General features: G+C 34.4%; 7 protein-coding genes across 9 annotated transcripts; 4 read left to right on the top strand and 3 right to left on the bottom strand.

Moving 5' to 3' along the window:
- Positions 1–8,535: 8,535 nt before the first annotated feature.
- On the bottom strand, positions 8,536–19,581 carry LOC111677886. 2 transcript variants are annotated; one of them, XM_046952285.1, is made up of 3 exons: positions 19,118–19,581; positions 19,002–19,026; positions 8,536–12,139 (listed from the first exon to the last, which is right to left on the bottom strand). In XM_046952285.1, the coding sequence occupies exons 1-3, from the start codon at positions 19,382–19,384 to the stop codon at positions 11,823–11,825; spliced, it is 609 nt and encodes a 202-aa protein (XP_046808241.1). In that variant the 5' UTR covers positions 19,385–19,581; the 3' UTR covers positions 8,536–11,822. The 2 variants fall into 2 exon arrangements, with proteins under 2 accessions (XP_046808241.1, XP_023294860.2); XM_023439092.2 differs by having other exon boundaries at positions 8,536–12,124; positions 19,118–19,580.
- Positions 15,079–19,022, top strand: LOC111677888 (general odorant-binding protein lush). The gene is made up of 5 exons (XM_023439093.2): positions 15,079–15,324; positions 15,408–15,539; positions 17,680–17,715; positions 18,670–18,784; positions 18,872–19,022. The coding sequence occupies exons 1-5, from the start codon at positions 15,250–15,252 to the stop codon at positions 18,958–18,960; spliced, it is 447 nt and encodes a 148-aa protein (XP_023294861.2). The 5' UTR covers positions 15,079–15,249; the 3' UTR covers positions 18,961–19,022.
- Positions 19,582–23,425: 3,844 nt separating the features above from the next.
- On the bottom strand, positions 23,426–29,959 carry LOC111677881 (transcription initiation factor TFIID subunit 6). The gene is made up of 5 exons (XM_023439086.2): positions 28,988–29,959; positions 28,479–28,924; positions 28,232–28,414; positions 24,040–24,496; positions 23,426–23,627 (listed from the first exon to the last, which is right to left on the bottom strand). Exons 1-5 carry the CDS (start codon positions 29,861–29,863, stop codon positions 23,541–23,543), a joined length of 2,049 nt encoding a protein of 682 aa, XP_023294854.2. The 5' UTR covers positions 29,864–29,959; the 3' UTR covers positions 23,426–23,540.
- Positions 29,960–34,486: 4,527 nt separating this feature from the next.
- Positions 34,487–47,679, top strand: LOC111685903 (histone-lysine N-methyltransferase ash1). The gene is made up of 5 exons (XM_023448178.2): positions 34,487–34,588; positions 34,655–40,363; positions 42,486–44,186; positions 46,660–46,917; positions 46,987–47,679. Exons 1-5 carry the CDS (start codon positions 34,502–34,504, stop codon positions 47,143–47,145), a joined length of 7,914 nt encoding a protein of 2,637 aa, XP_023303946.2. The 5' UTR covers positions 34,487–34,501; the 3' UTR covers positions 47,146–47,679.
- Positions 47,680–49,615: 1,936 nt separating this feature from the next.
- LOC111685899 (ATP-binding cassette sub-family F member 3) lies at positions 49,616–52,917 on the top strand. The gene is made up of 8 exons (XM_023448176.2): positions 49,616–50,299; positions 50,359–50,576; positions 50,659–51,306; positions 51,367–51,540; positions 51,748–51,928; positions 51,994–52,303; positions 52,368–52,459; positions 52,523–52,917. Exons 1-8 carry the CDS (start codon positions 49,955–49,957, stop codon positions 52,676–52,678), a joined length of 2,124 nt encoding a protein of 707 aa, XP_023303944.1. The 5' UTR covers positions 49,616–49,954; the 3' UTR covers positions 52,679–52,917.
- A 1,606-nt stretch (positions 52,918–54,523) lies between these two features.
- Positions 54,524–57,178, bottom strand: LOC111685902 (superoxide dismutase [Cu-Zn]). The gene is made up of 3 exons (XM_023448177.2): positions 57,021–57,178; positions 55,027–55,245; positions 54,524–54,964 (listed from the first exon to the last, which is right to left on the bottom strand). Exons 1-3 carry the CDS (start codon positions 57,084–57,086, stop codon positions 54,788–54,790), a joined length of 462 nt encoding a protein of 153 aa, XP_023303945.2. The 5' UTR covers positions 57,087–57,178; the 3' UTR covers positions 54,524–54,787.
- Positions 57,179–58,142: 964 nt separating this feature from the next.
- LOC111685898 (Golgi apparatus protein 1) lies at positions 58,143–65,311 on the top strand. Of its 2 annotated transcripts, none has more exons than XM_046952274.1 (6): positions 58,143–60,315; positions 60,374–60,901; positions 61,030–61,398; positions 64,483–64,852; positions 64,940–65,046; positions 65,114–65,311. In XM_046952274.1, the coding sequence occupies exons 1-6, from the start codon at positions 58,480–58,482 to the stop codon at positions 65,282–65,284; spliced, it is 3,381 nt and encodes a 1,126-aa protein (XP_046808230.1). In that variant the 5' UTR covers positions 58,143–58,479; the 3' UTR covers positions 65,285–65,311. The 2 variants fall into 2 exon arrangements, with proteins under 2 accessions (XP_046808230.1, XP_023303943.2); XM_023448175.2 differs by having other exon boundaries at positions 58,145–60,315; positions 60,374–60,886.
- The last annotated feature ends 1,526 nt before the right edge of the window (positions 65,312–66,837 follow it).

Here is a 66,837-nt window from a genome sequence, read left to right as displayed (position 1 = left end):
GTTTCATTAGTAAGATCTTGAGCACAGTGAAATGTTGTTATAGTGAACAATCAAAAAAAAACTTTCGCTTTCAAAGATCAGGCGTTCTTATTCATAATAATTTATGAAAATAAATAAATGATTTGAAATTCCCTAATGTCATTATTATTGAGTATTTACTGTTATTAATTTCTTAAGGGTTCAGCATACTTTTATCATACATTTTTTTTATTAATATCAAGGTTATAAACTTGTTTGTAGTAGGATAAAAATCATACTTTGTATGAAAAATCAGCATACATGTGTATTCTGAAACCACAAAATATGGGTCAAGCTTTAAATATTCAGTTAGATACAGTTAAAGTAAAATAAACTCTTTTTATTGTTAATAAACAGTTAACAGTTTAAATCAGTTTCATTCTGATTATTTTAAAATTATTTGTTTTTAAACTTAATATAAATATTTGTATTCTTAATTTAAAAAAACTTCGATCACAATTCCTAAGCACTTGATTTCCAGTCCAGGGATGGCAAAATTGGTACGATGGTACTTTTTATACCCTACACCACTATAGTGGGGAGGGTATTATACGTTTGTGCTGATGTTTGTAACATACAAAAATATTGGTACAATACCCACCTTAATGTATACCGATCGATTCAGAATCATTTTTTGAGTCGATTAAGACATGTCCGTCCGTCCGTCCGTCTGTCCGGCTGGCTGGCTGTCCATGTAAACCTTGTGCGCAAGGTACAGGCCGCAATTTTCAAGATAATTTGATGAAATTTGGACCAAGCATGTTTTTTGGCACAAGGACGAAGCCTATTGAAAATGGTTGAAATCGGTCCATTATTTCACCTAGCCCCCATACAACCGTACCTCCCGATTTGAACTTTTTATGCTATAATTACGTCAAATATTCTGCTATCTCTCTAAAAATTGGCACATATATGTTTTATATAAGTATAAATGATACTGCAGATTTTCGTAAGGATCGGCCTATATTTGACCCTAGCCCCCATACAAACCCCCCTTCAAAAAATGACTTAAACGTCTAAAATTGACTTGTAACCATCTGTATCGCAATGAAACTCAACAAAACTAACTGTTATTTAGAAATATATCCTTTTCCCAAATTTACCGAGGATCGGCCCATATTTGACCTATATAAAGCCTCATTTAGAAATTTTAGTTTTTTATCAATAAATGGCTTAAATATTTTGGAATTATGGTAATATTCAACATAAAAGTTTCTTTACAAAAAATAAAAATTTTATAAAAGTAAAAATTGTAAAAATATACTCATGGTGTAGGGTATCATATGGTCGGCCATGCCCGACTATACTTTCCTACTTGTTTGATACTATTTGATGTGCAAAAGTACCGTGATACTCCCGAGTCTTATTTGATACTTTCAGGGCTACAATCTCAATATCCGATTATCGTTTAACCGGTAGTAAATCTATCTGTTAAAATAATGGGAACTTTCAATAAATCGTTTTGAAATAACAAGAGAATTAGAATATGGGGATAAAAGCTTCTTTAAAATTTAAAATACTTTTTATTTTTTTTTGCACTTTTTCTCGAAAATGCATCAAATAAAAGTTATAGAAAACAGCTACTAAAGTACTCTATAACTTTAGTAGCTGTTTCTCTTCAATATTATCAGACAAAATGTTAAAATAGTTGAAACCCTGAGACTATGTTAGTCGCTTCTATATGATTATTCGCTAAGTTCGAATATTACTTCATATTTTCTCCATCACATCTGGAATCTGAGATATTATGTCCTGAGTTTTGAGAAATCGCAATTTTTGTCCCTTTTCGAGACTTATAACTTTATAACATCATATGGGTACCAGCCCACTCGGGAGTAGTCGGTAACGAAAGAGCGAATATAAAAGCATTAAAGGGAAGGGAGCTCAAGGTAGTTAAACTGACGAACGCAAAACCATTCGACGCAACAAAAGCTGAACTAAAAATATGGGCGAGAGAATCCCATAAGACCTCTTGGAATAATGAAACAGTGGGTACAACCACGAAAATCCTATTGGGGACCCTGATGAGAGCAAGACGAAAAATCTCCTCAAAATGAGCAAATCTGAAGATAGTATGATAATAGTACGTATTCTGTGTGGACACACTCAGCACATTTATGCAAAATTGGACGTTCGGATTCAAACGTATGTTGAGCATGTGGAGAGGACAGTGAAACTCTGGAGCACTTTCTTTGCCACTGCCAGGCATTCGTCGAAGTTAGATCCAAGTATCTTGGAAGTGATGTTATTCCGGAAATAACATTCTTGACTAACACTGATTGGAAGATTCTTAGGAATTACGTTCAAGGAACTGAGTTTCTGAACACTGAAAAATAATTCATTCAGTTCCTTTTTTTCATGATAAAGAGCGCACAACAGGCCCGATTGTGGCCTAGGGGATTTTTTTCGGATTTGATGTAGTAGACTTCTTCCTATCAACCTAACCTAAGTACTTTGAGATCCAAAAAAATACTCTCTGAAATATTTTTTGATACTGAAACAAAATCTCTTTTTCCATCCTAATCTAATATATTGTGTAGTATAAAGTCTAGTCTATGGCCTAGTAATATAGTCGAATCTGTAGTCTAGTTTGTAGACTAGTCTATAGTATAGTCTTTAACGTAGTATATAGGCTAGTCTATATTCTAGTACAAAGTCTAGTTTTTATCAGTCTGTGGTCTAGTATATAGTCTAGTCTATACTCTCTGAAATATTTTTTGATACTGAAACAAAATCTCTTTTTCCATCCTAATCTAATATATTATGTAGTATAAAGTCTAGTCTATCGCCTAGTAATATAGTCGAATCTGTAGTCCAGTTTTAGACTATTCTATAGTATAGTCTTTAACGTAGTATATAGCCTAGTCTATATTCTAGTACAAAGTCTAGTTTTTATCAGTCTGTGGTCTAGTATATAGTCTAGTCTATAGTCAAGTTTATAGTGTAGTCTAGTTAATAGTCTATAGTCTAGTTTATAGTCTAGCCTACAGTCTAGTTAATAGTCTAGTCTATAATCTAATTTTTTAACTTTTACTTATTTTCTTTTTCGATTTGGGGCGAAAATTTCTCTTACATCGCGTTGAATCACGCCTATTCTATTGGTAAATTTGGTATGAACAGACGTGCCGAAACAAGGAAGGAAAATTCAATGGTATCACTTGTATACGATACTTTCTATCCATCATCATTCAGCCCAGCACACTTCTCATTCAATTGACACAGTCATAGAGAACAACATCCGACAAACTCACTCTAGGTATACGGGTGGGTAAGCTCCGTGCATTTATGATGTATCATATACACTTAACAACAACTTAGTCCCCACAGTCTATCAGTTGTCTCGGCAAATGCATCAAACCTATCGCGAAATATAGTCTTAAATTGACATTTCCTGTCCACGAATTTGAGTTTAAAAATCAGCCATCATGTGTACCCAAAAGCAACCACTCCAGTGATTTGTCCCGTTAGTCAAAGTACGAAATTCTATCATGCGGGCTACCGGTTCCCATGTTAATGGGAATGTGGTTCTCTGGTACGACCCCATATCAAATCATTTCAAGAAAAGTCCGATGATATATGAACTAGATTCTCTGCAAACTAGAGATACTGGTAGCATGTCTTTTACCCGGAAGGTAACATGTCCCTGGGGAGAACTGTTTGTTTTTTTTACCAGTTTTGAGCAAAACGCGATGCGTGTTTGTGGGCCCGTTCTAGTGATGGTAAGATTCCATTACATTTTAACTAACATCTGACAAATACAAATGATCCTAATCAATTGCGAGTCTAAGGGCGGGTTTCTTACTACTCCCTTAAACTAGACTTAACTTGCTGTTAGACTAAATTCAGAACAAATTTAAGCGGACTTTAACCGATGATTGTGTTTTTCAGTTATGGATTTAAGCTCAGTTAACTTTGTTAGTATTGCCAACTTTTCACTCAAAAACTTAAACAATGAACAGCTGTTTTTTGCAAATAATACTTTTGTAAAATGAAAAATTTTGGAAAATTTAAAAAAAAACACACACATTTAAAACAATAAAAAATAAAACAAAACCTATTAGAAAATTGCAATTTACTTAAAATATTAAGTTTTTGTTCTTCCGAAATCATTGTATTATTGTTTTTGTTGAGTTTTCTCACTTATAACTTAAGTTTAATTGGCCAATAACACTCAGTTAAACTAAGATAATAAGTAACGTTACTGTTTTCTCAAAAAAACACAAAACATATATTAAACTATGTTTAAACAAAGAATGTGGATTATCTTTATCTGAAAACTCCGCCCTAAGAGCGGGTTTTTGAGTTGACAATTAAATGCCAATTAATAATCAGATTAGTTAATCTAAAAATAAATTGATTCTGATGTTAATCCCCTTTGGTGTTTTTGAGTACAAGATTAAACTTTGTAATGTTGTCATACAAAACAACAGAAAGTGTTAATAATTGTAATCAAAATAATGCATGTTTTATAAATAAGAAGAATACAATTGTAAATGTAATATAAAAACAAGTAGGAAAGTATAGTCGGGCATGGCCGACCATATAATACCCTAAACCATGAGTATATTTTAAAAATTTTTATTTTTTATAAAGAATCTTTTATGTTGAATATTACCATAATTCCAAAATATTTAAGCAAATATTAAGCAAAATTTTCTAATGAGTCTTTATATAGGTCAAATATGGGCCGATCCTCGGTAAATTTGGGAAAAGGATATATTTTTAAATAACAGTTAATTTTGTTGAGTTTCATTGCGATACAAATGGTTACAAGTCAATTTTAGACGTTTAAGACATTTTTTGAAGGGGGGTTTGTATGGGGGCTAGGGTCAAATAAGGGCTGCAGTGTCGTTTATACTTATATAAAACTTATTTGTGTCAATTTTTAGAGAGATAAAAGAATATTTGACGTAATTATGACATAAAAAGTTCAAATCGGGAGGTACAGTTGTATGGGGGCTAGGTGAAATAATGGACCGATTTCAACCATTTTCAATAGGCTTCGTCCCTGTGCCAAAAAACATGCTTGGTCCAAATTTCATCAAATTATCTTGAAAATTGCGGCCTGTACCTTGCACACAAGGTTTACATGGACAGCCAGCCAGCCGGACAGACGGACGCACGGACGGACATGTCTTAATCGACTCAAAAAATGATTCAGAATCGATCGGTATACTTTAAGGTAGGTATTGGACCAATATTTTTGTATGTTACAAACATCAGCACAAACGTATAATCACCCCCCCCCCCCCCCTCTTTAGTGGTGTAGGGTATAAAAAGAAGAAGACAATTAATTGTAAATGTAATATAAAAACTAATAAAAACATAAATTTAAAAAAAAATGTAAATGTAATATAAAAACTAATGAAAACATAAATTTAAAACAAAAAAATATATATTGTGAAGTCCGTATAATTAAAACGAATCGATAAATCAATCATTTTAATGTTTATTTTAGTAAAAATTGTATTATTTTTTTCTGCATCAGCTGTTTACATTTTTGCATTTTTTGCTCAAGTTTAAACTACCTTCATTGGGCGCTTAAACTAAAAACAACTTTCGAGGTTTAATTTTAATTTAATCCCTAATCCTTCACCTAAAGATTGGCCCTAATAGGAAGAGTTTTGATTGAAGGAAAATCTATAGTATAGGTTATGCTAGAGGGTTACCGTGTAGTACTAGTTATTCATAAAATTATATAGATGGACTTACCTTAAATAATTTCAATTCAAATAAAATGCAAATAAAATTTTGTTCCATTTGTTTTATTTAGTAATAATTTGATTAAATTTCCTTTTATAGAATTCTCGAATGCAAATTTACTGGTACAACAAATTGCTTATTTTTTTTGTTTAATACACATTGTCACTTTATTATTATTATTTTTATTATTTTTTTAATACACATATTTAATTGTTTTATAATACTAGGACTGTTTGCACACTCTTTACAGAACATGTCAATCTATAATTGTCAAAAATAAACATTGACTTTTATATGGTTCTTAGTTTAAAATTTCAATAAATTTTTTTTAAGCGTAGAGTTGCATTTTGGTATGAACATGTTTTTTTTGTAAAAGGGTTTTAAAAATAAAATTTACCAAAATTTCCGTTACATTTGTTATTATATAAAATCCATAAATATTTAATGTAAAAATATAAATAGAGGATGTATATATTAGATTAGCTAAAAAAAATATATATATATAATAATATAGGATAGATACAATACAATTACAATTGTTCAATTCACAATCGATGTCGTATCCTTGTAAGTCATAAACAATTTTTCAAATAAATTTTTATGAAACAAAAACAAATCAATTATAAAAAAATTACGACATACTACTATACAACCGTACAACACCGATTGTGAATTGGACAAATATTTAATTAAAAAAATATAAATTTACTTGTCATTTATAAACAAAAATACTATTATTATCGTATCATATGTATTTTAGATAAAATCTGTTTTAATTTAATTTTTATTCAGTTTTATATGGTCACATTATTTGTTATATTTGGTTCAAGACTTTTTTTATATTGCCAATTTAAAAAAATGTAAAGAATGTTTCTTGTTTTTTGATATAAAAATTTACATTTTTTAACTAAATTTATATGATTATGTTATAATTAAAATAAAATAGGTTTGATGTATTTTTTTTTTTTTAAATTTAACTAAATAATATACAAGTACATACATGAATTATTCAGATTTCATATTCTTTATTCACATTTATAAATGATTGTGTGCGTTATTTATTTCCCAATTATTTGTATTTATTATACCCTTCACCTCGTATATATAAGTTTGTCATTCCGTTTGTAATTTTTATAATATAATTTTCCGACCCTATAAAGTATATATATTCTGGATCCTTATAGATAGCCGAGTCTATTAAGCCATGTCCGTCTGTCTGTCTGTTGAAATCAGTTTTTAGAGGTCCCCAGATATCGGCGAGATCCGAATTTTCAATAATTCAGTTAGACATGCTTTCGAGAAGATTGCTATTTAAAATCAGTAAAATCGGTCTATAAATAACGGAGATATGAGCAAAAATCCGAGACAACCTCTAAAAATTTCATCAAAAAAGCCACAAATTTTTTTCATGCTTTGTTAAAAAAGCAACAACAACACTGTGATTTGGTACATGTGCGTGTGGAGATGTATTTGGTTGATTCAGCTGTGTATTTTTTTGTTTGTATGTTTGGATGCTGTTCTGTTCTCACGAAGATGAAGGAAATAAAACAGTAATATGTTGGTAATACAACTCATATTTGTTTGAGGGTGGTAATACAGTTTGACGGTGATATTACAGTACAACGGTTAATATTTCTTTCTGCTACAGTTTATATTTGTTTGTGTGTTTTTTTAAAACATACTTGGTGAAGAGTATATAAGATTCGGCACAGCCGAATATAGAAATATTACTTGTTTTTTATTTTATTATTATTTTGTGGATCTATTAGACATTTAAAAATATGTTTTTCTGCAAAACATATTTTGATTTGATTTAATATTTTGTAGTCGAGTGTTTTTTCTAACTTTTCGAATTTCGAGCAGTACGATTCGGATTAGTAGTACATTTTGATAGTAAGCTGAGAAGCATCACATCTAATGGGTGGATTATCGATAACAAACCGAACGTCAGCTGCCAAAATGAATTTACAGATGGCAGGTGACAACCGACACATGCAAATTCCAGTTGCCGAATTGACAACTAGAAATTTTTTACTTATTTCTTATTGTTTGTTTACATTTTTTATGACACAATATTTTTTGGGGGTTTAATTAGAATGACGGTACATTAAGCACTCCTTATACCAGGTTTTACACGATTGTCTAGAGAAAACCCCCACCAAACGACCTATACCTTCATATAGGAAGTTGGAGCATACGGACTTAATTTCATCAAAAGTATTGTTGTTCTCCACCAGTATATAAATGGTCTCCACCAGGTTATATATTTTATGATCTCCACCAGTTAAAAACATAACCTCACTCTGAGGTAAAACGAAAGCAAGCGTTTAATGAAGACGACGCATAACAGTTATGAGGTAGTGCATTAAATTAGTACAAGTGAGAAGTACTTCTGTCGAAAGCTCAGCAACAAGCACTAGCCTGACCGTCCTGAAGAAATAAAAACGATGACGCGAGAGTTGTTCCCCAACTCAGACCTGAATTACAACTGATGACACAATATCGAAAACTTTTTGGCACGATCACACAAGTAATATGATCTGACAAAATTTTGTGTAGAAGACTACGGATGGGATCGTCTAAACACAATATGTAATGAAGAAGAAAACGGAGAAAACTTCATTTTTTGAAATGATTCAAAAAACAAACAAGTCGCATTAGATCAGGGATGTATTTTTATGTAAACACATACAAAAAAAGTGAAACAGCTGTTTCCATCTTATTTTGTTATTGTTTTATAACAATCGTGTAAACACAAACCGCCTTATGCAAAAACGATTATTAAGATAACAATGGTTGTTAAAACCTGTTTTGAAATATGGAAAAAGTGTACATTAACTTTAATAATCGTTTTTGCATAAGGCCCAAAAAATATAAAAATACGGATGGAATTTCATTTTACTTTTTCATTAGACTACGTACGTAAAGTGTGATCGTGTGCCCTTAATACCAAGTTCACACGAGCGGTTCATTTGACAGTTCATCGCCTTGTTGTTTTTTGTTTTCGTTCATTATTTTGTCACTTTTTGGAATAATTATGTGTGTATGGATACAAAAATAAGTTTATTACATTATTTTAACAAATTATGTAATATATTTTTTATTTGCTTTTTTTTGTTATTTGTCTCCAACCAATGAAAGCAAACAGCTGATTATGTTAAATACTTGATACAAATTAGAGATGACACTCATTCAAACTGAATTATGTACGTACAGCTTTTGTAATACCATACGATCAGTTGAATTACTCAACTCGGCCTCTGAATGACGATAGCCAATTAAACCGTTTCTACGACACGTTCGTAATTCGTTTGACAGTTCATCGCCATGTTGTTTGAAATGTGTATGATGAATCGTTCAGTAGGTAATTGGAGGTTGAATGATTAATGAGAGCGTAAATTACTAATGAGTGCATCGTGTGAACGGGGTATTATTTCAGCAGAAATTTTGTATGGCAAAATCTACATAGGTCTTACAATGGACCAATAACACAGCACAATAAAATTTCAAAAAAGTCGAAAACCAGAGATCAAAGTATTTGTGAAGTATTGAGCAGCGACGAATCGGAATTTATCTAATATATCAGATCTTGCAGATAATGCATTTTGAAAAACTCCGTTTTTGACCATTGATCGAGCTTCTTGAAATCTTTGATCGGGAACTCTAATAGAAATATTAAATCAATAAAAAAAACATAGATATTGGGAGCTACATAGAAAGCCCATAGTCTCGAATCCTGGTATGACAGCCTGCCTTAAAAAAGCGTAATTAGATCAATTCTAACTTATTATATAAAGCAGTGAAGAAATTGTAACATAATACTACTACTGGGAGTTCATCCGACAATCTCTTTTCTCCAGGAAAAAGCAAAATATTGTTACATGGAAAGTTCTAAACTGGAAGACAAGACGGAGATATAATATCGTCTTCTAAATCACAGGATTTCGGGAGAGAATCCCAGATATCACGCGATGTAATGAATAACGCCAACAGAGGTTAACATTTATCACAATATCGATATTGATATGCAATTTATTTTCGGAAGAGTACCTCCAGGAGGCCATAACTCAATTGTGGATCGAGCTCTTGCGATAATTGGTCGGAAACTAAAATAGAAATATCAAGCGGAGAAAAGAAACGACAAAATATATCGATATTAAACGATCATGACTCAAACATATTGGTACCCGATCGCATATCGGAAACTGTGAGCGCGGAATATTAAAGTAAACATCTGCGAAAATCTGCTGTTAAACAGAAGGTTATCAACTGATAGACAAAACGGGAATGAGGGTCGAAAAATTATGTACTACCGTCTTCCTAATCACATATCCAGATTCCAGGCGATAGTCTGTGCTATCAAGGAATGTTAGAGATGAATTGTATTGAATATGGCGCCAACAGAGGATTACATATACCGACAGCCCAAGAGCAATTAAAGAGATATTAACTGAAATATCAGTATCAGCTGATAAGGTTAAATCAAAATCCATATTGAACAAAAGGGCCTTAATGAAATACCCTTGAACACGAAATGGGTTATTAAAATACTTGGAAATAATCTTCAATGAAAGAGCAAATGGTCGTGATATAAAGGAAAGGGAAATTGACACGTGTGACACAACTAATACAGATTTACGAGCACAACTTGCATTATCGGCAGATTTAGACGAATGCATACATTATCTGTGATTGCCAGACTTTCGATTAAATTTGCTACTAAATATCTTGGAAGCGATGTTATTAATTAATAACTGCGGAACTTAGTTAAGGAAACTTCTGATGGTTCTTCAATAATATTTAGGCCTAGGTACATTTTGCTCGAACTAACCTAGAGCTTAAAGTGTTTAAACACTATTCCGATACAAGTTTTAGGATATTTGTAGATTGTTGTGATTTGTTGTTGTGACTCCCAGTGTACATATATATAATCATGACATCGTTCTAGCATGTGTCGTTCTTGTGCTATCGGTTTTGTAAGTGACGATGTGTCAAATCGTAAAGTAATTTGAATGAAATATTTTGAAGGTCAATTATTTAGAAAGCAAGCAAAAATCTAACCTCAATTCTAAGTTTTATATAATTAGTTAGGTTCTCCCATTTTTACACTAATCCACTTCTCGAAATTCAAGAAAAAGTTACAAAATACACTTATGCCTGTTATCTCAATCTTCAGTTATGGGTTAACCGCTAAAGATGCTGCCGTTTCAAATATTTTTGGCATGAAAACTTTTAATTAAACTTAACATTAAATATAACCAGACTTTGAGATAAATAGAGGATTAAGGTATAACGATATGATGTGTATAAGGGCTTATTAAACGATTTATAATCTATTTTGAAGACCTTTTTATAGAAGTATGACGATGTTATTTAAAATGGAGTGTGATTTTTGAAATCGTAGAGATTTTATTATACTATTATTTGGATGAAGTTTGAAAATATAATTGTAAATTTTCTTTAATATAGATTTACAATTATATAAAGATGGTAAAATAGACACTGGATAAAAACTACTTTTGTTAACAGACTGGTGTTCATTTTGATTTGTTAGGGTGTTTTTTTTAAGATTTTATATATTTTTACATCAATTGATTTATTTATTTAACTTTATACTTTAAGATCTGGTTTTATAGTTCACTCTAAGGGAAGAATTATCTTCTATATAGTAAGAACTGTAAAACTCGACCTAAGTCTAGCTTAACTTAATACTATAAAGTTTAGTGCCATTTTTTTATAATGTTTGTTGTAATTCTGTGTAATATTCTAGGACTGACTGATTGTCCAGAGATCGATTCTATTGTAAACAATTGACTATTGTTTGTATTAGAAAAATATTTAATAAAGTATTTAATTATTTGATTTTTTTTTGTTTATAAGACATTTAAAACACATTTTCATAAATGTAAATACTTTTTTGACAGACTGTATTTTTAAGTTCTTTAATTTTGTTCGTTTGGAAACCTTCTGATTAAGTTGTATCCAAAAGTAAGCCAAATTTTAGTTTAAATTGTAGTTTCTTTAAAATTTTAGTATTGCTATTTAAAAAAAAGTCTTTAATTTTGAATTTTTCTTTGCAGTTTTCTTTACTTAAAATCTATCTATTGCAATTCTATTGTTTCTTGTGCTTCATTATCTTTTTCGGCATTGGTTTCATCGATTTTAGCTTTATCGTTTTTCTTACCACCATTACTATTTCTTTTTGATTTCTCCTCCTTTTTATTGTTTTCTACTTTGCCATTATTTTCGCTGACATCACCACTTGTTGAGGCTCGCTTGCCGCTGCGAAATTTGAAACGTGTCACGGGTGCCGCTGCTGCATTGTTGGCACAATTGCAAATTGACTCGAAGAGTCGCACCACAAATCCTCTGGCTCGATTAACAACTTTACCGTTCTTGAAATCTGGTATAGCAAAACCTTATATTTAGTAGTGTTTCAATAATCATTACGGGGATGCATTTTAGATGTTATCGTTTAAAAAAATGGTTACAAATATTCATAGATAAAAAGTGGAAGGAAAGGTAATAAAAAAGGTAAAAAAATTTAATTAGAAGAAATTGTTTAAAAAACGTGCTTTTAAATTAAAGGTCCGGTTTTATAGTTTACCCAAAAGGAAGAAATTTTTAAATCATCCCTGATTTCTTCCCTTAGATAAAGCTGTAAAACCCGGCCTAAATACTTTAAATATATAAATTGGCGTGATAATACACAAACTTATAAAAACTAAAGTATATAACTAATTTAAAGCTAAAATATCTAGTTCGGCACAGTCCCCATGAACTCTAGGCTGGGCTTAATTAAAATGGTTAAATGTCAATCGAATATAACAACCATATATTTTCTTAAAAGAACAACGAAACTTACAGAATCGCGGGCCTTGAAAAGAACAGTGTTATTTACGACAGAATTAAATACCTAGACGTTAAACCTGATCGACAACTAATATGAAAATACCTGATAGAGAATAAAACAAATAAAGCACTTCGTTGACGGGCGATATTTAGGAAAACTACAGACTTTATTAATGATTTACTAGACATGCGCTTCCATTATCAGATAAGGGTTTTTAACAAAAAGTATGAATACTACGACAACTAAAGATTGGAGTACTCTTCTTATCGAAAATCCATTAAATCATATTAACCAAATGTGGTTAATCGTTATTAAAGAAAACCAAGATGTCCACGATGTTATCATAAATTTTTGAGAAAATTGAGACTTTTAAAATTGAAGAACGATATCAAGCAGAATATTAGAATAAACATATGCTGGGATCTGCTGTTCTAAAAGTAGCTCTAAGTTAGGAGATAAAACGTTCCTAAAACCTAAAAACGTCCTCCTAATCACAACACTATATTCTAGGCGGAAAACTAGACTATAGACTATACTTTCTACTCGACTATTGACTAGAATATCGACTAGACTAAAGACTATACTATAGCCTATAGATTTTACTATAGACTAGGCTATAAACTAAACTATTGACTAGTCTATAGCCTAGGCAATAGACTAGACTATAGACAAGGTTATAGACTAGATTATACTATAGGCTAGACTATAGACTAGACTATAGACTAGACTATAGAAGAGGCTATACACTTGACTCTAGACCGTAGACTGGAAGAATAGACTAGACTCGAGTATAGACTAGACTTGACTAGACTATAGAATAGACTAGACTATAGAATAGACTAGACTATAGACTTGACTAGACTATAGACTTGACTATAGACCAGACTATAGGCTAGACTATAGACTAGACTATAGACAAGACTATAGACTAGAATATAGACTAGAATATAGACTAGAATATAGACTAGAATATAGACTAGAATACAGACTAGACTATAGACTATAATATAGACTAGACTATAGTCTAGAATATAGACTAGACTATAGTCTAGACTATAGACTAGAATATAGACTAGACTATAAACTAGACTTTAGACTAGACTATAGACTAAACTATAGACTAGACTATAGACTAGACTATAGACTAGACTATAGACTAGACTATAGACTAGACTATAGACTAGACTATAGACTAGACTATAGACTAGACTATAGACTAGACTATAGACTAGACTATAGACTAGACTATAGACTAGACTATAGACTAGACTATAGACTAGACTATAGACTAGACTATAGACTAGACTATAGACTATACTAAAGACTAGACTTTAGAATAGACTATAGGCTAGACTAAAGAGTAGACTAAAGACTAGATTATTAACTTGACTTGACTTATACTATAGAATAGACTATTGATCATACTTTAATGGATTCTGAAGAATATACAGCAGCTTAAGAATATACTTTCCTTTTCATATTTGATTAATATATCATGGGAGGATATGTATTTCATTCCAAATATTACATACCGCAGGAAGCCTTATTGAAATCTATAAGAAACGATGTCATGGAAACAGAAACTCTGAACAGTGGATGATCATTACGTTTATGCACGAGGAGGCCTCATTGTAATGAGTAAAAAATGTAGTGTAAGTTTCCTCTTTGAATTAACAGATATTATAGAATAAATCTATAGATTTACCATAGTTCTACAAGCTAAATAATTCCGATATTGAAATGAGTTTTCGATATTGAAATGTGTTACTCGGTCACTTATGTGATAATGCAGCCCTAGTTATATGTACATTTAAATTAGACTTGATAATAGTGTTTAAAAACAAACACAGACATAAACTGAGTTTGTTAAAGTGAAAACTAAAGAGTTTTTACAAATGATTCAATTCGGAACGCAGTAGGTAGGGCCCCCCGAAATCTAATCTAAATATTAGTTTTGCTGTATTGCTTAAAAAAGTAATCAAAATTCAGTTTTTAAAACCTGGAATTTAAAAGTCATTTAGTTTAATTCATATGCAATAAATTAAAACACGCAATATTTTTCTTAACAATTAATTTATGAAAAATTAAAATAGAAAAATAATTATTTAGAAGTTGATTTAAATATACAGTAGTTATTTGTTTTTATTTTTGGCACTCAAAAGTGTCAAAAATTTCAAAAAATAGACCAATTTGCATTTAAAAAATTGTGTTTTGTAATTAAGCTTTAATTTGCAATTTATTCTAAAAATTTCTTAATAATAACACAATTTATTAATAATTCTTTTGTAGTTATTAATTGTCATCGTAAATCGTATAATTTTCACAAAACACCTTAAATAGTTATAATTAGCAACTTCTATTAACTGTAATTTTAATTACACATTTTTACGCAAAAAAAAAACAAAAAAATTCCAACCTGTCATTAAGACTACAATTAAAAATTTGTTAAAAACATGATATTTCCTTAAATTGTAAAAAGTCTATAAATATAACATGTTTTAGTAGGAACTAGAAGTATTTTTGTCTATTAATTTTAAAACGTAGCAATAAACCGTTATCGAGAGAATAATAAAATCGAACAAAAGACATTATTACAACTAAATGGCAAATGTTTTAAAAAAATATATCTAAAAAAAATTAATTAAAAATATAAGATAAAAAAAAACGTAACAAAAATGAAAAATATTTCAAGATTTTTTATATGCAAATTTGCAATAATAAGTTTAACATGCTTTCAATTAACTAGTGCTGTAAGAAAATTGTGTTGTAATTAAAATAATATAAAAATTATTTAAAAAAAAATTAAATTTTTTTATTAAAAAAATGTGTTTAGGTAACGATGGATCAGTTTTTACAATCATTGGATATGATGCGAAATGGTTGTGCACCGAAATTTAAAGTGACCTTAGATCAATTGGATAATTTGCGAAATGGTATCTTTGATGAAAGTAGTTCGGAGCTTAAGGTAATATTATTGCCTTCTTGATCATTTTAACATATAACTAATATGTTAAATTGATCAATGATCATGCTAAAATCAACTTTAAACTAATTATAAGAATATCAGTGCATTATTTATATATAATTGATCTGATTCTGAAGTAAGTTCATATATATTCAACGGTATCCATTAGCTGTCTCAAGTACACCGAAAAATGCTATAGGCAACACTTTAGAGAGAATCAGAAAGGTTTAGAAAGAAGGTCATTTAATGGGAACTTGGGTCAATTATGTCATGAACATGGAGTCTATATTTAACTGTGAATCAATGTTTGCCCCTTTTCCAATAAAAAACCCATCTTATTAATAAAAACATCTTTATAGAAAATGTCTGTCCCACCCATTTAGGCCCTAATGGATAAAGCTAGATGATCTTGGAATCTAAAAACGACTTAATACTTATTTGGGCCAACATCCGATACTCTCAAAGAACTTTTTTATTTACCATTAGGAAGAAATGAGGTTATTATCCTTTTTGATAGTGGAGTGGTCACATGTTTATAGTAATAAGAGATATGAGGTTTTGCAGTAATCTTGTTAATTTTACGATTAACTTCGTCCATAGTGCCTTAAAAACCCTGTGCTGGGATTTGTTTGTAGAACCTATAAACTTTCTGGAGTTTAGTCTATAGTAATAAGGTGCGACGGAAGAACAATTACCGGAGCAAGTTTCGACGCATCATGAGAATGATGGCAATCATGGTAACGGCAGCACACATGATCACACCTTCAAAAGCTCTCTTTACTATACTAAATTGGGCACTACCCGACATTTCGGCAAAACAAGTCGCTGTAAACACCTCAATGAATCTTAAAGCTATTAATGCATGGAACCATAACACATATAGACATGACAGAATCTTAGAGCAAACCGATTTAATGATACCTCTTGACTTCGCCATACCTTAATTGGTAGTCGATCCGGGCTTTTCTACAAGCATTCCGGATAGAACGAGCTATACAAACGGCGTACATATTAATACATATGGGTATGCCAGAATCTTAGAGCAAACCGATTTGATGTTACCTCTTGACTACGCCATACCTAAGCTGGTATTCGATCCGGGCTTTTCAACAAGCATTTCGGATAGAATGAGATACAAAAAAGCCTGCATATTAAGGCATGGAAGGCCCTATTCACAGATGGATCGAAAACATACATACGCATAGGATGTGGTATTTATTTGGAACAATTGAACACAAGACTGTCTACTGTAGTTACAGCAAAGCAAACCATTATAACCCAACAAAATGTTTACACCACGTCGAAAGTTGTGTAAGACATCCCTTGAAGAGATAGTGAGGCATTCTTCGGTTATCCGGGACATGGGGATATAGAAGATAACAACCGATTTGACGCTCTAGCTAAAAACTAAAGAATAAGTTTGGCTGTATCGACATACTTTACGTGAAAGGAATCAATCAATCGCTTAGAAACCAAAAAACAAAATCTGGCTTAGAATAGATATGATACGGACAAACTTTTCTAAAAACCTGGGAATATCCAATCTCAGAAACATTATCGCGGCCATAACAGGACACTGGGTATACATACGCAACTTTCTTTAACTTCCTTCATACAATGATTTCTGTACCAGATGTAATAATGAGAAGGAATATGAAAATACAGAGCATTTTCTTTGCCATTGCCCAGCTTTTGCCGACTTAAGACTGGAAATGTTTGGTCAGCGAACAATCGTAGATAGAACCTGCTTATTAAATGAAAATCTGATCCATAACTTTATTTGGAGGACAAAAAGGCAGAAATAATGAGCTTTCTTAGGACCAAGTTTGCTTCAGGCGGCAGCCAAATTAAGCTATCCTAATAAGGAATATAAGGTTTTACAGATCTATCTCTGTATATGGTTATATATTTCTCTGTATACAGTCAATGGTTAAGGCCCACATCCGAAATCAGTCTGACCAATTCAGTTTTCAAATTCTCGTTACTGTGTATAATCCGAATAACACTTTCAAGGCCCTTCTAAAGCTTTTTACTAAGATAGAATGTAACGTGTGACTTTTCAAAGTTCTAAGAGCCTTTTTTAAATTAATAGAATTCATTTCATTATTTAAAAGAATGTATTTATCTTTTTCCTTTTCAGTGTTATACAAAATGCGTCGCACAACTAGCAGGAACGGTAAGTAAACCATCTAGACTAAATTTTCTGACGGAGGGACTGTACGGAAAGCTAGTGATTAATATTCCCTTATCGTCATTAATTTTGGTAAAGGATTTCTTGACTTTGAAATAATTTTCTTAAAGGGACTTTGTATGGGGACTAGAGTCAAATGGAGCCCATTATTAAGAAAATCGGTCGTATCCTCTACACAAGGGAAAAGTGCTAAATTTGAATTAATTATCATAAAAATTGTAGCCTTTAGAGTGATCACAAAGTTACTATGGACACACAGACGGACAAGGGCATATTAGACGGACGTATACCAGTAAATTTAACATAATTCGAGCACCAAATTCATATTCGATCGGTACAGTTGTATGGGGGCTAGATATTATTACATCTAGCCCCCATACCGATTCTGATCATTTTCAATAGGTTTTTTCTTGAATTAAGAGAAGAGTGCAAAATTTCATTAAATTATCATAAAAATTTTGTCATTTAGTGTTCACAAGGTTTACATGGACCACATACGAACGTACAGTCGGGCTTAATCGGTTCAGAAACTAATTCTGAGCCGATTGGTTTACTTGGGAACCAATATTAGTCCTTAACTAAGTGGTGCAGATTGCTATAGAGATATCAGTACATTTAACATAATTACGAACACCAAAGTCGCATTTGAGCGGTACGGTTGTATGGGGGCTATATGAAATAATGGAACGATTCTGATCATTATCAAAGAGTGTCTTTGGAAATAGTGTCAAATATCAAAATATTGTGATCTTTGGAGTATTCACAAAGTTTACATGGAAACGCAAATGGACGGACAGTCGGGCTTACTTTAGAACCAATATTGACTGTTACAAACAACAGCACAAACGCATAATGCATTTCTTACTATAGTGGTGTAGGGTCTAATATCTATATTATTAGAAATTATACATTTCACATTCATATATGTATATATTTTAGGTTACAAAAAAGGGTGATTTTAGTATATCAAAAGCCACTGCACAAATACCAATTATATTGCCACCTGAAATTCAGGATATCGCAAAGGCAGCTCTAGCCTCGTGTAAGGAAATACGTAAGTGCAAAAATACTACTATAACAAATAAAAATGCATATATTATAATAAAATTCTAAAGAAAATTTTACATTTTGTTTAATGCAGAAAAGGACTATAAGGAATCATGCGAACGTATTTTCTATGTTACTAAATGTGTACGGGATTTTTCACCAAAAGACTTTAAATTTCCATAAAAATCAAATTATAAAAGAAAAATTTTCAAATAAAAACTTACTCTGTTTTTGTGTTTTATTTTTACCCTGCAAAAAAAGAAAAACAACAAGAAAGGAAGAAAGTATTAAGAATTAGTTTGATTTAAAGGAATTTTAATAAAAATTCTTAAATACAAACCTGTTGCGAATTTTTATGTTTGTCCTTTTGTTGTTTGTTGGCCTCTTCTTCGGCTTTTTGTAGGACATCATCGATAAATTCACCAACCACAGCCATTTTAGATGAATCACTTTTAAATTCTAATATACGATCCTGTAATAAATTTTCTGTTTCGTTGACAGACGCCACTTTGGGCTGTGGCTCCTTTGTGTCGATGGCATCTGGCGATTGTAAGCCATCATCGGTATCGGGTGAAGCAGGAATGTCGCTAGCGAAATGTGCACGCATTTTTCGGTGATTTGTTTTATTATTTTGATTAAATTTGATAAAAATTTTATAAAAATCCTTGTTTTTAATGAATAGAATAAAAATCTATTTTTTTTAGTTTTATATCTTAGATGTTTACTGCTGTATCTATAAACTACTTCTGTATAATGAAAAATGTATTCTAGGTTTGCAGTTTTACGTTCCTTACACTCTCACTCGTCATTGTGTGTTTGTGTGTATAGGTATTTCCACCTACCAATGCGTGTTGAATAAAACACTACACTTTGAAACCTCCAACCACCCCCAATAACATCCTTATGCCACCCCCTGAAAAACTCTTAAATCATGCTATGAAGGGAAGTTATCTAAGTAATATAACTGGAAAAAGAAGAGTTGAAGTAGACGGGGTAGCAACTGTCTTCTCAGGGGCCTGAAAAATGAAACATTTGTAGAAATTAACCAAACACCTAGACATTCCCTGGCCAGAGTATGAAGGTCATTGCTCTGCGTTACACAATGATGAATTTTGCGAACGGCCCAAAGCAATGCATTCCGAATAGCAAATGGATGTTTTAAGATGATTAATGTGGATTGCGTACAGAAGAAGACTAGGACGTCTGGACAATAATATATTGTTGATTACAAAGTTGAAGTTGTCATGTCATCTGTCGAGTCTCGGCAACCATCTAATTCTAAACCAGATTCCATTCGCATATAATTCTAAATGTATTTTCGAGGCTTTTGCAACGATATCTAAGATGTCGACATACGATTATCAAAACAATTGCTCGGGAAAAGCTGCATTAAATGACGATCTCTTAGGAACTGATATTATTAAATAAAACGCATCTTTGTCTCGTCATTTAGGTGTTACGAAAGCTTTGAAGCTTCATTCTCTGCGTGTTGCTAACCCTCGGAGGTTACGCTGGCGCTGCGATTCCAATTCGCATTTTGTTGCAGATTAATGTGGTTAGGGAGGAGCATATAAGGAGAGTATTTACCGACGGAATTTTTTTGCCATCGACTTTCACATCCAGTTCTAGCCCTACTTCGTGTGTACAAGTAGTGGAGAGATTTTAAAATTCCTTAAATAGAAGAAGAAGGAAAGATAAGTAGCCCGTGGCTTATCTGGGGATCTTAAGAGTTTTGTCATATAGAAACTGAACAAAATCGGCGAAAGGACTTCTCCATGGAGAACTTCCTATTTTATTTTGGATCTTCGGCTCCTAAATTTCACGAATGACTGTAGTCCACACTTGTAATTCACTAGCCATCTCTTGGTGTTGTCCGGGAAGATCTGATGTGAAAATATATTAAAATATAATGGCGTATCAAAAGCTTTTGATAGGACCGTATGTTAACATGGTCGAGCAAACTTGTCTTGTGATGGCGGTTAACGCTGTTTTTGTGAAGTCCTTTAGACGGAATTCATATTGATGATCTGGTGGATGCAGATGTTGTTGTAATTCCAGAAGTAGCAGTGCTTCAAGTGTCTTGACAATGTGTGACAGGAGGGAGATTGGCCTGTATGATTCACCCTGATTTTAGCAAGGAATTAACCTAACCCAACTTCCTGGGTTGATATCGACAAATTTAGGACGTTTGTGGGGTACTTAACTCTAGGTTCATATACAGGCCTATTTTGAATAATTAGCATCTCTAATGATCTTCATAACCTCGCTCGTTGGAAAAACATATGGTCTATCATTGGCTCGAGGATAATGCAGCTTTCTTACGATACTCTGTCAAAATGCTCAATATATTGACGAGCAAAGAAGTTGGAGCAGCACACAGGGTCGGATAAGATTTTTCCGTTGAAGGATATCGCAACCAAATTGACTGTGTTCGACAGAGATCTTACTGAGAATATGTTCATTTGTTTTTTGAAGGTGCTAAAGAAAGAGTAGGATCCTGTTTAGACATTTTAATTTATTATCTTCTTTTCTGTTAAAAGCTGTCAGCTTTGTGCCCGTTTCTCACGTTCGTTTGTTTCACCTTTCTTTCTATAGAATTTTAAGAGAAACTAAATCATTAAAGATACAGCTGATAGAATTTAACAACTGGATTTTTAGATGATTGATTTTGAGTTCAAAATTGAGTAACTCCATATTTCTTGGGTGTAACAATATCCGAAACTTTAGCGGACAATCGATTTGAGAGGAATCACTATCAAATTAGCAGAAGAATGATTTCTTTTGAAATTTATCCACAATTTGAAGTTTGACTTTGAATTGAAGATTGATTAACAGAAAACTAATGAAGAGCAACAAAATTGGAATCTTGAGTAGATGTAGAGGAGGATGTCTTAGCAAATCTTCGATGTTTAGATTGGCCGAGATATAAGGTATGGTGATGAAGTAAAAACAATTAAAGTATCAACTCAACTTTTTAGTTTGTATAGAAGATATTGGAAAAGAATGGTCATTTTGTCACCTTCCCTTCTTTGGAATTTCAATAGAAGTTAAATAATTTCAATTGAATTAAAAAAACTGGACGCTTGATTTTGAGTTCAAGATTGATTAACTTCATATGGATTGGGTGTAACAATATCCGAATCTTTAGGAGGCAATCGATTTGAGAGTAACCACTATCAAATTAACAGAAGAAGGTAATGTAGAAGGTTAGGTTAGCAGGCTGTCCCTTGCTGTTCGCATTAGGGGCACACTTGGGTCCATGTTGTGATACCTGAAAAGAGAAAGAAAACGGTCGGCGTATTATTACACTTCGACCCATCTACTCTGGTTTCCTATCCAAACCATTTAGTCGCACGAAAAAAGGAGTCTATCCTTCGGATGTCAGCCTCAGATAGATCCGTTAAGTCGTGCATGACATTGGCTCCTAGCAGATTCAATGTATTCTCCGCTAGGGCAGGACACTGACAGTGAACAGTACTCCCTTCTTCCTCTTCGTCTTGACAGCTCCTGCAGAAGTCATTACTAGTAAGGTCTAGTCTTCTAGCATGAAGCCCAAAAGGCCAGTCACCACTGCAATTAAGTTCCGTTGATTTGCTCTCGGAAACTGAATTAGGACTCGTAATCAACGTGGGTCATACGACGTCCACGAATCGAGCGTTTGCAGCTTGAAAGCGGAATGCCAACAAAATTGTCGTTGTACTCTGTTGCTAGTGATGAACCCACTTTCGCAAGAGAGTCCGCGATGGTATTGCCAGGTATCTGTCGATGACCTGGAATCCAATACATTCGTAGGACCAGGTGTGATGTTGTATAAACACCACTTATAGCACTTAGGGCAGCCTGACTGTCGGTATAAATTCGAATATCTTCCTGATATATTCGATAGAACCTGAGCCAGTTAACAGCCCGGTTTATGGCTGATAGTTCAGCTTGAAGTACGCTACATTGGTCAGGAAGTTTAAAAGAAACTTCAGTTCCAGTATGTGCAATATAGATGCCACCGCCTAAGCCATCTCTCGATTCAGTGAAGACCTGATACGAACCGTCACGGAGGATAGATTCCATCTCATTTGGGTCGTGTTGAATCGACACCATTTGATTTGGAGAATGATGTCTTCTGAAATTTATCCAAAATTTGAAGTTTGACTTTAAATTGACGATTGATTAACACAAAGCTAATGGAGAGCAACAAAATTGGAACCTTGTAGAGGTGTGGACGATGACATAGCAAATCTTTTAAGTTTGGATTGGACGCAGTTGATTCACAGTTGATGATTTTGAGTAGAAGATTAAGTAAAAACATTTTGATTGGAAGTAACAAGATTCTAATCTTTAGGGAGCAGTGTATTTCATTAGAGCGACTATACAATTAGCAGAAAGATGCTGTAACTTCTTTTAAGTTTGGATTTCAAAACAATTGAACAAATTTACGTATACATATACATCCACTCCTTAGGTAACCATCCCCCGTTCGACAGGCATAATCAAATGAAGTTTGTATTAGGTTAAGGTAGAGTGAGAAAAACAAAAATCAATATCCATATAGGACAGCACATGCGTTGTTCTTGCGTGTTAAGATAAAAGCAATAATAATAAACCTATAACATTTTAGTTATCATGTATCAGTTATAAACTAAATATGTTTTTGTTTTTTGTTTGTTATTTATTATAATTATAAGTATTCTCCATGTATTTCTTTACCAGCAAAGTTTGAATTCTTTAAAATATTAATAAAATAATAAAACTTATTTCATCTTCTTTTGCTATTCCAAATGTGACAGATCATCTAGTTCCGGTGGTGGTCGAACTTCTTCTGTTTCAATGATAATGGAATTGGAATCAACAGATGTCTGAAAAAAAACAAATAACAAAAAGAAATAAAATAAAAGCGGAAATCATAAATTAGTCTATGTTAGAATGGACAATTTGGCTAGATAGTAACTAAAATGTATGGGTGTGTGTGTGTGTGATGGAAAGTGAATGTTTGCACTATGGGACGAATAAGAGAAATGTTGCTTATTACAAAACAATTTTGCCAAAAAGTACTTTTTTAAGGAAAATAAATAAAATTTTGCAAAATTTCCATAAAGAAAGACCAAACAGACAGACTTTAATAATGTTGGGAGTTTTACAGAAAATGTTGTAATTTACTAAATATTTGAAATTTTTCATATGCAAAAACCATAGTTTCTTCTGACCCATAGTGCTAAGATTGATGACTACTATTATTGTTTTTGAACAACCAGATTGTGTCATTCTTACCCTTTCATTTCGATTTAAGATACTATTTGCAACAATACTACTTCCACTACTGCTGCTGCCAATAACAACAGTACTGCCTATATTACCTAGAAGACTATTATTGCCTGAGTTAGAACCATTACCACCAAGACCGCCAACAACACTACTACCACCACCAGCACCATTATTTAATGATGTTTGGTTGTTTGTTGTTAACAATACCGATTGTGGTGTTGATGGACGTTGTTGATATAGTGTCTGCTGATGCTGTTGTTGTTGTTGTTGTGGCTGTGTTTGTTGTTGTAATTGTATTGTTTGAACAGGCTGTTGTATTATCTGTTGCTGTGCCTGTGATACTATAACAAATTTCTGTGCTGGCGGTGCGGTTGGGGTTTGTTGCTGTTGCGGTTGTTGTTGTTGTATAGGCTGTATAGTTTGAATACCACGTATTTGGGGTAGAGTGGTTACCACAGGGCTCCTGTAAAAGATAATATGTATAAATAACATTATTGACATAAGTATATTGTTAACAAAACACTTTAATATAATAAGACAATATGAAAAAACAAATTAAGGTCAAGTTTATTATTATTATTATTGAATACATATACATATCTTTGCATACATTTACGTATTCATGTGTGAATATGTGTTTTTTTTAAAGAAAATTTCCTTCTGAACTGTGCGAATCTTGACTTTTACTTTTCATTACAGAATTGGTATTCCATAGGAAAACCTTTAACGTTAAATTTTCAGTTTCTTAAAATTTTCTTTGATAATGCATCTAATATTTGTTCTAATTTTACTAAAGTACTAAGTACATACGTGCTTAATCTTTGCTGATGATTTTAATTGTTTCTTTTCTAAACATTAACTAAGTAAATTACACAGGCCTATACAATAACTTATTGAAAAAGTTTCCAATCGGTGTCCAGGTATAAACTTTGTGCTACTTTATAAATAAGTAACTTTAGCTCAAGTTTGGATGTGTATTGCCTCCGTTGTTGTTGTGGCAGCGACACGTTTGAAGTCGGTGTGGCTGGGTTGACAATCCTTGGTCGTTGTTCGTTGAACTCCGAGTCGTTCCGGTGCGAAGAACCGATTGTCGTGGGAACGTGCCTCCGTTAATGGGAGGTTGTTGTTACAGGTTGGCTGTAACTGGATGTCCTTCCTTGGAAAAACTTCCGGTTGATACAGCTGTTGCAAAGTTGACAATCTTTGATCGATTGAGAATCGATCAAAGAGTGCGAGTGCACTGCTAAGGCAGTGCACTCGCTGAGATAAACTCTCTTTGTAAGGTTGTTTTAGCAATCGGCCAAATGGCCGATTCACTTGTGGTTATGGTACCGTTGTGACACCCTGTATGGGATCCCCACCTATGGAACATTACATGTCTGTGATTGACATGTTATTAAAGCAGCCAGAGGTACGAAAGAACGAATCCATCTTTTACTTTTCCATATTAGATAGAGCTGAAACTTAGTCCTGATGTTTGCCTAGTCAAGGCAGAGGAAGTGTTATACAGTTTCCTCTTTATCCTCACTTTGACAACTCCTACAATAATCATTGTATGTAAGAATAGGACTTCTTGCATTCGCACCTACAGTACAGTGCCCTGTCAGGATGGCTTTTCTATTTCGAGGTATATTAGAATGACCTGACCAGACAGATTTTATAGCAGGCTTACTGTCAGTACAAATTAGAATATGTCCATTGGATATCCTACAGTACCTCAACCATTTAGCCGCTCTTTTTATAGAGATTTCAGCATAAAAAACCCTACAGTAGTTGTGAGGAAGAAATAACCGATATTCTCGGTGATGTAATTTGTAATCCCTAGAATGGAAGCATAACCATATAGGTTTGGCTTCTACATCTCAGCAACATGAAGTTTAACTGCCGAGTTTAAGGCCAATTGTAAACAACGTCTGTGATGGCGTGCTTCGAATCGCACCATTGATCATTAGTGCAGAAGCATTAGTCCTTCAGTATGATTGCAATAGGTATATTTTCCCAAAGCATTCCATCAGACAAGTGCTCCATACATCAAACAAGGATTTATATCCATGTCAAAGATCCATTTCGCAGTCTTGGGACTAATGCCTCAGTTTCTTCCTAGATACGTACATCGCGATAGATACCTTGGAAGCCCTCGCTTTTATATTATTTTTTTATTATAGTTTAGAATCAAGAATGATTTCCATTTAATTTTTTCACTATCAGAGATTTTAGGCCACACCAAGTTCAGGCGAGGAAGAGGGAGGGAGAGACTCTTGTATCTATTCGAAAGTAGAACAAGTTTGGTCTTCCCGGATAAACACTGAGACTACTGTCGTAACTTGACGATGTGAAACTTTCACGTCGTCCTCTCCAGTCTAGAGGTAGCCTCGATCGACCATTTGTGTTGCGCTTGTGGAGTTTGTCTTGAATCGAGCGTTTGCAGCTTAAAAGCGGAAAAGGACAAACGTTTTATGTGATGAGCCCATTTCACAAAAGTCAAAGAGTTCATCAAAGTTATCTGTTGATGACCTAGAATCTAGTACAGTTTTACTGAGGAATGTTTCGACATCCCATTTAACATTCTAGTACGGAGTGGGATGTCGTATAAACAGCACTTATAGATCTTAGGGCAATCTGACTAACAGAATATTATCATTATATATTCGTTTAAACCTGAGTCAGTTGCAGCCCTTTTAATGACTAATAATTCAACAGGAAGTTTGAAGAAAACTCCCGTTGCAGTATGTGCTATGTAGAAGCCACCACCTATGACATCAATCGATTTAAAGCCGTAGATTAAGTTCTTATACGAACCATAACGGAGGATTAATTCAATCACATTTGGATCGTGTTGAAAGGATACTGAAAAGCTTTTTGGTTTAGGGGTGTAGTAATCAATGTTATTATTGTTGTTGTAACAGGTTAAACTATACAATTTTTAATTCGTTGGGTTTTGTATTTAGGTCCAAGCTAGGAAATTGAGCTACTTCAATAGGTTTATTCTATAAATCCATTGGTATAAGTAGACAGTGGGCTAGACAGTTATATATGTGGTTGTTATTATGCTGAGCATATATTGGGGACGGCTTAGTATATGTGGGACCAGTAGGCGTTGATCCTGTTCCATCTTGTTTTCCGCTTCAAGTTTTTCCCTATTTCTGTTATGGGCTACACTACTACACAACTAGAAATCAATATTGTCTAGGATTACTCCCAAACAGTTGATTATCGTAGAGAGACCTGAATGAGTTACATATATGCACCATACCGATTATCTTGAATCCAATCGCTGAATTGAGGATTTCCATCAGACAAGTGCACCAAACAACAGTAAAGACATAACTAGATAAACAGAAACTTCTCTTTTTTCAATCTCAATTCAGTGTTTAAATGCGACGAGAGTTTCAAATCAAGAATGACTCCTAGGTATTTTGCACTTAGTCCGGGTTTTGGGTATATACGACCATTGGAGACAGACGTTGTACTTGTAACAACTAAAACTATACAATAATCTAGTTGGAGGGTTCTACATCAATATCCAGGCCTAAAAATTGGGCTACCTCTAACTGGATGCGTCCATAAATCCATTAGACAGAGTGAATTTATCCTGATGACATTGCATTGTGTTTCAATACCATCAGGCTTGGTGATTTGAATGGGTCACAACTCTAAATCGCCCAGTTGAACATCAGAACTCCTACCATCTGGCAGCTGAACGTTGAACAGATATACGGTTACTGAATTGATAAGATTTTGCTAATTCGACTGGCCTCGAAGTATACTTCTACGCCGCTACAGGTATTCCAGAATTTTTAATCCATTTACAAAGTTCTTGTAAGAAATCTTGAACTTATAAGCCCAAAACGTAGTTTGAGACCAGCGTTCTAAAGGATCACGTTTATTTAAACTTTTTCTAGAAGTTCTAAGCCCAAGGCTTAGCTTAGATTCAATTATGGAGTTGAAATACTTTTTTTTAACAATTTTAGAACCAGTTCGTTACAGAATGATTTTTGTTCATTGGATTAGTTCTGAAACTAATTCATTTTTCATTTTTTTAAGATTAGAATTAATTTTGTGAAACAGTTGAAGAATTATCAATCATTTCAATATTAAAAGATTTTAAATGAAAGTTACGTTTTATAATTATCAACAATCTCAATACATTAGTCCTTCAATTCCTTAAGAGATCTATATATGTTTAACATCTACTTACGGTTGTCTCTGTGGTGTTATTTGTGTAACTTGTGGTCTGCCAATAGTTGTTGCAGTTTGAGCAGCCGATGTTATGGGTCCACTAGAGATCGTAGAAGGACCAGTAACTGTCGCAGTAGAAGGAGCATTACGAGCTTTTACCACGGCTTGACATAGAGAGGGACCCAAAAAACCGAAATCATTTCTAAAAGCAATACAACAAAAAATTAAATTATAATAAAGCAAAGGCTGTTTTTCTAACAACTTACTTATATTCATCCGAGAAATCAGGGGGATTACGTATTTGTTTCAAAATAGGAGGACATACTTTTTGCAACATTGCTCGAATATGACCAGCAGCAGTCTTATCGGTATTACTTTGCGATGAACCCAGCAAATGTCCCTCAATTCGTTCGGATATAAACTTAAGACGTGGTATAATAAAAACTTTTATTACTTCAGCGCCCAATTCAGAGAGTCCTGCTATGGATCCATACAAGGAAGACAAATGAGTTTTATCATTTTGTAAAGCTTTGCTAAAGATGCGTGTAACACGAGTTTGTAGATTATTGGTAGACGTGTTAAAGGTTTTGCAAATTTGTGACATAAGACGTGAGGCAAAATCACGCAAGGCCCAGTGGTTATCCAATTCAGGGCGCATACACAGTTGTTTGGACACAATGCAAGTGGTTACAGAGGGTATAAGTTCATGAAGCTAAAGAAAAGATTTGATAACATTACATTTTTAATGTTTTTTTTACATAAACAATGTACTCACATATTTCTCCAAATATAATGAAGGATTATCCAATAAAGCCTTTACCATGCGCATCAAATATATAAGTAAAGCCAAATTATTTTGCACTACATTGACTTTAACACCTTCCGCTATAAAGGTGCACATACGCGGCAACATTTCATGTAGACCTGGATCCGAGGCCAAAGATTGTAAAGCTTCTGCACGTCGTGGTTCATCTGAACCCACACATGCTTCTGTAATTTCTTTATAGTACAACTGTTGCTCCACAGACAATTCGTGAGTAGCCAATTGTTTGACATGCACTGTTTCGACATTTTTCAATTTATGGATTTTACCGGTAGCCGGCTTGCCTGCTGTATCCTTAGTAACACCCTGTTCTAGTTTAACAACTGGATTAACTGAATCCAAGGCTTGCAAATCTTTCGATAGAGGTGGAGGATTTTCTGGTATGGTGGGTTGAATGCCATCTACCGCCAACCAGTGAGTTCTTAGAGTTATATCCAAGGGCACTTTCGGAACATTACTTTGAACAATTTCACTTAAATCCATTTCTTTTTCCTCAATAAAATGCAATTCTCGCCCTCCGCCAGAAGCAAAACGAAAGGGTATAAAGTCATTGGCGGTAAAACCATATTGAGGCTCAATGTTGCGTACTTTGAGAGCATGATCTATATCACTGAGTATTAGTTTATCTCTTTTAGAATGATGCATAAATTTTGTAGCATCCTGTACGATCCTCTTGATTTTATACGACACATCTTCAGCCAACTCTTTAGCGGCATCGTCTGGCAAAGAACCCACACCAATACTTTCGGCAATGACTTTCATAGACTCCGCCGATAAGGTGGTGCCATACAACATATCACCCGCTGTTGCGTTAGATGTTGAACTCATTATTTTGTTTTATTTTGGTATATTTCTAGTAGTTTTTGTAAAAGTAGAATTCACTGCAGCAGGAAAAATTAACAATTGTTGATTTTTTTCCAAGTAGTACATTCAGTGCAAGTAAGTAATGCTAATTAAGCGTTAGACTAGTTCTATAAACAAAGTTTTTAAAGTCTTTTAGCGGTATGGAAATTATAGCGATTTTTGTAATAATACAGCTGTTATTCAGTTTTCTTTCTTTGTATAAACATTTACATAGACAAAAAAGGTTTTTCATGTAATATTGTTAAATTATATGAAATTTTTCTTAAATGATGAGGGTTTTATTAATATTCCTAAAAAAAAATTACAAAACATAACTATTTGTTTGCTGGGCATACCAGCACAGCTGTATAATAATTTACTGCACTTTTTTACAACTCTGTTTTAGTGTTTTTCTTTCATTTTTATTTTCGTGTGCGATTTTCATAACTTTAGTTTTTTAATAATAAAATTTACGGGAAAAACATAAAAATTAATTAATAAATTTATTAAAAATCAATAATTTAAAAGCAAAGCTTTAAAGTGATATAAAAATACAATGCAAATTTCTAAAATATAAAGCATAAATTACAAGTGAAAATCTCGCAAGTTGTGCTGCGTAGCAAAAGTGAAATTTTTTGTCGACGCTTTTTCCCTCTACACTAAAAGTAGAAAAACGGCGCCATTTTAAGAATGTAAATGTGCATTCGAGAAAAGAAAAAAGAAAAAACAAATGTAAAGAGAAAAAAGTAAAAGAAAAATAGAAATAGTTCAAGAGAAAAAAAATTTAAGTGTAGAGTTTATTTATTTGTTTATTTTTTTATTATTATTTTAATTTCACATAAAAAAGTATACAATACATAAGAAGATAAAATTAAAATAAAGAAAAATATAAAAGTGTTTAACAAATGTTTAAAATATTTTACGGCTAATGCATGAAAATTATAATAATAGTGTAAGTAAAAAATTATGAAAAAATGAAAGTTTTTTTGTTTCTTAACAAATAAAATGTGATGTGTGTATCATAGGTATTAAAAAATTCCTTTGTTTTATAACATTAAAGGGAATTATAGTTTGAGGTGAAAATATTTTATTAGCAATAGTAAAGAAAACTTTGGCTAATATTAACACCCATAACTCGAATAGATTTTGCATGACCAATAAGTCTGGGATTAATAATGGCCATGAGAATTATAAAATCTATAATATTTATGGTGACCTAATTTCATAACTATTAGAAGAAAATGTACAATGCATAATACAAAATAAGTTTCTTATTTTTTTGTGGATAAGTTTTAAACAATATACGCTTTATATGGTTACCATGATATAATAAAAAGAAAAAAAAACATCTGCCTTTTACGCCTGGCTAACGATGGTTTTTTTATGTAGTCTGTCGTCAGTCCTTTGATAGTTGTTTTAGTTTTTTTTGGTATGCCTAATTTGTAGTAATTGTTGTTGTTGTTTTATTATCCTTTCAAGTACATAAATATCTATGGATGTGTGTATGTATGTAGGCATGTACATGTACATACATGTATGTTTGCATGTCTGATTTGCATTGTCCCCTTGTTTTCTTCATTTCTCCTCTTATTAGGTTGGGCTTGTGGTTGATTAATAAAAATGAATTAAGCACCGCGCGTTTTTTTTTTTTCAATTCCCTACAATACATTAGTGCTGATATTTGTAACACCAGTGGCTTTGACTTAAACATGTATCGAATCGCTGTCAGTCGTTTCATTTCAATGCCAAAATTTTTTTGGTTTAATGAATTATAGGGTATCTTCATATTCGAGCTAAAACGTCTATATTTTCATACCTACTTACCTATTTGCGTTACTTTTTTTTAATTCTCTTTCTTTTCTGCCTGCCAAATTTGCATTCGTAGTGTCAATTACACTTTCAAAATTTATCTTTATCACACGTATTCACCTTTTTTTAATATCAGGTTTTATTTTATTTTATGCTCTTGTTTTTCTTGTTATATTTTTCATTTTGTATTTTCAGTCTTTGTGCATTTCTATGTAGTTGTAGTTGTTGTTGTTATTATTATTGTTCGTTCTTCTTTTACTGTGATGTCTTAAAAATTTATAAATTTATGTACATTTTTGTTTAAAATCGTGCAATCGATTTTTTATAATTATTCATAAAAAGGTATTAAAATATTTTAATATGTACATACCTACTTACCTAGGTATTTAATTTATACGTTATTATAAAAATAAACAATTTTTTGTTTTAAAATTAATGTTCTATTATAGTCCATTGAGTTACTAAACTTTCAAACCTTAGTCGAATTAATTCTTAAGTAATTATGTTAAATCCTTGTTCGAGGAATGAGTCAGACAACCACTTTTTTGTTTGAATTCTTTTAAAAATAAAAAACAGTTTATCAGTATTATATTTTTACTAAAAAAACAACTTTACATTATTCATCGACTCCAAATTTGCATTTTGCAAATGCACATAAATCTCGTCTTTCGTGTGCTTCTCTGGAAGCCTAGTTCATTTTAGACCTTTCACTGCTCACAAACTTTCCACCTAAACTTTTTTCATTAGTTAGTCTATCGATTCTTTTCAGAGAACATTCTCAGTCTCAGTAAAGGTATAACTAGTGCCAGGAATAGCACACCACAGGCAGCATTGTATATTATTCTAAATCTGCTTCCCATTGAGAAATATGTTGAGAGTGTAGCGGCTAGGAACTTATTTGCACTATTCGAATAAGCTCTAGTAAGACCAAAACGGGTAGGCCATGTAATACTGTACGATGTAGTTCTAACAGGAATTGAGGGAAGTACGGGAGGTATTTCTTACTATTTGTTTACAACCTTTGACTTAGGAGTAAAACCTTCAATAGTAAATCCTAGCAGGATGAGTGGATCGGTTTCAAAGGAGTGTGCAGTCTTTACTGATAGATCCTAGATGGAATGTGGTACAGGCACTGGAGTTTATCTGGTTAATGGTAACATAAGAATGTCCTATAGACTTCCGGACGAATGTAGCGTCCTCCAGGCGGAGATCTTGGGATATACATCCATCGACAATTGGATCTTCGCTCCGGAACGACCCGAGTCATACTCGGCCAAAGATTGTCAACCCAGCGACAGCTGTATAAACCGAAAGTTTTTTCCCCAGGAAAGAACTATCGGCCACAGTCGAGCTGTTTTTTTAAAACAGAGAATCCCAAACACTACCACAACACAAGAATGAAAACAACAAATAGTTATGTATAATATATAATTCCTTTCTATATAATAAAGGAAATCCTTCTTCCCCTACGAAGAAGCTACTAATTCCCTTGGCAAAACCTAGTAGACTACAAGGGTTAAGTCCCGCGATTTCCGCAGTTCGCCATGGTGGAACCTATTCCCTAGCCATTTCAGCCTGAAGTTCTGTACCCTAGGACATTGGCTATCATATACTCTATCGTCTCTACTTCCTCCTCATCTTCGCATATGTATATTATTATATATATTAGTACTATAGATTAATTTCTGAGAAATTCAAAAACTCTACCAACCGATCCTAGCACAGTAGGTTCGATTGTAGGGTTTCTAGGGCCGGCCAAAATTACACTTAAAAGCAACCAAAATACTACAAGGACAGGACAGGAAGAATTTAAGGATCTTTTTAAAGGGTAATAACTGGTTACTGTTCAATTGGTGCCTTTAGGGGTAATTGAGGTAGAAGATTCCACCATAAATTGGGAGATGTAGCAGGATGTGACTTAAACGACATATTGGGTTTCATCAGAGGAATGGGATATTGCAGTAACGGACAATAGAGATTTCCCACCCATGTCCATTTCCATTTCGCAATCATTTATGGGGTGAAATTCTTACTCTTATTACTTTCTCACTCTCTCTTACCTTTCTCTCTTCTGTATTTACAATATTCTACTTTCCAGAAGTCTTATTTACAAATTTTAATAACAAGAGCAGGCTATAACGTTCTGAGTTTAAGCACACTTAATACGATCTGTATTAACAATAAACACCGAATATAAACTTCCATTTTGACTACATAGTGGTCTCGTCCCAAAAACAAAACCGGATAAAATACATGAAGTTTGTATTAAGATATTTTCTGTTCAAGCAATAAACAAAAACTCGAATTCAAATGAGTAATCTCATTCTGGTTTCAATCCAATAGCATTTTTTTAACCCAAAGTACCTATATCAACTCTATCCTACACTACATAAGGCTTTACGTCAATGATAATCCTTCCTCAGCAAAACTACGAAATTTTTGCAGAAAAAAAGCTTACTAGCTTTAGTTTTACTTACACAATTGTTTTATCATTGTCCTACTATTGTTTTATCATTGACACTCGTCGCTTTTAGTTTAAACCCTTGCTTGTCTTATATTTTTAAAAGTCAAATCAGACAGTCACTATTTCTCCTTTAAAGTATCAAAAATATCTCACTCTCTCATTGTGTTTCTGTTTAAGACTTTGTTATAGTAACGGTTTCTTAAAATTTTATATTCTCCACATGTTTTCGATTATAACAACCAATTTTTAATTTAAAATTTATGTCGCCAAACAATTGTAGATTCCATGCCGATTTTAACTTATAAAAATATTTTCTTTCATTATTTTCAGTGGTTTGTTTTAAATAAATAATGAGCACATTGAATGATGCAACATCAAGGAATGTTTCGGAAAAGCAGCATCAGCAAAGAAAAGAAGAAAACACACATGAACAAAAGGTATAAATAACAACCTATTTTATTAGAAATTAAATTTGTAATTTATTTATATATTATTTATTTTAGCACGGCTATGAGAATGCACAACAAAAAGATAAACATAAGAAACGACATGAAAAGAAGAAAAACTCTAATACAACAGCAGCAGCAACAACAGCAACGAATATCGGCGGTGGCAGCAACAGCAGCAGCAGCGGTAGCAGTAGTAGCAGCAGTAACTCCAACAACAGCATCCGCAATTTATCGAATATTACATTAGCAACACAATTTAGTATACAACGTACAGATTCCGATGGTTGTCTACGAATGAAAATTTCTGCCATACGACCTACAACCACAATAACGGCAACGGCAGCAGCAGCAACTAAAGCACCTGTCAGTACGCCAAATATTGTTGTAAATCCTACGGCCTTACAGAAAACGTATTATACAAAATCCAAAAATTTTAAAGACGATAAAACATTATTGAAAAATAACAATAATACGCTCGAAACGTTAAAGGTGAAAATTTCACCAACTCGCAATAAGGCTGAAACGAAAACGGCAAATATGTCTAGTGTCATAGTCAATCCGTTGTCGAAAAATCGCAAAGATATATTGCAATTGCCATTAACAGTGCCAGCGTCAGGTGTTGCTACAACAACAACAGCAACAACAACAATGGCCTGTTTAAGTGATGCTACAGATTCGGGTTGCTCAGAGGCTACTAATACAACAATAGCAACTGTGGGTCAAGAAAAAATATCGAAAAGAAAAATAAAACGTAAAAAAGTACTGCTTAAAGCAAATGAAACGAAAAGAGCTTTAAAAACGTTAAAACCAATAGAAATTGCCCTAGAAAATCCCTTCTCAACAGATTCTGAAGATGAACCTTTGGCGCAAAAGTTATCATTGGTTACTAACGTAGAGGCCATTACACAAAGAGCTCCTAGATTATTGTTAACAGCAATAAATACAAAAAATTTAACTAGCAACTTAAGTACGACGTCCGCTCCTTTAAATTCTACCTTGGGCTCATTGCAGCACGGCAATGAACACATTGGTTTATCGAGCAGTGACAATGAATTGCCTAATGTTCGTGCAGCTATCGAAAGAGTGGTGGGCGAGACTGATGAAGATGATAATTTATCAACTTCAAACTTTCACAAAGCTAAAACGAAGCATTTGCCACAATATCAGTCAACGTTACTGCAAGATTTTATGGAAAAAACTCAAATGCTAGGACAACAACCCCCCAATTCAAGTGATAGTGTTAAGGCGAAGAATTCGTTTATACAAAATGATATTCTGCTACAAACAATCAATACAAACTCCCAGTCTGACAGTATAGCTTCGTCTTCAGCGAGCAATACTAAAAAACGCCGTGGAAGACCTAAAAAACCGGATAAAGAACATGAATTAACCCTTAACTCTATGTCGCCTGTCCATGCAAATAACAAAAACTCGAATATTAATGAATCAGCTGATTCTGGTGTAATATCTACAACCAGTGTTTCAACGCAAAGTACATCACCGCATCCCTGCACTACCTTAGCCTCATCGTCAGCCAATGATAATACTTCATCAACAAATTCACCAAATAAAAACCTGATTAGTACGCCGGAAAAGCACACAACGGAGACTTCATCTACATCTTCCACTAACAAACCAAAAATTGATATTGCCTTACTGGATAAGAGAATGTATGCCACAGAAAGAGTTCTATATCCCCCGCCACGTAATAAGAGAAGACAATCAACGAGCGCCGCTATTGCGAGTGTCAGTGAGAAACAGAAATTAGCACAGGCTCAGCAGCAATCGTCTAAGGATGATATGCAATTGGATCCTGTTTGGCGGAAAATTGATGTTAATCGCAAATTTCGCCGACCCAGTGTGTGCAGCACAACTGGCTATAAAAGTGATGGTGGAGCAGACGAACGGGTGAGGGAACGCTCCAGTAAGTCTACGGTTTGTAGTAAAGTTTTAGCCGCTAAAAGTGGTTATGTCTCGGATTATGGCACATCTTCGTTTCGTTTATCGCGCCACTCCAAACATGCTTCCCATAACTCGGGCTATAAAAGTGATGCCAGCTGCAAGAGTCGCTACAGCACTAAAAGTTGTGCTTCACGTAAATCAAGAGCCAAATCTTGTGGCTATCGCAGTGATTGCAAAGAAAGTGTTTTGGGCACATCGAAATCATCGAAATTTCGTAGAAAACGACGAGCCTCCATTATGCAAAAGTCGATGGGTTCTTTAAAAGACGAACAAGACATTTTGCAATTGGCTGGCCTGTCATTGGGTCAAAGTAGTGAGGAATCGAATGAATATGTATGCAAGCCGTCACTGGAGAAACTGCCTACGACAAGTGCTTCCAAAAAATATGGTGAAATTAATCGTTACATAGCTACTGGCGAATATTTCGGTCGAGGTTCCAGTGGTCAACACAATTCACATAATTCGTTTGCCAGTATCAGCCATAATAATACGCGTATATTTGATGTTGCCACGGATTTACCCCAAACTCCGGCTAAAATAACGCTACTGCAGCGCAAAAACTCCACAACATCAGAATTTGCTCATGATCTATTGCAATTGCCTGGCAGCAATCAAACTGCCAGAAAGATTAAGTCTCGCAGATCTTCTGTGGCTAGTTTTTGCAGTTCTTACTACTCGGCCGGTACCACAAAGCTAAAAAGACGACGCAAGCGTAAAAACTTTCGTTTTCATAATTCTTCCTCTAGTAAAAATTCCGTTATTGATTCAAAACTTTTAACTGAAATAGAAATTCTAACCAATACCTTTTCATCAAGATGTAAAATTCATAGTTCTAGTATTACCGACAAGCTAACTGGAGGCAATTTATCACAAAAAGAAAAACTCATGGCAGAAGCCACAAAATTGCAACAAAGTTTGGCAGCAGCGGCTGCTGCTGCAGCTTCCACCTCTACTGCAAGTACAAGCAAGCGCGACTCTCGAGATAAACGTTCTGTAAAGAAAAGAAAAATATCAGAAAACTTAGATTTCGCCATGCTTTCGGCGAGAGCAGAAAGTAATTCCTTAACGCCGGGATCAAGTTCTGGCCAAGGTAGCTCGTCGAAAAGGAGACACAAAAAAGCCAGTAGTTCCAGCCCCGATGATCATAAATTGCCTTTAAAAAAGCGTCATTATTTGCTAACACCCGGAGAGAAATCCAGCGAAGTAGCTGTGGCCGTGGCAGCAAAATTATTCGCCAACAATGCAGAAGCTTGGGCAGCAGCTGCTGCTGCGGCTAAAAGCACTGCGAATACAAAATCCCAACAGCAGTTTAATGCCAAAACAGCAAAAGCTAATTTAACACCCAAAAAACGACATCTCTTGCAGCAACCTCCCCACACGCTCAATGAGGATTCGAATAGTAATAAAACAGCAAGTACACTTTCACCTCTTAGGGTAACTGTTGGCGATCCCAATTCCATTAGTGGTGGTAAACTTTTAGACATAAGTCCGCAATCCCTTAATAGTCTTAAACAAGTAACAGAAGCTGTTCATAAAAAGAGATCTCGTTTAGAGGGTGTGGTTTCGAAAATTGCCACTACACATGGTGAGGAAATAACGAAATCAAAGACCAATGTTTCTTCCTCTTTACAAATTGAATCGGAATCATCTTCCTGTCCCCCGCCCGGAGTATTTGAACCTTCAGTGGAATTAGAAATACAAATACCTCCCATAACAAAGTATAGCGAAGCCACTTCGAATATAATAACAAAATCCGAGGTTGATTCCCCCCTACTTATGGATTTGAATAAAGGTTTTGCGGATGCTACATCAAAAAGTAGCGGCAATCGTGTTGTGGAAAGTTTGCTCAATAAAACCGGTGGTAATTTGATATTAAGAAGAAAACGAAAAATTAATCGTACTGGTTTTCCTACGAAAAAACGTAAAAAGCGCAAGATAAATGAAAACCTTAATGTAGAAGTCAACGGACAGATTGAACAAACGGCGGACAATACAAACATCAAAGTGATTGGTGTTAAAACTCCAGAAAAACAATGCGATCGTGTGCCACAACAAGGTGAAACTTCACAAACATTTCTCGAACGTAATAACAGAACTCCCAGATTATCAGTAGTAGCACTCGAAAGATTGCAAGAATCTCCCCTAAGTAGTAGAGATAAGACGTCCCCTAAAGAATTACAGCAAAATGCCGAAGCTTTAGCAACACCTAAAACTAGACACACTAGACACGTAACTAAAAGGAAATCGCTAAAAGAAGAAAAGCCAACTGCATTGAAGGAATCGAAAACAATAACAGAAACAGGCAAAAAAGAACAACCACAACAACAGCAGCTGCAGCAGCATGAAGCAGATGACGATGACAAACCTTTGGCTTCTAGAGCCAGACGTACTAAAACGTTAGCTGATATAAAAGACACCAGTAGTAAGTCCTCACCTTCAAGAAAATCTCTCGTCTCGAAAACTGCAAAGTCACTTTTAGAAGCCAACATTAAGTTACCGGCCGGTGTAGATCCTAAAAGCATATTAAGCTGTAAAATAAAACTAAAACGACGAAATTCCATACATCCTCTGGCGGCCAGGAAAAGTCCGGTAACTCTTCCAGACACCCAACCCATTATTACAGAAATTCCCCGCACTGCTGAAGAAATAGAAATGGATGCAAAGGCCAAAAACTGTAATATAGACTATTTGGAACAAGACATTCTACCCATAAGCGAGAGTCAATTAAACAACCTCAATGGTGACACCGAAGCTAGCGATACCAGCGATGAGAAATCATCCACAAACTCTTCAGTTACCAAAAAAATAAAACCTATTAGGAAAACCTATTTACCAGCTGGTTTATTTTCGGATTATTTTAAAGTCAATCAGACAGTCACTAAGAGAAATGCGAATAAAAAAGACAACGAGAAAAAAACAGACCTAGATAAAACCACCACTACAAACTGTACAGAAGTGGTTAATCAAAACAAGGAAATAGAAGTATTTAAGGGACCTCTACTGCCGCCACCACCCTATTGTGAGAAGTATTTGAGACGTACACAATATGATTTCGAATTACCTTACGATATATGGTGGGCTTATAAGAACTCTAAACTACCGAATCGCATTACAGTGCCATCTTGGAATTTCCGTAAAATACGCACCAATATCTATGCAGAGAATGTAAAGCCACCTCCCATAGCGGCAAACGATCATCCCATGTGTAATTGCAAACCCGATGTGGGTTGTGGTGATAATTGTCTTAATCGCATGGTCTACACCGAATGTTCACCTTCAAATTGTCCGACACGTGAAAAGTGTCGCAATCAAAAGATACAAAAACACGATATAGCACCGGGAGTGGAACGTTTCATGACCGAGAATAAGGGTTGGGGTGTACGCACCAAATTGCCCATAGAGAAAGGCACTTACATATTGGAGTATGTGGGTGAAGTTGTTACGGAGCGTGAATTTAAGGATCGCATGGCTACTATCTATTTAAATGATACTCATCATTATTGTCTGCACTTAGATGGTGGTTTAGTTATTGATGGTCAACGCATGGGCAGTGATTGTCGTTTTGTTAATCATTCTTGTGAACCGAATTGTGAAATGCAAAAATGGTCGGTCAACGGTTTGTGTCGTATGGCCTTATTTGCCAAACGTAAAATAGCTGAGGGAGAAGAACTTACTTATGATTATAATTTTTCACTATTCAATCCTTCGGAAGGTCAACCTTGTCGCTGTAATACACCAAATTGTCGTGGTGTGATTGGTGGTAAAACACAGAGAGTTAAACCATTACCTATGGAGGCCAAGGTAAGTGTATAATCCATCTATATATGTATCGCTATAATAGCATAACCACTATAACATTCCCGAACTTGAACAGTAATATGTATTGTAGAGTATTAAGTACTCTACTCATATGCAAATATAACTATATAAATATAGGATATTTGATAGGGGTTCAATTAGGGCTTTTATTAGTGTGCATGAAACAAAATCATAATAAACTTCTGTGACACTTCAGAACACCCCCATCTGCTTTCTAGATGGAGACATAGCGAAATCTATGTTACCTCTGTTGATGACAGCACGCGTGAATTGGATCTTAGCCACTTCACCGAGGGTCGGTGAAATGGCTAGCCCGCTTTAGCGTCGGAGCTCCGTTGTAGAAAGGCTCTTCTTGCCGGTGTGACGTGCCTAGGGGTCTTACTATTTCGGACGTTTTATCCCGGGCAACCCTGAAGATTAGCCTCCTCCTCATAACATTGCCTTTTAGGTGCATCTTTAGACTCTTCTCCAGAATGGCCAATTTTTCCTTAGCCCGCTAAAGCGACGGAGCTCCGTTGTAGGAATGCCCTTCTTACTATTTCTGGCGTTTTGTCCCGGGCAACCCTGAAGATTAGTATTCTTCTTAGAACGTTGCCGTTTAGGTGCATCTTTAGACTCTTCTCCAGAACGGACAATTTTTCCTTAGCCCTTTCTATAGAGGTCTTGTCCTCGTTATTTAGCGACTCAACTGGCTAGAACGGCGGAGCTCCGTTGTATGAAGGCCCTTCTTGCCGGTGTGACGTGCGTAGGGTCTTACTATTTGCCGTAGTGGCATTGGGTGATGTCGTTTGAGAACCCGAAAACTTGTTCGCAGTTCCCTTGTGCATAACCGGCACTGGGGTTGCTACCTTGGCTTTTGTGGTCTTGGTATTCCCTAAAACATGGGGTTTTATCTGAGGTACTTGGGGTGACATATAGAGGTACCTCGCTACTTATTTTGCTGCATCCAGCTATGGAGCCAGATGCTGTTTTGCGACTACTGTATCCAGGCTTCCATAAATCCGCAGACGCTATTGTTTTGGGTTTGGCGCCGGTAGCATTCAGACTAGCCCGACCCGGTGTCTCCGCCGGACTAACTTGGGTGGCAGTAGCATAGGACTCACCACAGGCGGTCACCTTCGCTGTGGGGGTATGGTCTTCGGAGATTGTTAGGCCCCTTAACGGATACGTAGGGCACGATTTTTTGTCGGACATTGGACATTAAAACGGTGTGCATTTTATACTTGCTGAAAAGTGTATGATTCTGCATGTGATGTGCTTGCAGACCACCAAGCCGCCCAAGTGTATGATTCTGCATGTGATGTGCTTGCAGACCACCAAGCCGCCCAAGTCTATGATTCTGCATGTGATGTGCTTGCAGACCACCAAGCCGCCCAATGTGTGTACAGACTCATCATTACCCCCCCTCTGGCATGGGTAGCTCTACCAGCACGGTCTGCATGGGTCTTCACACATAAACCTTCACATCCCGTCATGATGACTACCCGTCGTAAAGGACTGATTAAATTGGGTCTAAATGATTTCAAAACCAATCATGCGAACGTCTTCTAAGGCTGCAGATTGATCAAGAATGTAATCGATTGTTTCCTCCTGGTGTTTTCCCTGAATGCATCTACAGAAATCTTCTTGTATAGTTCTCCATTTAACAGTGCCGATAAAACCAGCAATTAATATGCTTGATGTACCTTCCTTGTCCACATTAGTCATATTCTCCTGCTACAAGTCGGCTCCTTGTTTATAGACGGCTGGTCTTATTAACGTGTGCACACTTTGAATGCGGAATTCCGCAAAATATTAGCTATACAGTTTCACGGACTAGTATTGGTGTAGACAATGCACCTGTTAGGAATTTAATTGCTATTTGACTATATAGCTGACATTTCAGACTGTTATGTTAAAATACATATATTTTGACCTCGAATTCAGGCATGAAAATACCACCTGTTATTTGTAGATCTTTAGGTGGAAGTCCGATAAATGTGTTGCGGAAATGCAAATTTTGTACAGGACTAGGAAAAAAATTCCGCGTTTTTTACATTAACATTATTGAAACCTTATAAGTAAATATTAAAACATAATCTAATTTAATTTATTCCTTATTTAGCCTGCAAATGATACCCCAACGAAAGATGATCAAAAGGGACGTCAACGCAAACGTAAAGCTCGTAAAAATACCCAGCGTCAAACAACTAAAGATGTAGCAACTCCAACACGCATGCAACCGTTGTCGGAAAAAGAAAAGAAACTTATCAAACAGTATTCGATCTTTTTGGTAAGAAACTTTGAGAAAATACGAGCCAGAAAGGCGAAACGTAAAGCAAATGCAAAGGCAGGCAGTGAAACTCCTAAACCACAAACTCCCACAAATATTGCAACAACATTGACAGTCACATCTAGCGCAGGAACAACACCAGCAGCCATTACACAAAGACGGCCTTCAACACCAGCATCTTTGGTCGCACAAATTTCAGCCCTTTGTACAGCAAGAAATATAAAAACTCGAGGTCTTACTTTAGCCGTACATGATCCGGAAGTAGAAAAAATGGCTAAAATGGCCAAAATCTTAAGGGATATTTGTACAAATCTGGAACAAATTAAAAATCCACAGAATGAACAACAATCACTGGTCACGATATTAAGCAATCCAGCACCATCAACTGCTGGCACAAATAAAAAGAAAAAAGCTTCCTTAAAGGTCCAGCAAAAACAAGAGGCCACAGATTTCAAAACCATACAAAATAACATTGAACAGGGTTATTATAAGCTACCGGCCGAGTTCAATACTCATATGCAGAAATTATTTGAAGAGGCTAAAGTAGTGTTTGGCAAAAAAGAAGTGGAAAAACTTAATTTAATACAACTTTTGGAAAAAGCCTTTATCGAGGAGAAACATAAACACTATACAGCACTCTTGGAACTGCTACAAGATGAAAATCTACTAAAAGATTTTGAAGATAGCACGCAAAAAGCTTTAGCAATAAATACTCACAAAAAGGAGGCAGTAGAAAACAGTTCAACTTCCAATTCCCCCATACCATTAGCGAACAACATAGCAGTTAACTCCTCGAATGAAGATATAATACGTTGTATCTGTGGTCTCTTCAGAGATGAAGGTTTAATGATACAATGTGCCCGCTGTATGGTATGGCAACATACCGAATGCACTAAAGCCGATGTTAATGCCGAAAACTATCTTTGCGAACAGTGTGAACCACGTGAGGTAGATCGTGAAATACCTTTAGACGATTACACCGAGGAGGGTTATCGTTATTATTTAACATTAATGCGTGGCAGCTCGCTGCAAGTGCGTCAAGGTGATGCAGTTTATGTTTTGCGTGACATACCAGTCAAAGATGCCACTGGAAATGTGGTGCCTTCGAAAAAACATACATACGAAACTATAGGTGATGTTGATTACAATGAATGTGACATCTTTCGTGTGGAACGTTTGTGGAAGGATGATGATGGTAAACGTTTTATATTCGGTCATCATTTCTTGCGACCACACGAAACATTCCACGAACCATCACGTAAATTCTATCCAAATGAAGTGGTACGTGTACCACTTTATGAAGTTGTACCCATTGATTTGGTAATGGGTCGCTGTTGGGTACTTGATCGTACCACCTTCTGTAAAGGTCGTCCCATTGAGTGCAACGATGAAACACATTGTTTCATTTGTGAGTTGAGAGTGGACAAATCGGCGCGTTTCTTTTCGAAAGCTAAAACAAATCATCCGACTTGTACAAAGAGCTATGCATTCCGTAAATTTAATGAAAAATTAAAGATATCTAAAACGTATGCGGTAAGTGTGAATTGAATTAAGTATTATAGCAAGTAAGAAATTGTAAATGTGCATGAACGATCAAAAGATAATGATATACATCAGTGAATTTCGTAAAACAAATTTTGGGAAAAATCTAAAGGATTTGGATCGAAAGATTTGTGAGAATGATTTTTATTTATTTTAAACTTTTTATATGCTTTTAACACAAGATTTATTCGCAATAAATAGGTTTTCAGAAAGGGTCTCCTTTATGGGGAGTTATTGCAATGAACTTACTAAGAAAGGCTTAATGTTAAGAGGTTCTGCTATTGATCCTTTCTCTTCTATATAATATATTTTAAGGGCACTTCACACGATCGCACTTTACGTACTTAAAGTCTAGTGAAAAAGTAAAATGAAACTCCATCCGTTTAAAAAAAAAAGAGAGAATAATATTCGTATGATTTATCTCTTTTGTGTTTACAAAGTTTGTTTAAATTAATAAAAAAAGTAAGATGGAAACAGCTGTTTCACTTTTTTTACATCCCTGGTCTAATGCTTCAACTTGCGTTTAGACGACTCTTCTACACAAAATTTTGACAGACTATATTACTTGTGTGATCGTGTAAAGCCGGCTTTAAACGTATAATATTGTTCAGAAAAATGAATTGAAACGGCACGAAGACCTTGCTGTATAACGTCACTTATTGGTGTCTTGTCATTTGGTGGTAATTACTATTTCAATGAAGCAGAAGATCTGGGAAAACTACGGGCATAAATATTGGCACAATTAAGCTTTCATGTTATAGACGATCTATCAAATGTGAGCGTAGAACATACATTAACACATCAATTGAAATTGAATCAAATTTTGTCTATTACTCCTCATTTTCTGTCCTTCTCTTATACATACTTCCTCACATCTGCTTCTCTATTAATTGAGATAAATTTGTAAAATTTTCTCTTAGTGACGTCACGAAGAGACCTTTTGAACACAAACGTTATATATTAGGTTGAAAGGGCAATCTCTAGCTTCTGTTTTTCTGTCCTTCTCGTATCCTTCTTCACATCTTCTATTCTATTTATTGAGATGAAAATTTTTCTTCTACAGTACTCATTATATTTAAGATGTCATCTTCTGTCATGTTACTGTCTTTTTTTGATCATATTTAAAAGGAAAATTTAAATATGATCACAAAAGAGAGTAACATGGTGAGGCTCTGTCTGACTAATAATAGCATTTAAAACTTCTTTCTACTGAAAAATATAAGCTTGTCTAAGCGCTTATAATGAGGGTAAATAGGAGGGTAGATCTGACGGATGATTACATTGATGTACCATTGTTGGATATTTTTACAATAATGTATAAGAACTCGGTCTGGTGCGGTGATCCAATTGTCGTGGGAACGCTTACGAATTGTAATGTGCCGTTCAGTAGTATGAGGAAATGGATCTGTCTTTTGACGGGGAACATGACACCACTGTCATGTATGTTCATGGTCAAAAGCAGATCCATTTCGCCAAATTTCTGTACGACACTGAACTCTCCAAATGTGACTTGTGACAGTAACTCGTCAACATTATAGTTCGTAAGCGTTCCCACAACAATTAGATCATCTCTCCGTAACGACCCGAGTCTCAATCGTTCAAAGATTGTCAATTCAGCAACAGCTGTATCAACCGGAAGTTTTTTCCACAGGAAAGAATATCCAGTTGCAGTTAACCGGTTACAACAACAGTCCGTGAGAATATGTCTCTCATGCTGTAAGATCCTGGCATAGGCATCAGTCAGTGTGAGCCATCCGTCTACAGATACGCACTTTACACCACTATTCTCAAAATTGAAGTCCCTGAAAGTTGCAGTGTCTACTTTTACTACACTTTCATCACGCTCTCCGTTAGTTCAGTCCTCCTTGTTTTATAACTTTGTTTCAACGATTGTGCACGTTCGGACGGACTATCCACCTAGTGACATCGTACGCGAACTGATCAACTAACTTACAACAGCGTTTTACCCTGACGCTGTTGACGCTGAATATGTCTCTCATGCTGTAAGATCCTGGCATAGATATAAGTCACTATGCCATTCGTCTACAGATACGTGAGTTTTACCACTTTTACTACACTTTCGTTACTCTGGCCGTTAGTTCTGTCCTCCTTTTTTTATAACTTTATTTCAACGATTGTTCACGTTCGAACGGACCATCGACCTAGTGACATCGTACATGAACTTAGCAACTAACTTACAACAGCGCTTTACCCGGACGCTGAGGGGAGCTGTTAACAACTAATTTATTTATGAACTAATTAGCCATACAGGCCCATGGCACTGCTAGCTGCGTAACAACACTTTTCGAACATAAGCTCGAATTTTCGAGAAAATAATTGCGAATATTAGATTTAGTTTAATTAAATTTTCACAAACTTTTATCTTAACTCACTAACTATTTACAAAAAAAAAACTCCAAAATTATTTGTTTTTCTATTAAAAAAATCCCTTTTTTTCCTACAGCCTCACGATGTTGATCCCTCTATGTTGAAACCGAAAAAGCAAAAGACTGATAGTGAAAATCAAACAACAACAACAACTCCCACTGCAACAACACCATTACTAAATTCAAACGCAGCAAGTGGTTCAGTAAACTCCAGACAAGAACTAAACAAAACACCACAGAGTTTAAACAAGAAAAGGCAAGGAAGTAAAAGTCCCGCCACTATAACTCCAACACAAAATCAAGCCTTGGAAAACCACAGTGCACCAGCACCAATGGTAAGTTTACATGAAATATTTTTTTGAAACAACTTTTACTCTACTTATTTTTTTTCTCCTTTTGCACAGACTGTCAAAGAAAAACGTTTGCACTTGGAAAATGTTTTAAAAACTATAAAATCTATACGTACAACCAACCAGGAGCCACCTTTAGATCTAACCTATTTATTAACCGGACGTGGTGCCAGACAACGTAAAACTCTAACGTCTTCAGCAAATTCCAATTAATGAAAAAAAATCAAATCAAATCAAATGTATGTGCATGTGTATTAATTACGGGGACTTTTAACTAAAACTGTAAAATATTATATAATTATAAATTATACAATAGTTAAAAACATATTTGTAAATTTAACAGAAAAAAAAACAAGAAAATTTTTTTGTAAAATATATTTTTGTAATATATTATTAACTAACTCTTTAACTTAATTCCTTAAGCCCTAAGAATTACTAAAACAAAATAATACTAATATTTAAAAGAAAAAATACATACAATACACGCTTCTAAATGATTTTAAATTTAAAAACAAAATGAAAATTTACCTTAAATGTTTACATAATTATTATGTATCAAAAGAAAAAAAGAAAAAAAAAGAAACAAAGTGGTAAAAAAAAAGAAGAAAATAACAATAGTTATTAAACTACTTTTATAGTAAATATAATTGTATTTTTTTTTAAATTATTAATCTTTTAACATTAAGCCTAACAATAACTAAGTAACAAAACTGCACTTGTAACAAAAAGATTATGTTTAAAAAGAAATCAAGGAAAAGAGAAAAGAAAACTTTTTTTTTAAAAGTCTTATTATGTAAAGTATTTTAGATATTTTTCATGCTAAAAAGCCTGAAAAAATTTAATTTTTAAAAGCCTTGTTATACATTTTTATACAATATTTTTGATTTTTTCATTTATAACTGAACTAATCCATCAACATAACCTTAAAAACACACATACATTTACATAAATAGTTTGTACACAATTTAGTGTTTTTGTTTTAAACAAATTATTTAGCAATTATTTTTTAATATTATACATTTATATATATTGTGCTTATTTATTATTATTAATAATATTATATTCATTTATTTAATTAATTTTACATTTTTAAAAAATTGTTTAATTTGCTATTATTGTAACAATTTATAGACAATTATTTCGCTTTTATTCTAACAATTTTCCCACAATTGTTTAATATTTTATGCTATTTTTTCAATATTTAGAATTTATTATTTATTTTTTTCTTCTTCTTGTTTTTTCTATGAAATTATTTGAAATCCCTTTTCCCCCCGCAGTTGTTTAAGTTTAATTTAAATCTACTGTTGTGTTATTACTGTTTTTTTATAATTGAAAAAAAATCAACTCTGTTTTTATTCTGAATATTTTTTTCTAGTTTTAATTTTTTTTGTAACTACTTAACTAATTTTAAGTAGCACATTTTTTTCTAATAAAATTGCAAAACTTGGTTTAATGCATCATTGTTAATTTTTTTTAAATACTAAAACAAATATCGTTTTAATTAATATAATTTTTTTTCAATATTGTTTTTATAAAAATAAAAAAACATATATTTTTTCTACAAAAAAAATATCTTATTTTAAAATTGTTTTATTTGAGAAAAACAAGGAAATCTGTATAATGCATCAATGGGTAAATGATAGCAGATTGTTTTTTTAAAACCCCAAAACAGCTAATTGGAGGAGTGTTTTACATCAATGTCCAGGCCTAAAATCCATTGTACAGAGTGAAGTGGGGTTGGCTGAGTAGTTGAATATGTGGTGGGTGTCATGAGGAACCTGAACATTCGTTGGGGACGGCATTGAGACTGTTGCTCCATCCCGATCTTAGTTGTGCCAGACTGTTGCTCCATCCCGATCTTTGTTGTGCCATACTGTTGCTCCATCCCGATCTTAGTTGTGCCAGAACTACACTTGCTTTCACGACTCTGACCACATGCAGGACATTCGTTGGGGACGGCATTAAGACTGTTGCTCGATCCCGATCTTAGTTGTGCCAGAACTACTCTTGTTTTCCGCGGCAGGGTTTCTTCCATGTCTGCTATGGGCGGCCTCCAAGTACAACATTCATGCAGTATTCGGCGACCGCGGAATTTATGGGGAATTATGAATGTCGTTCAAAGCTGACGAATACGAGGACTGATCCAGTGGATACTGCACATATCTGCATATGTTTTCCTCGTATATACGAAGATCCTTTCTGACATGCCTCGGGGGAGTATCCAACTGTGTGATGTTAAAATTGTGATTCCTCCAATGACATCCCAGCAGAAACAATTTGGTCAACATATCTAACGGTAACACAATTCCTTATTTTTAAACCAAACATTTTTTTTACAACCTACTACATATTTAATATAATACACTTTTAGGCAACTCTACAAATAGTTTTTAGCTTGCAATGCTGTCACAGAAACATTTCATTAAGTTGATAGCAGAGGTCTATAAAGTAGCAGGGACTATCCGCTGAAGATTTTCCATCATAATGAATGCCAGTACTTATTATATAGAATCAGTTATTTATTAATATAAATATTTAATTAATTATTTAAAGACATTTTAAAAATTTTGCCGGCAATAAGCAGGCGGCGTATGACTGTTTTGTATGCGTCGAGGTTTTCCGTGTCAACCGCCGCCGAAGTTAATATTTGCCGCCGCAGATTTTTGATTGACAGTTGACGTATTGTTGCCTGGTTGTGTGAATGTGTGCTGCTTGTTGGATTAATTTTTTGTACGATAGAAATTTTGTGAAAAAATTTTAATACACATTTTTCCAACAATATTCAATAAAATACTCAAGGAAGTCTTTAAAATCACAAGATTTCGGAAAATCAAACAAAAAAGAACAAATCCATACAAGATTTTTTTTTATTAGAGACACACACGTCATCTGCCAAAAGCAACTAGTGAGAGCGAGTGGAAGTGGTGATACACATTGTGAAAATAGAAAACACTATATTAGTAAAGGCTAGATCGGTCAACTGAAATAAGCACATTGTTGGAAAGAAGAAAACTAAATAACAATGAGCCAATTAACGGAGTTACTGAGGAAGGAATTTCCGGCCATGGACAATGAGCTTAAGGAATATGTCGAAGGTGTGCTAGCCGGCAGTTTAGATGATTTTGAGAGTTGTGATGACATCTACGATGCTGTGGGTGATATTTTGCAAAGTATCAGCATAGAAAAGACCGAAGATAATATACGTGATTTATGCACACAATTCTATAACATCATCAAGGTTGACAGCAAATCAGTAGAACAAAAAGTGTTAAATGCACCTGTCAACATTGCCGACATGGCAAAAGATATGGAAACGGTTGATAAAGATATGCATAGTATATGGCTGGTAAATAAGGATAACTCTAATGTAAGTATATTGTGTTATAAAGTGTTTTGGTATGTTAAAGTTTTCATATTTTATTGCAGAAAGTTGACACCAAAAAATTGGTTAAAGCCGAGGCTAAACTGCAACAAAAGCAAGAAAAACGTCAAGATGCAGTTAAGGCACCGGCGGCACCTGTTAAACTGCAGCAAGCCACAGCTTCTCAGGTTACAAATAAAAAAGCAACCAAAATGGATGCCAAAGGTACAAATCGTTCAATGGATATTAAAATTGAAAATTTCGATTTAGCTTTTGGTGAAAAGTAAGTAAAAACATATTTTCTTTAAAGCCTAAAGAGCTGAAAGATAAACGATAAATGTTAATGATTTGCGCTTAATTTACAGAGTTCTGCTACAAAATGCCAATATCCTCTTGTCATTTGGCCGACGTTATGGTCTAGTGGGTCGCAATGGTTTAGGTAAAACTACTCTACTACGTATGATATCGGAACGTCAACTACAAATACCCTCACACATCTCGGTCCTGCATGTGGAACAGGAAGTAGTGGGTGATGATACACCGGCCGTTGACAGTGTACTTGAATGTGACTTTGAGCGCACTCGTCTCTTAACACGTGAAAAAGAAATCATGGCTCTATTAAATAGCGGCACACAAGATGCTGCTCTTAGCAACGAACTAAGTGAAATCTATGCCCAACTACAAAATATCGAGGCAGATAAAGCGGTAGCTCGTGCTTCGGTAATTCTCAAAGGTTTAGGTTTCGATACCGATATGCAATCGAGACCGACAAAATCATTTTCCGGCGGTTGGCGTATGCGTTTGGCTTTGGCACGAGCTCTCTTCTCAAAACCCGATTTGTTGTTACTTGATGAACCTACTAACATGTTGGATATTAAAGCTATTATATGGTTAGAAAACTATTTACAATCCTGGCCCACCACTATACTGGTAGTATCTCACGATCGTAACTTTTTAGATACCGTACCAACGGATATAATACATTTACATTCCCAGCAATTAGAGGCTTACAAGTGAGTTATTTTCTCTATAAATTAAAAGTATTTTTACTAATGGTATCTTTCTTTGGCTAGGGGCAACTATGAACAATTTGAAAAGACTAAAAATGAAAAACTTAAAGCTCAACGCCGTGAGTATGAGGCGCAAATGGCTCATCGTGCTCATGTTCAAGAGTTTATTGATCGTTTCCGTTATAATGCCAATCGTGCGGCTTCAGTACAATCGAAAATTAAAATGTTGGAAAAACTGTAAGTACAGACAATACATCCATCATTATCTAGCAAAGACATAAACCTTAAGAAATATTTTAAAAGTTAACAGACAGAAATTCGTAAATGAGTTAACAGCATTACATATGTTAAAGCTTTAGAACAGAAATTTGTATAACAGAACTTTGAAAGTATTATAACACAATCACAAGAACGTTTATTCGAATTAAATTTTTGATTTTTTAGACCCGAATTGAAACCAGTTGAGAAGGAAGTCGAAGCTAAACTTAAATTCCCTGATGTAGAACCCTTGAATCCACCAGTTTTGGCCATATCGGATATTGAATTTAGATATGATCCAAAAGATCCTTTGCCGGTATTTAAAAATGTTAATCTTTCGGCCAATTCAGATTCTCGTATTTGTATTGTAAGTTTTTAGAAATTTGTCTAAAATTTAAATGTAAACAAATTATATTTTTTAACACAAAAAAGGTGGGTGAAAACGGTGCCGGTAAATCTACTCTTCTAAAAATAATTGTGGGTCAATTGACTACACCTTTGGGCAATATTGTGCTGCATCGCAGTTTACGCATTGGTTACTTTGCCCAGCATCATGTAGATCACTTGAATATGAATTTAACCTGTGTGGGAGTTTTAGCTGAAAACTTCCCCGGACGGCCAGATGAAGAATATCGTCGTCAATTGGGTAGTTTTGGTATATCGGGTCCTTTAGCTTTACAAAGTCTAGCTAGTTTATCTGGAGGTCAAAAATCACGTGTAGCTTTAGCTAAAATGTGCATGGGTAAGTTAAAATAATCTTTAGATTAAAAACAAAATTAAATTTTAATAAAAAACTCTTTTTCTAGCTGAACCCAATTTCCTGGTACTTGATGAACCTACAAATCATTTAGATATAGAAACTATAGATGCCTTGGGTAGGGCCATCAATGCATTTAAGGTAATTTCTACAACAACAAAAACAACCTGTCAATATAAATATTTGTTATTCTTTCATTTGCAGGGTGGTTGCATTTTAGTTTCTCACGACGAACGTTTAATCAAAGTTGTTTGCAAAGAATTGTGGGTTTGTGGCAATCGTACTGTACGCGCTATTGAAGGTGGTTTAGACGAATACAAATGTGAAGTTTACAGAGAAATTGAAGCCAATAATAGTTAATTTACTCAATTGTGATTTTGTTTAATTTTTCTAAATACATATTTACATACATTTAAATATTTAACAAAAACAAAACACTCAACTAAAACACATAAAAAAATAGTTACAAAATACATAAATATATATAGAGAGAAAAGGGAACATCCTATTTAAATATTACCATTATTATGTTTTATCAACACACATGAGGATATTTATACAAACAATTTATTTATACAATAAATGGCCTCCCACAAAAACAACATAGAAAGAATTTATAATTTAAACAAATAAATAAAACAAAAAGTTATCAGTTGCACTATTGTAACTAAAATATTTATAAATAACGTGTATTTATAAAATATTTTTAATAAAACAAAAAAATATATAACTATAAAATAAATGAAGAAAAATCGAAAATATTTAGAAAAACAATTATAAATGTATTAAAAATGTGTTTTTTTATTTCAATAATAATGAGAATGTAAAAAATCGACGGACTACTTTTTACTACTGCATTTACCTCAATTAGGTTTTTCTTAAAAAAAAAATCATATTACATTTACAATTGTCTTCTTCTTTTTTGTAAAACATGCATTGTTTTGATAACAAACAATGACGAATTCTGTTGTTTTGTATGGCAACACTGCGAAATTTAATCTTGTATTGAGTGTGTCAACTAATCGTAAATACAGAAAATCGTAAAAGGAAAGATCATCGCACGGCCGCCATGTCCCCCAGGCACAAAACACCTTTCAGAAGGGCTTTTGTTCATCGATGGGCCGCCGAGCGCATCGTTGAGCGTCATGGCGCCAAACCCAACGATGTTTTAACGAGAGACGAGAAATCGTCCCTTGATTGGGCGAAAAGCCTCCTGGCTAGGCTAAAGAGCTCCAATCCTCCAGCTGAGGCAGAAGTGGTTAGACCTGCTGCCGATCTGACTATCCGTCAGAAGATGCTAGGCGTGTACTGGAAGATCCTAAACGAGAATCCAGGACCCGCCCCCAAAACGATGATGCTGGTTGGTTCCAGGGTCACATTAAGCTGCTAGCATGTTCAAATGAGCGCTCTGCGCTACTGCTCAAGCTAGCTATTCAGTCCCTTGGGGAAGTGTGGCCAGGTGCAAGGTTGGACGTGATCCCGGTAAGCGAAATTCCTCGCAGACCGAGATCAATTGCCACCATCCGAACTGAGCCACATGACCCGGCGGAAATGCTGGCGCTCCTTCAAAGCGGAAATCCTCACATACCTACCTATGATTGGAAGGTGGTGAGGGTTTCTGCCCCGATGGGAAATGTCAGAAAGGCGAGTGTTGTCCTTAATAAGGAAACATTGGCGCCATTGCGTAAATGCGGAGGCAAAGTTTACTTCATAGAGACGCCATAAATTGCATAAATATCGTACTTGGGGGCCCATAACAGACACGGAAGAAATCCTGCCAAGATCGGGATGGAGCAGCAGACTCAATGCCTACTGGTCACGTATAGACCGTGCCGCTCCCAACAAATGTCCTGCATGTGGTCAAGGCCCTCATGACACACCCACCGCATATTCAACTGCTCAGCCAACTCTACTTCACTATGTCCGATGAATTAATGGACGCATCCAGTTGAAGTAGCCTAATTTTTAGGCCTGGACATTGATGTAGAACCCCCCAATTATATTATTGTATAGTTTTAGCTGTACAACAACAGAAAGGAATCTTGTATTCAAAAACATCAAGAGGGGATTAGATTAGCTAATCTAATTATGAATTAGCATTTGATTGCCAATTCAAAAAACAGCTCTTAACATATTTTAAATTGATTCGAACTGAACTGTCTCTTCGCCTTTACTTTCGACAATAAATTAAAAGATTTAACTGAATATATTTGTTCAATACACCAGTATATGAAGTTGTTTATTTGTTAATATCATTACATTACAAATTTATTAGATAGTTAGGCTTTTAAACAAATGTAAACATATGATGATACATTTTTAAACTACTATAGCAGGACTTTAATATTAAATATTAAACCGAACTCCAAAATCGTATGCATGCAAAAACTTATTAAATAAAATAAAAGAGCACACAGTTTGTTGTCTTTATAATGGAAATATGTTTTGTTGACAAAAAATAAATTCAATTTAAATTTTGGCAATACCAATAACACCGCAACCAATACGAGCACCAGCATTACCAGTAGACTTGCTCAATTCATGGCCACCCTTGCCCAAATCATCGGGATCGGCATGTACAACAACGGTACGGCCCAAAATGCTGTTGGCACCAAACAAACTGATTTGTTTGTCAGAAATTTCGACCTATATTAAAAAAAAGAAAACTTAATACTTATGTAGCGGAAGTGCATTGCAATTAAACATACCTTGGTGGGTCCATCACCACTGGCTTCGATATTGCCCAAATCACCTACATGTCTATTTTCATCTCCGGGGGCACCATGTTCCTTGCCACAGGGATTGAAATGTGGACCAGCTGAGATGCAGCCGTTGGTATTGTCACCAAATTCGTGAACATGGAAACCATGTAGACCCTTGGCCAAACCATTAATTTCACCAGTTACTTTAACTGGAGAATTTTCATCCTGAAAAAAATGTGGAATATTAAACACCAATATGTAAAGAAACATGTTTAATAGTAAACTTGTCCTTCTACTGTCACCTCCATTTACACATAGTCTCCAAATATAGAAACCCATACTTATGTATTATAGAGTTCTTGACCTAGTCTTACTTTAGATCATAAAGTTTTTTCTACTATAATATTGTAGATTTTGTCGAATTTTATAGTCAACTGAAATCCTATTTTAAACGGACTCAATATTTAAAGGATTCAATCATGAAACAAGTAGTTGCCTCTTTTTGGAATTTATAAAAATTGAAAACAAAGTTTTCAATTTACGGAAATTGATTTTTGACTTATTTTTCAATGTATATATATGTTGCTTGTGTCTGCCGGTCCACACTAGGAAAATTTTTTTGGGAACCTTTTGATTTTGCGTGAGAGAGAAAGAATATCATCCATCTCTCTCGGTACGTAGTTTCTCGTACTCGGAAAATTTTTATTCTTCTCATTAATGAGATAGATTTTATCACCTAAGTGATATCGTTTCGATATCGTTATAATATCGTTTGGTTTATTGGGTTCGTACAATTTACACGTAGTTTCTGAAACAAAAATTTCTATGTGTGGACATTAAGGAAACTATAAAAGAGAATTAAGAAAACGTTTCTCAACAAAAGTTTCCTAGTGTGGACCAGGTCTGTCGATAAAACGTCGACTTCAAAAAATAAAGTTCTTAACAGTGTACACTTAATAAGGTAGCCTCGTCGCTACAACAAATACAACAATACAAAAACAACAGGCGATTTGTTATTGTAGAATAATCCCATCTGTCAAAAAAAGCTGTGTGTGTAGAATGAAAAAGCAACAAATAAACACAATAAAAATATGAGTTTTTAGCAATTATTTAAATTTTTAACTATTAATATTAATATATTATATTAATTAAACGTGGAATGTCTGAAAATCATAACTATATCTATTGGGAAGACCAATTTTCCGAATTAAACGTGTTTTTTGTGAAAAGTGATTGGTCGTGTTAAAAATAGTTGGAACTGATTTGGAACGTATGCCGGAGCTAAAGATTTTCTTTTTTTATCAAGAGAGAAGGATAACAAAGACATTTAATCACGATTGACCTAGAAAACTCCTTTAAAACCATAATTTTCTTCACTTTTTAAAATTTTTACACCTTTTGCGATTTTTTTTTTCTATGTAAACAAACAGGAATTTTGACAGATAAGATTGTAAAAGCTGATGATCAGCTGTGCGGACGAGGCTACCTTATTAAGTGTACACTGGTTCTTAAAATACAAATAACTTCCTAAAACACTCTAAAATTGATGATGGCAACCCTCTAAACGATGCAAATAAAATTGGAATTTGATATAAAACATTTGGTACAACGCAGTAAATAAAAACATATTAAATATTCTAAAAAGTACTTAAATTACACACAAACACACATTGCATAATTATATACCAACAAATAGACTAGATAATATTCAAATTAAAAAAAAATTATCATTTCTTTTCGAGTACTTCTATCACCTCAATAAAAAAATCATTCAAATAAACATGACTGTGGACTTTTTCCCTTCTCTAGACAACAACACTGCCGGCTTAACATACACACACAGCAACACATGGACTTGCATATAATGTATATACTACATACACACTAGTTCTTGACCTTCAATCTTTTATATAGAAAAATTTTTATGCACACTCGAATTGTGAAATTTTTTATTTAGAATATAGAAATTAGTAACTAATTAATAATTTTAAAGTACTTACTGCTTGCTCAAAGAATACGGTACCCTTGGCATCACCATTGATAACACAAACAGCTTTACAAACCATTTTCTTTAGATTTTCTTAGATTTTATGTGGTGATTATTTCAGCTTCAATTTTACAAGTAAAATAAAATTATTTGAGTGGCAGATAAGAGAGCCGTTCAATTTCTTTGACGGCGTCTGAAAGACTGGAATTTCTCAGCGGCTAACGGTTTTTACCGATAGGGTTCTATATAATTGAAACAAAAAGTCGACTTTTAAACTTTTGTTGTCTTAATTTTTTGACTTGTAGATATTTTCCAAAGTAAATTAATAAAGTAGCGACATCTCTTGTTGTACAACAACATCTACAACAAACACATGTATTTTGTTTTTGGAATAATCTAAGAATGTGTCAAAATAAAATTTAAGAAAATTTTATTTAACAACAAAGTGAACAAAACATAAATATAAAATATTACTTTTAAGTTGAAAATATTAAGGATTTAATTAAATTATTATATATTATACAATTTATAACACTTTTAAACTACTTTAAAACCACTTTTAATTCATTTTTTCAACTTTTCACAAATTTTAACAAATAGCAAAACACAATTTAAAAATGGCGACATAAACAATGTTAACAAACAAAACAAACTTTGACAACTAATTTTATTTTTCTATGGAAACTATAGTTAAAAAAAATAGTCAGCTGTTCAAGTGATGCTACTTTATTAATTTACTTTGATATTTTCAAATATTTGCAATAAAAACAGAAACATTTTGAATTGATTTATTTAGTCTTCGATATTTTAATTATATAATTACCGATTTATTGGAAAAATTTCCGTGTTATCGACTTTATGTTCGTCTTTCCGTCTGTCCATCTGTGTGTTTGTTAAAATCAGTTTTAAGAAGACACCAGATATTTTCAAGATTCGAATCTTCATATATCAGCAAAATCGGTTCATATATAACTAAGAAGTATAAGTCCGAAAAGAACTTGCAATAAGATACCTAGTGCCCGTCGTAAGTGATGACCTAAATAAAGTAGTTTTGGTATTTTTTTGTTCTTCAAATATATATCGATAGAAATACATAAATAGTATTCACGAATACAAGAATTTCCTACTCTGGTATTATCCCAATTTTTAAAATATTTATTTCCAAAATCCCAATTGCTATTCTCTCGGATTCCGTTTTTATTTAAAACCGTTGAAAATTTTAAAACTAAACGCAGTTGAAAACTTAGCCAGCTTACAGCTACTTTTAAGCCGCCGCCAATATATTTCTAATGTTAGCCACCCACCGATTTCGATAATATTTGTCGGCACAGAGCTCTAGTGTGTGTTAACAAAAAAGACGAAAAAAGTAAATAATTTTTATTAATACGTGTTAATTAATAAAAATAGACTTTGTAATATAAAAATTCAGCCAATTAACAAATGTGTAAAAGAGTTTTAATAAAACAGTAAGGATGAAAAACAAGTTCATACTTCTTCTATTATTTACGACCGGCTTGCTGATTGACGAAACAATACAACAGGCTGTTTTTAAGGAGACACAAGAAGGTAAACAACTATTACGTACTGCAAGAGCAGCGGTCGATGCAAACTTAGCATCCAAGGATCACTCTCTAATCGATAACCATGACTGCGAGGAACTGAAGACACTGTGTACGCACATTAAAACAACTGATAACCTTGCGATCTTAGAATGTGTGTCAACTTTTACATCTAGTCAATTGGAGGCAATGCCAGATAAATGTCAACATGCTATATGGCGAGAGACGAAAGAAATGATAAGAGCGAAATGGGTAGAAGATAATCTATTGAAGAGCCAATGTGCCAAAGAAAGAGACTCATTGGAGTCGTGTATTAATGCCGTAGATATATGGACGTGTATTAAGGACCGCGCTTTACAATTGGAACATGGCAATAAATGTCGTTCTTACATTAAACGTGTACATGCTGTGTTCTTTCCTGATTTTGAAAATCTTGGAGACTTTTTCAATTCTTGTTCTATGGAAATAGATCAATTGGAATGTGGTCGTTTGAATATAGAACACAGACCTATATCCCAATTGGAAACTGTAGATTGTTTGCAGCAGACAGGTGCCGATATTCTGGGACAACCTTGTAAATTAAGTATTGCACGTATTGAACTACAAGAAGCAGATTTGAAATTTTTTGAAATCTGTTCAGTGGATTTAAAAAATTTGTGTCCACAAGAAGTGACTGGCACACCGGGAGCCTTTAAATGTTTGGTAAAAAATAAAAGTAATCCTGCCATGAGCAACCGCTGTAGCGATAAGATATCACAGAGAGATCGCGAGATAGCCAAAGACTATCGTATTTCTCATGGTTTAGCAAAGGCTTGTAAGGATGACATTAAACAACATCATTGCCGTCGTGGAGTATCCGAGGATAAACAGGTACGTTTAGCTCAGATTCTCCTTTGTTTGGAAACAGTAGAGAAGAATGGCACAAAAATAGCTCCCGAATGCAGGGCTGAAATTGACGATCATCGGCGCATGTTAATGTCAGATGGTCAATTGTCACCGGAAATTCTTAATGATTGTTCCGATGATATACCGAAATTCTGTGGAAATGTTGATAAATTATCGAACATTGGTATGGGCCAAGGAACGGGAGGAGAAATTATTCATTGTTTGATGGAACATGCACGCAAAAGACGCAAGGATAGACGCATTACCTCTCAGTGCCAAAGATCTTTGGAAAATCTTATAAAGGTATCGGATGTTGGTGAGGATTGGCGTGTCGATCCGGTTTTACGGAGAAACTGTAAACCAGTTGTTGATGTAGCGTGTCGTGATACAGATGGTGGTGATGCTCGTGTTATGTCTTGTTTGATGGAGCAACTAGGTACACCTGCCATGACTCCTGATTGTGAACATTCATTGCTGCTTATACAATATTTTGTGGCCAGGGACTTTAAATTGGATCCTCAATTGTATAAACATTGCCATGATGATGCCATTCAATATTGTCATGCCAAAAAACAATGGGATGATGTTACCGATATACAAATGGATCCTGAGCGAGGACCACTCATACTGCCCTGTCTTCATCGCATGGCCTATAGTGATGATGAGCAAAATTCCCTTAGACCCGCCTGTTTTAAAGAAGTTAAACGTGTTATGCGCCAAAGAGCTGTCTCGGTAGATCTAATACCTGAAGTTGAGGATGCCTGTATAGAAGATTTGTCCTATTATTGTTTTGAAAATACCGGTAAAGGTGCTGAAATGGATTGTTTGCAAATTCATTTGGAAAAACTACAAACTTCCTGCAGGGTAAGTGTGTGAAATGTATATTATTTGTGCAAATTTCTAAACATGTTGTTTACTTTAGGAAGCTGTCACACAATACACAGAGGAAGAGGCTGCCCATGTTGAATTGAATCCTGTTATAATGTCTGTTTGCACCGAAGCCATGAAGACTCACTGCAGTCACATACTCAAGGGTGGCAAGGACAAGGGCGATATGATGGATTGTTTAATTTCTCATAAAAATGATGCCGATTTACGTCAGGATCTCAAATGTCGTGCTGCTATAGAACATTTTCAAATAATTTCCTTGAAAAACTATCATTTCACCTATAAGTTTAAAGAAGCGTGTCGTCCATATGTAGTGCGTTTTTGTTCGGGTAGTAGAACCAAAAATGATGTTGTTGCATGTCTCAGTGAGGTAATGCGTAATGACACAATACGTGGTCAACGTCCCCGTATACCCAAAGAATGTAGACAACAAGTTAAGGCTCAATTATATCAGCAGAGAGAATCATTGGCTTTAGATCCAAAATTGGCAAATGCCTGTAGCAAGGAGATCGAAGAGTTTTGTTCCGACAAAAAGGGACCAGGAGAGGTGAATAACAAGAATGCAAGTTCTACTTTTTTCATTAAAAACATCACATTAACTTTTAATTTCATTTCATTTCTTTTTTTAACAAAATCAAGAAATTATTAGCTAAAATATGTAATTTTTAAAATATTTGTTTAATTTTCCAGGCCTTAGAATGTTTAGCTATGAATACACCACGCTTGGGAAATTCCTGTCATCATGCTATATTTTTGGTGAAAAAATCCGAATTGGGCGACAGTGCCACTGATTATACATTAATCAATACTTGCAAGGAAATGACCTATAAATATTGTTCGAAAACAGATCCTATGCGTTTGCTGGATTGTTTGAAAACCTATAAAGATGATCCGACATTTGATGCCCGCTGCCATTTGGTGGTGGTTAATCGTATGATTGAACAAAATACTGATTTTAGATTTAATCCAACATTACAATTACATTGCGGTAAAAATATCGATCGTTATTGTTCAGATATTGTAGCTAAAGCCGAACCAAATGAAGAGCTCAATGGCAAGGTAAGTGGAAGATATTTTAAAATAATATATTTATATCAATCAAATGGAGTACCACAGGGCGATGTCCTATCCCCCTTCTGTTTAACTTCTACCTATCTAAACTTCCCATTACCGCACAAGGTGTGTGAATTGTAACATTACAGAGAATGGCTATCTTGAAAAAATACAATATTTTTTACTGCGCCACTGGCTTCTTATTTGGGATGCAGGTGGTAACCACTAACCAAAAGCACTAAAATGTGAACCATCCAAAAGTATAACTGTTAGCAGCTTCATGCCTCTATAATTACGCACAGATTGCGGAGTAGAAACAAGTTCTTTAAAGCGCTAACCAGTCAGTCAGTTTGGTCAGTCAATTATGCTGCTCCGATGTGGTATCCTTTCGCTAAGTGTTACCCAGCATAGAAATATTTAAAGCCGTCAAAATTGTTGTTCAAAAAACTGCGTAGTTCAAAACAAATTCCTCAAAGCGAAAGCGGCAGCTCTTGGGGTATGGATAAAGAAATCTTGTTAGATACATATAAAACAATTCGTCGACCAGTTGTTGTTGTTGTAGCAGCAACAGCTGAAATTACACTATATATAGTTAAAAATTATTCGCTACTCTTTTTCTTCTTTGCTCTGTTAATCTAAATCAGTTAGATCTAAACCCAGTTAACGAGCCGCATCTAACGGCTGGGTCCAAAGTTAATCAGGTTCCAATTGAGTTGGATTTGCCCTGCAGTTAAAAAGGTGTTGAACATTGGTCTTGTGTCCCACGCAGGGCAGAAATCTTGTATGCAGTCGTTTATTCTCAACCAGTATGAGTTTAAGTTGTGGCAATACAACTCTAGTACGAAGTGGTAGGTTTCGTTCCTCGTTTGCAACAAGTGGGGGACGACCTCCAAGTATTATACTATCACAGTTAGATGGTGGTTCCTCTGATGACATCCCAGTAGGAACTGCTTTGACAGAATGCTGTTGTGTTCCATGACTGAAAGCATCTTCGGTTCGGAGCTTCTCTAAGTGACCGGACAATCGTTTGTAAGGTAGTTAACAAACACAATACAGATTACAGTGATGTGCGCGAACGACACAAGGAGGCTATCGAAAGTGACACGAAGTATTTAGGGATGATTTCGGAATTTTTTTCGAAATCGACTGTCACGTCCAGTTCTAGCCCTACTTCCTTACTCCAAGTGGTAAGGAGAGTTTCTGAGGATTTTGTTGGTTATATTTTTAAATTCCTCGAATGGAAGAAGCTGGAAAGATCACATAGGTAACTGTTTATCAGGCGAAGGTCATCCATTTTAATGCCCGTGGCCAATATCGAGCAGTCATCGGCGTAAGATATTATTCGGACGCAGTCCGGCGGTGTTGGGAGTTTAGACATGTAGAAATTAAAAAGGATCGGATAAAGGACTCCACCTTGGGGTACTTCCTTTTTAATTCAACGAGATTTAGATCTCTTGCTTCTAAACTCCACAAATGACTGTCGTCCACACATGTAATTCACAAGCCATCTCTTGGTGTTGTCGTAGAGATCAGATGTGAAAATTTCTCTGAAGAGAATGGCTTGATTTACCGTATCAAACGTTTTGATAGGTCGAGTGCCACTAGCAACGTTCGTTGACATAGTCGGGCTTAATTAAGGCCGTGACAAACGTGTGTGGTGATGGCGGTTAAAGTTGTTGTTGTACTGCGCTTTAGGCGGAATCCATGTTGATGATCTGGTGGATGTAGGTGTTGCTGCAGTTCCGGGAGAAGTGCCTCAAGTTTCTTGGAAAATGGTGACAGAAGGGAGATAGGCCTGTAAGATTCTCCCTGGCTTCAGCAAGGGAATCCTACCCTGTTTCCAGAACTCGGTTATTATTAGGGTTGATATCGACGAATTGAGAACTTTTGTAAGGTATTCAATTTGTAGATATCCGTGTTTCCGTTGAAGGATATCGCGTTTATTTGTTGTTGTAGCCTGTGTTGCTGTTGGGTTAGACGCTGTTGAAGAGGAGAAGATGTAACCGTGCGCGATAGCGATGTTGTTGACGTTGAAGGGCTGCGTTGTCTATTGGTACAACACGGGGCAACGAAACCATCACTCCACTCCCCAAGATTATTAAGACCGCTGCAGTTACGGTTGGTATCTTTCCTGAAGTGAACTCACTCATTGCAAACGGTACCCTCAACTGATGTTCTGTTAGAGTGCAAACAGAACAGTACCATGGTCCTGGATTTTGTTCAACTCCGGCTCGGACCAAAAGAATACGGAGCAGATTTGCCGGAATAGTATGCCCTTTAAATGAAAAAAGAAGAATAGAGAATACATATGTGTAAAGTCGGTGTGACTGGGTTGTCAATCCTTGGTCGTTGTTCTATGAACTCCGAGTTGTTCCGGTGCAAAGAACCGAGGACATAAGTCCTCTCATTAAAGACAATAATGTCATATAGACTGAACAGTGTCTCCTGGGATGTCATCGAAGGAGTCATGCAGATATGTGCAGGATCCACTGGAACTGTCTTGGTATACGTTAGCTTTGAACGATATTCATAGAAACGCTATAAATTCCGCGGTCGTAGGATACCGCATGAATGTCGTACTTGTGGGTTGCTCACCGTTCTTAGCAGGCACGGAAGAAAACTTGCAGCGGAAAACATGAGTAATTCTGGCACATTTAAGATCGGGATGGAGCCTACTGGTCACGTATAGACCGAGTCGTCCCCAACGAATGTTCTGCATGTGGTCAGGGTCCTCAAAAAACCACCACATATTCAACTGATTAGCCAAGCCTATGGACGCATCCAGTTAAAGTACCTGAACATTGATGTAGAACCCCCCCAACTAGATTATTCTAAAGTTTAGCTGTTACAACAACAGCCGAACATGGATGCAAAACCACCGAATCAGATTATTGTATAGTTTTAGCTGTTACAAAAACAGGTGTTACGATAAATTTTCATTAAACTTGTGAGTTAAATAGATGATGTTTAGATGTGATACAATGCTACAAAGATTCTTAGGTTAGGTTACGCTAAATGGGATGTGAACTTGATTCTAAAATAAATCATTAAATTTCTCAATATTCCATTATTTCCCTTAACATTTTCTAGGTTATACAATGTCTAAAAGACAAATTCCGTAAATCATTATTAGACGAAGAATGTTCACAGGAAATGGTGAAAATACTGCAAGAGCAAGCGCTCAACTATAAATTAAATCCTTTATTGCAAACATTCTGTAAACATGAAATTGCCGTTCTGTGTCATCCCGAAAAAATGGTTAAAGAACATGGTTTAGTCGAAGAATGTCTAAAGAATGCATTCCTTAATGAAAAAATCATTAATAAAGATTGTCGTTTAGAAGTGGCGACATTGATAGCTGAAGCTAAGGCTGATATACATGTGGATCCTATATTAGAAGAAGCCTGTACAGATGATTTATTACGTTATTGTTCGAATGTTAAAAAGGGCAATGGAAGAAGTAAGTTTTATTTTTATTTATTTGAAAAGCTATAACTTTAACTTAAAACGATTTAAATAATTTTTGTTTTTTCTTGTTTTCCTTTAGAATTGAAATGTTTACAAACAGTTTTACAAGATCATTCCAAAGCCATGGAACAGGATTGTCGCCTGAAATTACAAAAACGCATTGAAATGTTTAGAAATGCTGATACGGTAAGTTTTTTTTTTAAATTTTACAATTTTCAATAAAACCTTTAAAAACAAAAAAATAAACATTTAGGTCTTAGTACAACCACCGGAAAATATGGAACAATTAGTTAATCAAGTTGTTAGCTCACCAGCTAAAAAATTCTTTATTGTTATACTTATGACAGCGGTGGGCATGATCTTTATAATGGGTATATTTTTGGGTCGTGTTACAAAACGTGCAATGAATACTAAAAATAAATAATATTTATTAATTAAGTATGATACAAAAGTGACTTAATATATGTTTTTTTTTATAAAAATATTTAAAAAAAAGTCTAGCCACGTTTGTTAGAATTATATAAGTGTTTTAATGGAAATTATAAGAAATACTTAACATCTTTTAGAACGAATTAGTTACGTCCAAAAGAAAACCACCATCAAAACAAACACCATTATATATAATAATTAGCATTTCCTTTTTAATATAATTTTTGTTTTTCTTGTTTTTTTTTTTTTTTGTGTTTAGTCAAACTTTATTCCATGTTTTTTTAAAAGCTTTTATTTTTTTTTAATTATACTTATTAATATGATTTTAATTTAATATTAAGAAATTAATAAAAAAATATATTTTGTTTTTTTTTTTGTCCAAATAATCTTAATCTTCCATGATTTCTTTTTTCATTAAATGAAAAATTGAGAATTTAAAACAAGTTAAAAAATATATTTTTAAAAGTTAAATTAAACTTTTTTTATTTGTTAAACGTTTAAAATAATATGTATGTATGTATGTGAGATCGTTTAAATAATTAATATAATTTTAAAGTAATTTTTTGATAAAAAACACTTTAATAATGCTTTTTCTTACGACTTTTTGTTGATATAACTTAAGCGCTTATCACTCTCAACAAAATCACGAAAATTAGATAAAATATCCAGAAACACTTGTCGTTATTCTATTTCTTAAAAACATCTAGAACAATTTTTAAAATTTATCACCTTGGAACAAGGAATTCTAGGATTTCATCAAAATAGAGGAAAAAAATTTGAAATTGGATCCATATGTCAATTTGACATATATGTTTCTATAAAACCTAAATGACTAATGTCAGAGAGATCCTCCAACGAATGACAATAAGCGCGATCTATGCTTTTATATCGCTGATATAACGCTGATATTAACATAAACTCTCAGACGAATGTAGTGTCTTCCAAGCAGATATCCTAGCGATCTGGAAAGCGACGGATGTGATAAGAAATCATATCGATCCAAGGACGATTGTGACAAGCTGCTCTTAGTGGATTGTCATACGGTACACACGCACCTAGTTGGAGATTGTAGAAATGCCCTTGGTGACATGGGCCCTGTGGCCAAAACTTGATATGGATGCTACCAAAATACTTGTAGGACTGGTCAGACTCAGTCTAAGGGCTCTGATAGGGTTTCTAACTGGACACTGCTCAGTTAGAACCTTTGTCAGTAAACAGTTGTGTACCGGAATATTGCAGGTAATGCGAAGATGAGGAGGAAGTAGAGACGATCGAGCATATCATTTGCCAATGTCCTAGGGTACCGAACCTCAAGCTGAAATGGCTAGGAAATAGGTTCCATGGCGAACCGGGGGAAATTGCGGGACTTAACCCACGCTGTCTACTAGGTTTTGTCAAGGGAATTAGTAGCTTCTTTGACAGGGTTTTATAGGGGAATATGGATTTCTTTTATTATATATAAAGGAATTATATGTTATACATAATTATCTGTATATTCATTCTTGTGTTGTGGTAGTGTTTTGGATTCTTTGTTTTCTGAATCTTCAC

Source organism: Lucilia cuprina, chromosome 5, assembly GCF_022045245.1.
Source record: "Lucilia cuprina isolate Lc7/37 chromosome 5, ASM2204524v1, whole genome shotgun sequence".
NCBI lineage: Eukaryota > Metazoa > Arthropoda > Insecta > Diptera > Calliphoridae > Lucilia > Lucilia cuprina.
This window is presented reverse-complemented; position numbering and strand designations above follow the sequence as displayed.

Bases quoted from the DNA above. Each gene is read 5' to 3' on its own strand.
- LOC111677888 (XM_023439093.2), top strand. From the start codon at position 15,250: ATGAAAAATATTTCAAGATTTTTTATATGCAAATTTGCAATAATAAGT. The intron at 17,716-18,669 runs GTAAGTAAACCA...TATATATTTTAG, and splicing joins TCGCACAACTAGCAGGAACG to GTTACAAAAAAGGGTGATTT. The intron at 18,785-18,871 runs GTAAGTGCAAAA...TGTTTAATGCAG, and splicing joins AGCCTCGTGTAAGGAAATAC to AAAAGGACTATAAGGAATCA.
- LOC111677886 (XM_046952285.1), bottom strand. From the start codon at position 19,384: ATGCGTGCACATTTCGCTAGCGACATTCCTGCTTCACCCGATACCGAT. The intron at 19,027-19,117 runs GTTTGTATTTAA...CTTTTTTTGCAG, and splicing joins AACATAAAAATTCGCAACAG to GGTAAAAATAAAACACAAAA. The intron at 12,140-19,001 runs GTAAGTTTTTAT...ACTAAATATAAG, and splicing joins AAATAAAACACAAAAACAGA to GTTTTGCTATACCAGATTTC.
- LOC111677881 (XM_023439086.2), bottom strand. From the start codon at position 29,863: ATGAGTTCAACATCTAACGCAACAGCGGGTGATATGTTGTATGGCACC. The intron at 24,497-28,231 runs GTAAGTAGATGT...TATCTTTTACAG, and splicing joins ATAACACCACAGAGACAACC to GAGCCCTGTGGTAACCACTC. The intron at 23,628-24,039 runs GTAAGAATGACA...GTTTTTTTTCAG, and splicing joins TCTTAAATCGAAATGAAAGG to ACATCTGTTGATTCCAATTC.
- LOC111685903 (XM_023448178.2), top strand. From the start codon at position 34,502: ATGAGCACATTGAATGATGCAACATCAAGGAATGTTTCGGAAAAGCAG. The intron at 44,187-46,659 runs GTAAGTGTGAAT...TTTTTCCTACAG, and splicing joins AGATATCTAAAACGTATGCG to CCTCACGATGTTGATCCCTC. The intron at 46,918-46,986 runs GTAAGTTTACAT...CCTTTTGCACAG, and splicing joins ACAGTGCACCAGCACCAATG to ACTGTCAAAGAAAAACGTTT.
- LOC111685899 (XM_023448176.2), top strand. From the start codon at position 49,955: ATGAGCCAATTAACGGAGTTACTGAGGAAGGAATTTCCGGCCATGGAC. The intron at 51,929-51,993 runs GTAAGTTTTTAG...AACACAAAAAAG, and splicing joins CAGATTCTCGTATTTGTATT to GTGGGTGAAAACGGTGCCGG. The intron at 52,304-52,367 runs GTAAGTTAAAAT...CTCTTTTTCTAG, and splicing joins TTTAGCTAAAATGTGCATGG to CTGAACCCAATTTCCTGGTA.
- LOC111685902 (XM_023448177.2), bottom strand. From the start codon at position 57,086: ATGGTTTGTAAAGCTGTTTGTGTTATCAATGGTGATGCCAAGGGTACC. The intron at 55,246-57,020 runs GTAAGTACTTTA...CATTTTTTTCAG, and splicing joins CCGTATTCTTTGAGCAAGCA to GATGAAAATTCTCCAGTTAA. The intron at 54,965-55,026 runs GTATGTTTAATT...TTTTTAATATAG, and splicing joins GTGGTGATGGACCCACCAAG to GTCGAAATTTCTGACAAACA.
- LOC111685898 (XM_046952274.1), top strand. From the start codon at position 58,480: ATGAAAAACAAGTTCATACTTCTTCTATTATTTACGACCGGCTTGCTG. The intron at 64,853-64,939 runs GTAAGTTTTATT...GTTTTCCTTTAG, and splicing joins TAAAAAGGGCAATGGAAGAA to AATTGAAATGTTTACAAACA. The intron at 65,047-65,113 runs GTAAGTTTTTTT...ATAAACATTTAG, and splicing joins TGTTTAGAAATGCTGATACG to GTCTTAGTACAACCACCGGA.